At 44.9% G+C, this 72,089-nt stretch overlaps 1 long non-coding RNA gene across 1 annotated transcript; it reads right to left on the bottom strand.

Moving 5' to 3' along the window:
• Positions 1-40,320: 40,320 nt before the first annotated feature.
• LOC125433992 lies at positions 40,321-48,686 on the bottom strand. The gene is made up of 2 exons (XR_007244690.1): positions 48,595-48,686; positions 40,321-40,868 (listed from the first exon to the last, which is right to left on the bottom strand). It is a non-coding gene; the product is annotated as an uncharacterized LOC125433992 (long non-coding RNA).
• Positions 48,687-72,089: the final 23,403 nt, after the last annotated feature.

Genomic DNA, 72,089 nt, shown 5'->3' with positions numbered 1-72,089 from the left:
AGCCACAGTGATCCATGCAATGGTCACCTCTAGATTAGACTACTGCAACTCAGTGTACACAGGGCTGCCCTTGGGCCTGCTCTGGAAACTCTGGCAGGTCCAGAATGCAGCAGTAAAGGTCATTACAGAGACCTTGCAGTGGGTGCACAGCTGGTGTTTCACCAGCTGCCCTGACTCTGGGTGCAGTACTGAATCAAATTCAATGTTTCAATGTTAACTCACAAAGCCCTAAACAGTCTGGGGCTATTTTACCTATGAGGCTGCCTCTCTTCGGACATGTCCTGGAGATCACTGTGTTCAGCAAATTGAATTTTTCTGCAGGTCCCTGGCTCTAGAGAGGTCCAGATAGCAATAGCCTCAACCAAGGCCAGGGCTTTCTTGGCCCTGGCCCCAACCTGAAGTGCCAGAGTTGGACACCCCTGATCTAGTTAATTTTAGTTCTCTCCCTCAATGATTGTTTATATTTTTCACCATCATGCTGTGTATAGTTTAATTGGCTTAAACTGAGTTGTATATTGTTATATTGGTTTTTAACTGTATTGTGTATTGAGAATGTTGGAAGCTGCCCCAAGCCCAGAAGGGAAGGGGCAGCATATAAAACCAGTCCGTCCGTCCGTCCATCCATCCATCTTCCACCCAGAAACATGTGTCCCACTGATGTTCCCCATCCCATCAGGTTTCTGAAAGGCCTACTATATCAATGTTCTGATGTAACACCATGTGCTCCAGCCATTCCCTCTTAATTTAGAGGTTTGTAGCACTTGTATATAAATCACTATAAACATATTTGACTTGTACATCTTCCTCTAGCAACAGAGGTGGTTGCCCACCTTGAGTTGGGGCCTGGATTCCTTCTGGCATTATGACTGAACCCAGACCACAGGGTTGAATTTCTCTGGAAGAATTGGTAGCTTCAGAGAGTGGTCTCCATAGCAGCACATCTCTGCTGAGTTCTGTCTCCTCTCCAAACTCTGCCCTTCCTAAGCTCCTCCTCCAAATCGCCAGGAATTTCCCTATCTGGAGTCAGCAACCCTACCCACAGGGGTCTTGGGTGTTATTTCCTGATGCATTCTCACTGTCAGATTCTTACATGTCCTCCTCTAGATTACTGTGACCAGTTAACCGTTCCGCCCTTAGGCATGAGTCATCCTGAACCAGATGCCCTCAAGCTCCAGCTGGCTTTCGTCCAGGAGTTAAATTAAAAGCCGCTCTGTGACCTTTTTGATATTAAATGTTAGCAGTCTGTTCTATATTATTAATTCAAGTGGAGTTGCCTTTTTAGCACAGGGTCAGCTTGTCCCAAAACGTTCTCCACTGCCTATAAAATATGAACAGTTCCTGCTACCATCATGCAATAACCAAGACCCACAATCCTTCTGTGTCTAGCAGCTCTGGCTGGTCCTTCGTGAAGAACAGAGACCATTTCTGAGCATGCAGTTTTGGAGGTCCTTCAACCTTGAGCTTAGTAACCTAAATTTTGCCCCTAGGAAAGCACAGCTACCCTTCCCAGCATTACTGCTGCCACCATGTACCATGGCGACCATGGCTCCTCCTCCTCATTATTTATTGATTTGATTTGACTTTTATCCCACTCTTCCCTGCTGCAGCGGGCTCAGAGTGACTCACAACAATATAAAAACAATAAAATTATACCACATAAAGGGGTAATAAATAAGAATATGCTAAAACATACAAAGATGGTGCTTAATCCAGCCAAGAATGGAGCGGCTCAGAAAGCTCCCAACCCCATATCCTAAAACCAATTCAACGTAACTAAACAAAAAGAGGGAAAGAAAGAGAAGCCAGCTAAGATGGAAACATACCTGTTGCTGCTTTCAGCTGTAGAACAGCTGGCAGAACAGCTCTGTCTTACAGGCAGAGTAAGGCCCCTTCCGCACATGCAGAATAATGCACTTTCAATCCACTTTCACAATGGTTTGCAAGTGGATTTTGCTATTTCACCCAGTAAAATCCAGCTGCAAAGTGCATCGGAAGTGGATTGAAAGTGCCTTATTCTACCTGTGTGGAAGAGGCCTGAGAGTCTGCAGGGACTTACTTACTTACTTACTTACTTACTTACCGCACTTGCCTTGCCGCGCACTTGCCTTGCACTTGCGCGCACTTACTTGCCTTATTGAACTTATAGGCTGCCTAGAATCCCGAAATTCGGGTCGAGGCAGCTCACAATATCTGACTTTGTTCTACCGAACAGCAAATCGACAGCATAAAAACATTAAACCCTTTAAAACTTATGCAGCAATTATAAACAACAGGGAACTATAAATTAAAACAACCAAAGTTTTCATAAACAGAAGTTGTTTAAAACAGCGCCCGATCCAAGGCCAAAAGAAAGGAAGGGAGTAGACTTAGCCTACCTATCTCTGTCATGTTGCAACTGATGTCTGCAGCCCCTAGCAAACGGACTTTCAAGGCAAGTGATTAAACAAGAATTGCAGAGGTACCACGGTAGTTTCGAGAGGAAGGGCATTCTACAGGCCACCACTGAAAAAAAACCTTTCTGTGGTCAACTGTGGTCACCTCGGTGGATGAGAGCAAGGCTGATGGGCTGGATGGGCTGCATGCGCAGAGATTATGTGATCTATTGTCAAGCTATGGCTCTCTGCAGTCACTGCATATTACGGAAGGAAAAAAATTGTCCATGATAATAAACACTCAGATGGATTCCCCCCCCCCCCCGAACGTGTATTTAATCAACTGTTTTGCATTTCACTAACCTGTGAAAAAAGACTCATTTTATTTTAATTTTTTTTAAAAAAAGAAATGTCATAACATTCCTTCTCAGAGACACATTATGCAGCAAGTTCTTAACCTAAGAATCCCTTTGGACACCTAAGCTTCTAAGGTTCTTCTGACTCCCAGGGTTCAAGTGCACCAAAAGGACAGCTGTGGAATTAATCCCAGTCTAGCTTTCTGCATAGGTGGAGTAAATAGTGACTCCAGGGCATGGCTTTTCTGATTATTTTCCACATTCAGTTTGAAAGAAAGTAGAACGAGTCAAAAGAGCATTCTTGAAGGATTTAAGTCAAGTGGTAATTCAACACTTCTTACAAAGTCCTGGAGTTGAAATGGTGCATGTAATTAAATTGTACTTTTACCAGTTTCGTGTGATGGAAGGATGAGCAGTTCAGCATATTTCTCATGGGTGGACTGTAAGTCCTGATCTTAATGGGATGCTGATGGGACAAAGATATTTCCCACGTGTCTTTGTTTAAAATTGGTAATGTGGCTGCATATAGAACTCTACCAGGACAGCATAACAAGATAACAGGTCTCTGGCAGGCTGATTGTGATATTTACTTGTAACACTTGCAATGTTTTGTGTGTTTAGATGCTTTCAGCCCCCTTTGCTGATATCTGATGTCAAAATGGACAGCACCTACTTCTGACTGAGTCTGCACTTCCAAATCCAGGGCTGATGATCGTTTGCACAGACTTGCGGGCTGGCAAATGCAGAGCCTGTTGCTCCTGCCATTTTGAGTCAGCATCAGTAGGCTCTGTGCTGATGCTGACTCAAAATGGCAGGTCCAACAGTCACTTTTTACTAATAGTCTTTAGAGGCTCTTAAAAAGGCTCTTTTATCCTGGCAGCAAACTTAATAGCGCTCAGAATAAAGGTTCTGACCCAAGTGGTGCTTAAAATAACTTTTAAAAACTTACCAGAGAACTGGGACCTCTTTAAATGGCGGAAAGACGCAACTGTCATTTCCTGCCACGCCACCACAAACACATTTTCATCTTTTGCTGAGACAAGATATAGACTACCATTGCTGTCCTCAGCCATGGAGCTGGCAGAACAACTGTCTTACAGGCCCTGCGGAATTGTGATACGTCCAGCAGGGTTCTGGTCATCAGACAGAAGGTTCCACCAGGTTGGAGCCAGAACCAAAAAAACTTTAGTCCTGGTCAAGGACAGTCAGACAACTTTCAGGCCAGGGATCTCCAGTAGGTTGGTATTAGCTGAGCATGATGCTCTCCGAAGTGTATATTGGGAGAGGCGGTTCCATAGTCATCACACTAGGGACATCATCTCCCCACCATGTCCTTACCTCCATGTTTGGCAACCCTAGCTGGGCTTGATAAAGCTGTATCTGACCCAGCAAAGCGCTTCTTATTTTCTTAGCTCCTATGGAAGTACAAACTGATCTTCACTTTTTCATCTTTTGTGTATGGCCAGTTTTCTTATTACATGGTAAGTTTGTGATGGCGCATGGATATTCTTTGCATGTGACTGTTGCATGGATGCTCCTCGTGCTTGTCTGCTGCATGCCTTGGAGCCACGCTTGTGAATTTGTCTCCCTTCTTTGCAGTCAACATGGGAAGAAAAGAACCAGCTTTTTATGAGGGTAGTAAATCAACTGTCACGGTTGGACTCCTAACAATCAAGCTATTTCGCAACATTTACCCTCTCCACACAGTGGTAGAAGAAGAAGAGTTGGATTTATATCCCCCCTTTCTCTCCTATAGGAGACTAAAAGGGGCTGACAAACGCCTCACAACAAACACCCTGTGAGAGAGTTCAGAAGAATGGTGACTAGCCCAAGGTCACCCAGCTTGTGGTGTGTTGGAATGTACAGGCTAATCTGAATTCCCCAGATAAGCCTCCACAGAGCAGGTGGCAGAGCAGGGAATCAAACCTGGTTCTTCCAGATTAGAGTACACCTGCTCTTAACCACTATGCCACTGCTGCTCCTTCATTCCGTCCGTCATTTCACCACTTTCCATACGAGCTGATTGAAACTAGGACTGTGCTGCTGGGCAGGTGGACGTCATATGTCTGACTGCTTTGTCCATGTGGATGACTAATGCATTGGAAGGAACAAAGTTTAACCTTACCTAGATGTGCATCATCAAAATGTCTGTCTAATGTACTGTCAAAGGCTTTCATGGCCAGAATCAACTGGCTGTTGTGAATCGTTCGGGCTGTGCAGGCGTGGTCTGGCTGTTTTTGCTCCTAGCATTTCACCCGCACGTATGGCTGACATCTTCAGAGGCATGTCACAGTAAGATGTGTTTTGTGACATGTCCCTGAAGATGCCTGCCATAGATGCGGGCAAAACACTAGGAGCAAAAACTACTAGACCATGGCCACACAGCCCAAAAAATCCACAATAGCCACTAGGAGCTGAAGGAGGTGTATGTGGTGCTTCCCAGTTGTGTTTTACCCTCACAACCATGCTGAGACATAGGCTCATTCCGCACATGCAGAATAATGCACTTTCAAACTGCTTTCAGTGCTCTTTGAAGCTGTGCGGAACAGCAAAATCCACTTGCAAACAGTTGTGAAAGTGGTTTGAAAACGCATTATTTTGCGTGTGCGTAAGGGGCCTTTGTTTTTTCTCCTGTTTAGGCTGAAAGCAACTTGAAGGGGGTGGGAGATTATTTTTTACTGGAAAAAACACATAAGGGAAAAAAAGTTTAAAAGGTTTAAAATGAGATGAGACAGTGGCAGGAGCTGGTAGCGCAACAGAACAATTCTAAATAGAGTTGCACCATCCCAAGCCTATTGACTTTAATGGACTTAGAAGGGGAAACTCTGTTTAGGATTACCACTGAATTTGAATGGTGAAACCTTGTTCAGGATTGCACTATTAATTCTGCATGTCTGGTCTTATTCACAACAACTGAAACAAAAGAACAAGAACTCTTAGTGCAATTTTTTGAGCATATTTTTGGTAGGTCAAAGAAAAACCCACTTCATCAATTCTGTGAAATTCCCTCTTTCCTTCTTTCCTTCTTTCCTTCTTTCCTACCTCCCTCCCTCCCTCCCTCCCTCCCTTCCTCCCTCCCTTCCTTCCTTCCTTCCTTCCTTCCTTCCTTCCTTCCTTCCTTCCTTCCTTCCTTCCTTCCTTCCTTCCTTCCTTCCTTCCTTCCTTCCTTCCTTCTTTCCTCCTTCCCTCCCTCCCTCCCTCCCTCCCTCTCTTTCTTCCCTCCTTCCTTCCTTCCTTCCTTCCTTCCTTCCTTCCTTCCTTCCTTCCTTCCTTCCTTCCTTCCTTCCTTCCTTCCTTCCTTCCTTCCTTCCTTCCTTCCTTCCTACCTACCTACCTACCTACCTACCTACCTGCCTGCCTGCCTACCTACCTACCTACCTACCTACCTGTTATGTGTAAAAATCCAGATATGTACACACACTCATGCTCTGAATAAATAGGAAAAGATTTTTTTACAAACAAATCCAAAGGTCATTTAAGGGATACCTGCAGGTGTGTCAGAATCCTGTGAAGATCACGAATGCATATGGAATCCCATCAAACGAATAAGATCCCCTTAGCATGGGTGTGACGTTGGTATTGCTGAATTAACCACAGCAAGATCAAGTGTGGAAATTAACACCAAAACGACAGTGAGGTCACAAAGTTCAGATGTTTAGTTTAAAGATCCAGATTTTGCTTTTATATAATACCAAAGAAAAAATCTTGCCAGTTGGATCTCACAGGCTCCCGTTTCAGGCCGGGCCCTTGCTTTCTGAGCCTGGCGCATGGCGATTCCAAGGTTTCCACTTTTAAGATGTAGCAAAGAAAAACCCTTGCTTCGACTTAAATGGGGAAATGGTGCCCCAACTGCAGGCTTGGCCTCCATGTGAAAACTCTTCTTGCACTCAATCTGGAACACAGGTGCCTTCAAGCTGTTTATGCTTAGCTACAGCATCCCCCTCCCCATTTATCCGTTTAGCTTTGTTTAAACTTTAACAGTGTTTCTCTCTCTCTCTCTTTTTGTGCCAAACTGTAGGGTTGGGGCTGCAAGACTCTAATCAGGTGGAGGAGAGACTGTGGCTCATTGGTAGAACATCTGCTTGGCATGTAGAAGTTCCCAGTTCCAGTCCCTGGCATCTTTAGTTACAAGGACCAAGCCATAGGTGATGATAATGTCTTCTGTCTGAGACCTTGGAGAACAGCTGCCAGTCAAAGTAGACAGTACTGAGATTCGTGCACCAGTGGCCTGAATCAGTAGAACACATCTTGGTTCAGGTTGGTGCTTCAACACCGACATGATGAGCAGGGAGTGGGTGGAGATGGATGACGCCAGCAGCGAGTGGCACAGAGATAGGGTGTGTGAATGGCATCCACACATGCCTAAAGTCTTCTTGCTTAGCAGCATGACGAGCTTTTCCCTTTCTGGGTGAGAAACAGCTCTTGTCACTCTCTCCACATTAAGCTCAGCAAGCAAAGTCTTCCGTTAGAGGATTGAAGCCAAATGAAGCTTGAAGTAGCTCTGTGTAAAAAGATGTCTCTTCGTTATCCATCTCCATTGAAATACCTGCTGGTAATTCAAGGATGTGAAGCAGAATTTTGATTCTCCTTGATCTGAGATTGCAAATGCCTTAGCAGACCAGGTGCTCGGCAGCAGCAGCAGCAGCAGCAGCAGAAGGCCATTGCTTTCACATCCTGCCTGTGAGCTCCCAAAGGCACCTGGTGGGCCACTGCGAGTAGCAGAGTGCTGGACTAGATGGACTCTGGTCTGATCCAGCAGACTCTGTCTTATGTTCTTAGACAAGTGCCCACCTGAACTGTGTTGTCATCAGACATGTGATGGTCTCCTTTTCCATGACCTTGTGATGTTCTCCTTTTCCATGGAGACTGTTTCAGTTGAGTAACCATGTGTAACTGCAGTGGCTTTTATTTTTATTCTATTTTATTAGATTTATACCCCACCCAATTCCTGGCCAAGGCTGGGCTCAGAACGGTTAAAAATACAATGATATGAAACACAATTCTAAGAACAATTCATATAAATTAAAATTTCTAAGACATTTCATATATAGATGGCAGCCAATCAATAGAACCTAAGCCCAAATATACATCTCCCCTAATCTCTGTCCATTTTTCATTAAGGAAGAGAAAAAAAGATGAAGGGAGGTCAAATACATCAGATGGAAAAGTACACATGTATTTATAATATGGATGAGGAAGGTTGGCTATTTCAGATGGAATGCACAATACAAATAATGGCATCAACCAAAAGCCAAGGGGAACAACTCCATCTTGCAGGCACTGAGGGACTGATTATGGATCCGTAGAAGAAGAAGAAGAAGAGTTTGGATTTATATCCCCCCTTTCTCTCCTGTAAGGAGACTCAAAGGGGCTTACAATCTTCTTTCCCCTCCCCCCCCACAACAAACACCCTGTGAGGTGGGTGGGGCTGAGAGAGCTCCGAAAAGCTGTGACTAGCTCAAAGTCAGCCAGCTGGCATGTGTTGGAGTGCACAAACTAATCTAGTTCCCCAGATAAGCCTCCACAGCTCAAGTGGCAGAGCAGGGAATCAAGCCCGGTTCTCCAGATTAGAGTGCACTGGCTCTTAACCACTACACCACACTCAACTAGGGCCCTAGTGTCAGCTGACTGAGTTCCACCAGGCTGGTCAGGGCCAAAAAAGCCCTGGCTCTGGTTTAAGCCAACTGGATGTCCTTCAGGCTGGGACCTTGCTAGAAGAACTAGATCTGAGTCCAGTAACATCTTAAAACCCAACAAGATTTTCTTGGTACAAGCTTTTGAGATACTTGACAAAGACAGCTTTGACTCTCCAAAGTTTATACCCAGGAAATCAGGTTGGTCTTTAAGGAGGCACTGGACACAAATTTTGATCTTTTTTTTCCCACTGGTGACTCAAGCAGATCGGTTGTCTCTGAAGGAGAATCCTTACTGTTGCCATTTCCATCCTCTGAATCTTCAGACCTTCCCTCTGGTCTTCTGATAGGAAGCTGAGTTTGAGACAATGCATGTCTCTAGAGATGGGGGCTCTGACAATCTCAAACTCAGCTTTTTGTTGTGTGTCGCTAGTTTAGATAATTCTTCTGCGGGCAGGAAGTCTTAAAGAAAGCAAAGGACCTTCTCCCAGGTAACTACCATTCTGGATGAGTACTTTGCAGATTAGATCCTGATTTAATTGCCCAAAACCATTCGTATAGTAGCAACAAACTCTTGGTGTTCTTTGCAGCAATAATTTAGCTGGGATGCCAGAGGGGGAAGGGTGGGTCCAATCGTCTTATATGGTGCCAAATTTTTAAGCTACCAGTTACCCTTGTCAATCTCCCACGTAAGCATTTAGCAGTTGTAAAGAACTCATTAAAAGAACAGAGATTTATTTGAAGCATGTTGAGCAGATCGGAGAACTGAACTCCAGGGAATCTTGAAGGAAAGTTACTGAGCTGGGCAACAAACCAGCAAGCACTGTTCTGGCATAGGTCTTATTGAAATGAAGGTATGTCATCCATGAGTTTTGCATCTAGAGCTGGCAATGTCCTAGTAGAGCCTGGAGAACTTCTGGAACTATAAATGACCTCTGGACTACTGAGATCAGTTCCCATGAAGAAAATGGCTATTTTGGAGGGGAAGCCCTGTGGCATTATATCTCACTGAGGTCCCTCCCCAAAACCCAGGATCTCCAGGATCCTCTCCACAATTCCCCCCCCCCCAAAAGCTGGAAACCAGTGGTGGGATCCAAAAATTTTAATAACAGGTTCCGATGGTGGTGGGATTCAAACAGTGGCGCCGCCGCACACACGCACCTCCAGTCCCTATTGGGCAGGGAGGTTGCTTTAGTAACCCCTTCTCGGCACTCAGAAAAAATTAGTAACCACTTCTAGAGAAGTGGTGAGAACTGGTTGGATCCCACCTCTGCTGGAAACCCATTATAGGTCTCATCTGAGGCAAAACTGATGGGATATCCCAATACTGCATAATAGCCTATTCCTAGACTTCCCTCTTCACCTCTCATTAGGCTTGGCGATTCAGCTTTAAAAATGCTCCCCTATAGGCCAAAAAACCCACAAAAAAGCTTAAACATTTTTTAAAATATTTGGGTGCTGTGTGGTTTCCAGGCTGTATGGCCGTGTTCTAGCAGCATTCTCTCCTGACGTTTCACCTGCATCTATGGCTGCAAAGCGTCTTCAGGATCCTCGATGTTGGGAAAGCAAGTGCAGCATATATCTGTTAGATGTCAGGGTGGGTGGAGAGAGTTGTCTGTGAGTAACAAAGACATAGTAACCAATGGTGAGGACATCTGAATAGAAGTAGCGAGTAACAATTTATTATTCGCAGGAGTGTAACGTACTAGAGACATAGCAAAGCGTCACTGGGTAGAAGTATCTGAATAGAAGTATCCCTGGTCTTTGTTCTTTGTCTATAGTCATCCCAGGTTTGTGTGAGCTGGTTAGAGCAACCAAACACAAACACAGGATGACCATAAACAAAAAAAGAAACAAAGGCCAGGATACTCTCTATTCAGATGCTCCCACCAGTGACCTTGCTTATCTCTAGTGTTCACTACCATGCTATAGTCTTCCCATTGTTACTCATAATTTTTATTCAGATGTCCCTCAACTATTGACCTGGTTGCCTTCTTTGTTACTCACAGACAAGGTTTCTCCACCCACCCTGGACACTCCAACAGATATATACTCCACTTGCTTTCCCAACATCAGATCCTCTGAAGATGCCAGCCACAGATGCAGGCGAAACGTCAGGAGAGAATGCTGCTAGAACACGGCCATACAGCCCGGAAACCACACAGCACCCAAGTGATTCCGGCCATGAAAGCCTTCGACAATACATTTTTTAAAATAGATTGACCCGAATATATTTGGATATTTTATTTATTTATTTATATATTAGATTTTAAACCGCCCATCCCCGAAGGGCGCTGGGCGGCGTACAGCAGGCCTGCAACAACAATACATAATAACCTTAAACACAGCAGGCTAAAAACAACATTTTACACATAAAAACTAAGGTAATTTAAAACAATGTACAAATCTATAACCATAAAACATAGCAGCAGCAATAATATATATATTCGGGTATACTGAATATGGATCCAGCTGATTCAGCTTTATCCGAATATTTTCCATTCGGATAAAGCCAAATCTAATTTTACCAAATATATTAAATAATGCTCAACCCTACCTCTCATGAAAGGAACTAGTCCTGGTTTCTTGACCTTGTTCTGCATATATCTCCCTTAGATGGCATGATGGTGGAGAGCAAGAGCTGTGAGCTATTTATTTCAATATTTACGCCCTGCTTCCCCCCACCAAATGGGAAACCAAAGCAGCTTACAATGCTCTCCCTTCCTTAATGTTATCCTCACAAAGACAACTTTGTGGGATGGTTAGGCTGAGAGTCAGTGGGCCATTATGCACAATCGGTCTCTGCGTTCAGCATGCATTCCCTTTGAGTTGGATTCTCAGTTACGCACAGAACTCATCAAGAACTTCAGAACTCATCAAGCTCTCAGATCAGACTCTCCCAGTAGTGTAGGAGGTTAAGAGCTCATGTATCTAATCTGGAGGAACCGGGTTTGATTCCCCGGTCTGCCACCTGAGCTGTGGAGGCTTATCTGGGGAATTCAGATTAGCCTGTACACTCCCACACACGCCAGCTGGGTGACCTTGGGCTAGTCACAGCTTCTTGGAGCTCTCTCAACCCCACCTACCTCACAGGGTGTTTGTTGTGAGGGGGGAAGGGCAAGGAGATTGTAAGCCCCTTTGAGTCTCCTGCAGGAGAGAAAGGGGGGATATAAATCCAAACTCCTCCTCCGCCTCCTCCTCCTCCTCCTCCTCCTCCTCCTCCTCCTCCTCTTCTTCTTCTTCTTCTTCTTCTTCTTCTTCTTCTTCTTCTTCTTCTTCTTCTTCTTCTTCTTCTTCTTCTTCTTCTTCTTCTTCTTCTTCTTCTTCTTCCCTGAAGTTTCCAAGAGCGGGAAGAGTGCGACTTTTAAGTGGAAAGTGAAGGGAAAGCAAGGGGAATCAACATGCGTTTCACTTTCTTCTATTTTCTTCACTCCTCCCAGCTTGCCCCAAACAGCAGTTCCTCCCAATCAGACAGAGCAAAAAAGTGGAGAATGGGCCAATAGTAGATCGGCTTCACTGTACACACTTCCCAATGGGAGAATCCCATTCAAACACAAAACCCCAGGAAAAACCCACTGCAAAGCACACAGCTGCAAGGCAAGCACTGCATGTGTGGTGGCAGCAACCTGGAAACGAGATTTGTTAATTTTATTAGAAAATTAGATATTAGCTATTAATAAAGCATGTCCTTTTCACAGCAAGGCCCATAATAAGAGCAGTTTCCTTCCTGTTTATTCCAACTCTGCAGCTTTGTCTTACACACACTCCTAAGGCATTCGGCCTATGGGGGCTTGTCTCTAACTGCACCCATATTAAAGTGTGAATGGCCCTTCCTGGCCTATGCAATAACTTGATAGGGAGCTGCAAGTCTCCTTCACATCAAGGGTACTTGAGGAAGAAGAAGAAGAAGAGTTTGGATTTATATCCCCCCTTTCTCTCCTGTAGGAGACTCAAAGGGGCTTACAATCTCCTTTCCCTTCCCCCCTCACAACAAACACCCTGTGAGGTGGGTGGGGCTGAGAGAACTCCGAAAAGCTGTGACTAGCCCAAGGTCACCCAGCTGGCATGTGTGGGAGTGTACAGGCTAATCTGAATTCCTCAGATAAGCCTCCACAACTCAAGCGGCAGAGCTGGGAATCAAACCCGGTTCCTCCAGATCAGAGTGCACCTGCTCTTAGCCACTGCTCTTAGCCACTACGCCACTGCTGCATAAAATACATTTTAATATTCAGATACATAAAATATTCAGAAAGGCCATGAATTAGAGGTAAGAGATAAGGAAATTATCCAAAATACCAGGCCATTGTTGTGTGACCTTGCAGCAGAAGAGCTTCATATTCAACTTCACTGGAATGTTACCCTAGGTCTCATCAGCATGGCAAAATCGCCACCCCCAAGATCCTCTTAGCTGCCATTTTCTAATCATGGAATGTATGAAATTGTCTGAAAGGGGCTTCACCTGTTATCCTAGGTAGAAGATTGACTGTAAGTGTTGTAACCTCTGAACTTTGACTGGATCTTTGCTTCTGCCTTTGGTCAGTTGCCTATTTTGGCTGCAGCTCATAATAAAACTTATTTTTATACCACTCCTGGCATCGGTTTGGTTGGGCTTTGCCTGGTGCCAGTTTCCAAGTCTGAACCATCAAATTGGTGAGGCACGTGCCTAAAAGTCCAATAATTGATTGGTCCATGGTCCCCCACCAAGTTTTTGTGGGAGAGAGGAATTCTCACCTTGGCCTCCTCTAACCAACACTCTAACCATTTCACACAATTCTGCACATATACACATGTACACCAGTATCCAGAGACGGAGTGCTGCCTTTTCGCCAACACAACTCTCTCTTTACTTACCTGCTAGACAAGACAAAATAAAGCAATATTAAAATGTGTTACTTTTTACAGGGGTGTTTTGCTCCCTCTCCCTCTCAAGCAAACCTCACACAAAGGCACACTGCAAATTCGTTTACCTTTCCCCCCACTCACGCCTCTCTTACATTCCTCCATTTTAAAAAAAAAGCACTCTTCTGGCAACTATCCTCAGGGGAAAATACCCATCCTACCAGTGGGAAATTGTCCGGTTGACAACCATAAACATGACTAACAATCTATACAGATGGACGTGAACCAAAATACGCTTTGCCTTCTCCTTGATATGCTTGTATGAAAATAGTTTTCATGGGGAGGAATGCAAACATTTGGTTTGTCTGTCAAGTAATCTCATCAATTGCTCTGGTGAACTAAATTATATCTGCAGAATAGATTATGGCTTGCCAAAGGAAATGCATCACATCACACCACTTAGCCTAGTACTTGGTTTAACTATGGAATAAACAAACATAATGTGATCCTTGATTTAGTTGGTCCTTGAAGCTGCCTTCTTCACAAAGGCAAACTCAAATAATTCATATGTGATATGCGTGCCAAAGACTGCCCATTCGAACCCAACTTTAAAAAGGGGATCTTGAATAACACAGCTCCGAAAATCCTACCACTTGAGAATTTGGGCAGTTTGCTGTCAGCCAAACAGGATTAGGTGCACCAGTGGTTCACTTTAGGAATAAGAAAGCTTATTGTCCAGAAGAAATGCTTCAACTCTTTGAACAGTGGAAACTTATTTCTCTCCTGGAGAAATCCTTGCCCATTTTTTCGAGATGCACATCCAAAATATCTTTAAAAAATGACTGCGTGTTAGAACTTGCTCCTTAATCCTGGAAACAGAGGTATGCGTTTCAGGATGAGATTTTTCCACTTATAATTATTTAACAATATTAAGGAGCCAGGTGAAACTGGTGCTGTGAAATGCAATCATCTGTTGTGCAAAGGGTGGGGTGGGGGGAAATGGCTGCTTGCCAAACAGACAATAATGTTACAAACTGGTGTGTTGGATGGGAGTCTTCCATCATCTCAAATTGGCTGAGACCACCATGTCAGAGAACCTCTACCACCACCTGCCAAGACGTTCACTGAAAATGCAGACATGGGCAACGTGAGCAAATCATGTTGACATCAAATACAACTGCCTAAAATGAAGTCATTTCAGAACTGGTTTCCGATTTCATCTGATGAAGAGATTTTTTTTTTTAAAAAATCAAACTTCAGTAGAACAAAATACAAAACCTAATTTTCTGGGGGAAACTAAACCTAGGATCCTTGACTGATGCCCAAACACAAGTTGTTTGGACATGCTTTTCTGAATATAACAGATTCATAAGGCTTGTTATTGCCAATCCAGATGCAGGGAGGGCGGGGGGGGGGGGGCAGCTCTTGGAACTAACAGAGGACCACACAAATGCATTTGTCCATTCTGCCAGAGTAAGTGGCGCTTCCACCAGTGGCAAGGGCAAATAGGAAGGCAGGCAGGCAGGCATGACAAAGCTTTGTGGCACCTGACCCAGAAGCAGCCTCTGGCCTCAGAGATGCCCTGGCCTAAACATGGATGCTGGTGCAACTAGGGGCAGGCTAGGGGTGCTGCTGTGATGGAGCCAAGCATAGTTGGCTTCTGCCGACCTTTCAGCCTTGGAATGCCCCCAGTATAGGCATGATAACACATAGAAAAAGTCATTATTTCCTATGGAGCTTTCTGGGAGGCAACAGGTTTTTTTTTTTACCCCACTGCTTGCTACATCACCCAGAGCTTCATTGAAGGCAGTGTGGTACCACCTTTGCTCAGTGGCGAAGTGAAGGGAAACTGCACCTGGGGCACATGCGCTTCCTGTGCCCCTGCTGTGGCGCTGCCCCCGCCCCCAGAATGTTCCAGAATGCCCCCACACCCCCCTTGATGGTCCAGCCACACCTTCACCACTGCTCTGTCCGTAGTGTTGCACCCCCTGCCCCGTGGGCACTATGCCACTGGCTTTGCTGTGCTGTTTCTGGATTGTGCTGTTAAAGAATTGGTTTAGCTACATCAGGGACCTCCACTGCAAATTTACAGACCAGCATGCTCATGTGGAGCAGCCTCAAGAGCTGCCGTGATTTTGCATAATCATGGGAGGGTTTTTTAGTTACCGTGAATGTTGTGTTCCCACTGATCAAAGTGGCAGCATGAGCAGCCCCCCATGCAGAGGTAATCATGTGCAAAATCTGAACAAGGCTTCCGATCTTTGAAACCAGGAGTTTTTTTTCTACTTCTAATTCCCTGCATCGTTTGTTTGGGTAATGTTATACCTAGTTTGAAACTGCAGTGGGAGGAAAGTTCTGACTTGTTTCCCAGTCAGTTGGCTTTGATACTTTGCCAAGCCACCTAAGTATGTTTGACATGCAATTCACAGGCTGTATCTTACTTGGACTTGTATTGAAGCAGCTTCGATTTTCTTTCAAAAGTTGAGTTCTCTTTGCAGACAGGTTGTGGTAGCTGCCTACAAAGCATTGTGACAAACCAATGCACTACACACGTTGCTTAAATAGTGGCTAACATGAAGGCTGAAATGAGAGAGACAGTGTTGTGATGTGGTTAGATTTTCACACTAGGATCTGAGAAACCCAGAATTGAGTGTGAGCTAGATAATGCTACTGTTAGATGGATTAGTAATTGGTTGACTGACCAAATTCAAAGAGTGCTCACCAATTGCTAATCTTCATCCTGGAGAGAAGTGACTGGTGGGGTGCTGCAGGGTTCTGTCCTGGGCCCAGTGCTATTCAATATTTTTATCAATGACTTGGACAATGGAATAGAGGACCAAAAACAGCGCCCTAGGGATGGTGAAAACACCGTCCCTGGGGCACTGTTTGCACAGCTGCTGCAGTGCAGCAGGGCTGTGCTCACTGCCCAAACAGCAGGAAAACGCTGCTTTCAAAACTCACTCAATGAGTGAGTTTTTTTGGAAAGTGGTGTCTTCCCACCTGCGCTGTGTGAAGGGCACCGGTGTGAGGGAGCCGCTTTCAGGTGCTGCCTGTTTGCATGATTTGTTTACCTTGTCTTCCCTCCCAGGCTCCGGAGGGAGAAGGTCAGAGGGCAGCATGGTCAGAGGGCAGTGTGGGCGTGTCACTTCCTCCCTCTGGAGCCTCGGAGGGGAGAACAGGTGAACAAACCATGCAGACTGGGGGTGGCTCCATGCTCTTCTGTGGTTCACAGCAGCTTTGGGGCTGTCTGTATGGGACTGTGCGAACGGTCCCGTCCCGTGGCTCCACTGGCATAAATTATGCCAGTGGCTAGCTGCTTCTGACGCAGTGCAGAAGCGGCCTGTGATTCTATGGTTGCAACTTAATAGCAGTGAAACATCGGCCTATTCCTTACAACACAAATAAAATGTCTTCAGGATGTTAAAAAAAACATTTTGGGGTAGGATTCCACACAGTTTCCCCTCCAAAACGTTTGGAAGACGTTTTATTTTTGCTCCAAGCAAAATTATTTATTTTGAAAACGATAAACTAGCAACTTTCCCCCCCTGAAGTTGCTGTGAAAATGTTTCCTGTTTGCTGTGCAGAGAGCAGGAAACATTTTATTCCCTACTCTTTAGGAGCTTTCAATTTTGCGGTAGCTCTCGCCTGCCTTTTTCTGCCGCTACACGATTTCCCATGCTGCTTGTCAGGACTTCGCAGTTTAATAACTCATGTAAACCCTAAGCACATCAACAGGACCACAGGGCAGATAAAATAATATTGTAAGTATAATGTGCTGTGGAGTTAATGAGTGGAACAAGCAGAATTTGGCCCCAAGTTGTTATATATACATTATGTTGTAATGGGTTTTTTAAAATTAAATTTCAATTGTGAACAGTGTTGTCCATTTTTTTGACCTGCTGCATAGCTGAACTTGGGATTGTCTTGCTTTGTTGGAGAAAAAAATCACAACAAGCTGCCCCTGGGTTCTTCTTGGCCTCAGGTATGCTGAACAGTCTGAACAATCTCCCCAGTATAAATTCAGCTTAGTGACAAAATAACAATTCCCCGATCTCTCTGGGAATACCTGTGGATAGATTAATTGTAGCCCGGTACCTTTATCTCCTGGTTGGGGCCCGGTGGCGTAGAGCAATCACCTTAGCTAGGTGTAATGCCCTGCCTTCTTCCTTTAGCCTTGGACGCCACCTTGGAATTCCACATAAAGAAAGGAAATGCCCGTGTGGCATGGGTTCTGTGGAAACAGTATCTCATATGCTGTTGGATTGTCCTTTTTATGAGATAGGTAGGAAGAAGCACATAATCCCCTTCCTGCATGGAAGTGAAGGCATTACAGATAAACAGAAGGTTATGTATCTTTTAAACAGCCACAACTACGAACTGTTGGAAGCAGTGGCTAAATTTTTTAATGGTGTTATTTTAACTCGTCAGAAGTTGTAAAGGCTGTTATTATCTTGCAATGTTAATGTTAAACTATTTATATGCCATTAAAGGTATTCAAAATCGAAATCAACAAAATAACAAGAAATAATGATAGTTAAGGAGAAAACAACAACCTTCAAATATGCACAAATCATGCAAGATCTGACATGTTAACCTCGGAAACAATGCCAGTGTGTGTGATACTTTCTGGAATCTCTTCTTTGTTCTTATTTTTAGAAGAAACAATATTCCATCTAAGGGATGGGCAGCATGTGATTAGACCCTATTATTATTATTACCAATCAGCCAGAGTGCAAAGTGTCACTTGGAGGTGTTACGGCAGAAGGTCACCCACATTTTTCTCTGGCAGAGAGTGATTCATCTCGGCTGGGTTTCCTGGTTAGATACAAGGTTAGATAAATATGGGAGTATTTCCAGCAGAGAAAAGCTTATATAGTTGGTAGGCTGGTCATGCGCTGGCACCTGCTAAATAACTCCAGATTGAGTTTGTTTTAAAAAGAAGTTGAACCTCCTCCCATCTGGGAACGTTCAGTCAAGTTTTTTTCCAGTCATCCTCAGTAATCATGAATCCCGCATTTGCTGTAGGAGTTATAGCCTAATCTGAATCTTTTACCAGCCCAGTCCAGATATGATAGTGGATCACAAGTTCTGTTGATATCAGTGGCACTTTGAATCACACTTAATTTGGTCCGTTGTATTCATTAGCATGTAATTAACTTTCTTTTTTATGATGGGGCAGTTTTTTGAAGTTACAGACAGCCAAACTGGTGTAAGAAAAAAAACCCCAAAATGAAATCTTTATACGAAGACCAACCCAAAAGACACAGATGCTTCTATTGTCTTTTGAGTGCCCAGAACTCTTCATCAGTTTGGAAGCTTAAAAACGGTGGAGGTATTTCAGGCCAAAATCTTGAGACTTTGGTCTGCATCCTGTATAGAGTGCTCTTCAGATTTAATAGATGTTGGGTTGAACTGGGATCAAAATGCATCTTTGGTCTTCTGTGAGAAGAGGAGTTTGGATGTATAGCACTCTTTTCTCAGCCTTAAGAAGTCTCAAAGAGGCTCGCAAACTCCTTCCCTTCCTCTCTCCACAACAGACACCTTGTGAAGTAGGTGGGGCTGAGCCAATTCAGAGGGAACTGTGACTAGCCCAAGGTCAACCAGCAGGCTTCATGTGTAGGAGTGGGGAAACAAACCTAGCTCACCAGATAAGAGTCTGCTGCTCATGTGTAGGAGTGGGGAATCAAACCTGGTTCTCTGGGTTAGAGTCCACTGCTCCTAACTAGAAGGTAAGCCACTAGCAGACTCCTGTTGTAAATATAAAAGCCATTGGTGAATCATTTTTCTCTCTGCCACCCAACAGAGTGCCCGAATCTTAGGCATTAACTGTTTGATTAGCCACTGAGGTTTTTTTTAATTTCCCATTGATACTAGCTTTTCCCATTTCCCATTGATACTAGCCCAGTTGATACTAGCTTTTCTCATGAAGTTGTATATGCACATTCCTCTAGCTTTGCAGAGGAATTTGTCATTATGAAACAACGGTATTTAGGCAAGTACTAGCACTCTAGTTTGCATACAGGTCTCATCCCCGGTGCCTTTTTAAAAAAAGAACATAAGGTCTCAAAAAACTTCCTTGTACTAATGTTGGAACAATGACTCATCCAGTTCAAGACGGTTGGATCTGCCTTGACTTTGTAACTGCTCAAATCCACTTGGTAATGTCCGCCAGGGCATTGTTGTAAACAAGAGCACTTCCCCTTTGCCTTCATTGGGGGAGAGATTCCTCAAGCTTTGCTTGGGGGCAGGAAAAGTTAGCTTGGTTTTAAGCTTTGCCAGATCAAGTTCTTGCTGTTCCTAAGAATTATGGCATGCCTTTTTTCTTACAGCATTGGTGCCTGTTTTTTCCTATCTTATTATTTTGTTGATCCTGCAGCTTGCTGTCAATTGTCTTCTAGTGTGGTTCTCCATGGACCATGATAAATTCCCTGCAGGATCTCCACTAATGTGGCAAAATAAAAAAAGAGAATAGCCCAAAATAACTTAAATTGATATTTGACCATTGATAAAGAGCAATGGACTGGAACATGTCTGGTCATAGTCAATAATGGTATCTTTTATTTATGTAAACTTGTGAAGTTACTATTTGGGCCATTTTTTTTAAAAAAAAGACATATTGTAATAAATGTATATGTGTGTTAAGTGATGTCAAGTCACTTCCAACTCATGGCGACCTCATGGATCAATTTCCTCCAAAATGTCCTATTGTTAACAGTCTTGCTGAGGGCTGTGGAATGTATCTATATATTCCTATGTTTGTTTAAGTGCCCCTCTGCCAGCCACCCCTGCAAGGTAGGCTACCTTGGCTCATAGGGACTCGGTTATCCTTCTGGAACACACAAGATGTGACTCGGGCTTCCATTCATAAGCTCTTTACTTCCATCAGGCAGTTAACAGCACTTCTGCAAACTTGAGCCCATGCACCACACCCACCTCATCCTTCCAGCTCTGCCTTTCTTTTATCTCCCTCAGGAGGTTCCTTCCCTCCTGGAGGCTCCCTGCTCCAACCTCCTAGTGGCTGAAAAGTTGTCTGTCTTTCCCTGCCAGCCTGAGACTGGTGCTTCAGCCTTCCCGGCCCTCCTCCTTGGTTACAGCCTGCCTAGGGTTGTGCCAGCCCTGCCCTGCTCTCTAAGGTTTTTGAGGGCTGCTGATTGGAGCTTGGCTAGAGCTGTGCTGCCTCCACTCTCTTCCTTGGAATGGCTGAGGCTTGCTCTTGCTGCTCAGGCTCTCCTGCTATTTCCCTGCTGTTCCTTCTTGCTGCTGGCTTCCTGGAGATCCCTGCTGTTTGTGGTAAGTCCACGGGTGGGGCTGTTCTTTGTGTGGTGCTCCAGGATCCCTTGATGGGCATCTGTGACAAGGAGGAGGGGTGGAACAGGCTGCCAAGTCCTGGGATGCAGCCCCACCCCTGGCCAATTCATTTATATCTATGCTTTGAACCTATAAATGTTGAGCCCATATTTATATTGTCTTACCTTCTTTGGTTCCTGGAACAAGACATTCTAAAATCTGAGACAGAGTTGTAGCATTTGAGATCCTTTAACTAGAGATGGTAACGAGGTTGCTGGGATCTTCTACTGGTGATAATGACATATTTACCTCTTTACAGGATAATAGTTCATGAAGCCCTGGAAAGACAAGCCCTTATTGGGTTAGTATTGTTAGTATTTCTAGGCTACCATGACTACACATAAGCACTCTATTCCTGTCTATTATTCTTGCATTACAGACCCAAAACACAAAACACAGCCCTGCTGCCAGTTTTCAATTTTCTGGAGTCACAAAAAGTTGGGTGGTGAATGTCTTTGAAAAGAGAAGCACGCAGACAGTTTCAGCTTGAATGGGAAAGTCAGCCAAAGCCAAGTGATACGGAAACTATGGAGGCTTTCTGAGAATAGAAAAACTATAGCAGTTAAATCCCCAAAATTTGCCAATAAATAACCGGAGCACATTGATATGCCCTAGCAAAATAATGGTGGCAATTGGTATCCCCCGGCAACAAAAAATGGTGGAATCTGAGATTCCTGAAAAAGTGGTTCTGTTGGTATCCCTGTGACAAGGAGGAGGAGGAGGAGGAGGGGAGGAGGAGGAGGAAAAGAGAGCATTGGAATCTGGTAATGCAAGTGAAAAAAAGTGGGGCCCTTTTTATTTGAGGTCCTGAGCATGTGTTTATTTTGCTTAATGAGTATTCCAGGGCTGCTCTCTGCACTGTTCTCAATCCCAAAGCAGTTAGGTGGTTGAGGTGCCCGGCTGGATTCACCAGCTGCAGCCATCCCTAAAGAAGAGAACCCAGCCATAGTCACGCATACCTTGGAATCATCCAGACTACCTTTGAAGATGGCTTGGAAACTTGAATTGGTTTTTTAAAATGGTAGCTTGCTGGGGTTTGGCATAAGGAGCCCACAGTACCAGTGCTGTACTAACCCACACTTTGTTTCCAGGTCCAACAGGAAGTACTGCTTTTACTTTTAAGAAGAAAGTGTTTGGGTCCAAATTATCTGTGAAGGACCCCTCACCAGTGTTTGCAGTGCTCTGCGTTATCCAAGAGGGTGCTGCCGCAGGAACCTAAATGGTTTAACGTATGTGTGGACAAGTGTCCTTAGTTCGGTGCTCTCCGACTTTGGAACTCCCATCCTTAGAAGCTGCCTCTCGCCCCTTCCTTCTCTAATCTCTGGCATCAATTAAAGACTTTTTAAATTTCAGAAAAGAAATTTTAACTGAATTTTTTACCACTTGGTTTTTTTTAAAAATTTGCTTTTCATTTTTGTAAATTAAAAATTTGGTCTCCATTGTTAGCCTGGACAACTTGGATCGTGATTTAATTCCAAGCAAATATAAATAGCAAAAGAAATTGTAGCACAGCAACTTTACAGCATCAGCAAATTTTACCATAAACTCTGCGAGAATAGTGATGCGTCGAACAATGCACCTGAAATTTATTTATTACATTTCCTCCTCCAGAGAGCTCAGTGTGACACATCTAGGATCCTTGTCAGAAAGCGTTTTCTGTGTATTGACTTATAACAAATCAGCATGTTGTGATTTTACCATCAACCCCCTCAAAATAATTGTAACAGCCACAGATCAGTGTTTAGAATTAGGTTCCCCCCAAGTGCTTTTGTTGAACACAAATTGCATGTGTTTCACAAAGGTTATCCCGTTTTTAATTAAAAAATACCCCTCAGGCAATCCTTTAACTCCTTTTGAAGGGACTGGAGTTTTGTCGTCTTTAGGGGGCAAGCAGATTATCAGCCTGTCAGACTTTGCATCTGTAAAATTTACCAACAACAATGTTTGGTTGTATGAGAGGAGATTGGGTTTGGTCTTGCCCAACTTTGCTGCCTTCATTTTACAGCAAGGCCTGATCCTAAAATAATTTTTTCCTTATCAAATAAAAACAAAGATGCATTGTTTTAACATAATTGGAAGATGTGAAGATTCCATGTGGAGTCCTTTTCTGGGATTTCATAGCTGGAAAATATTTAGCTTTTTAGTCAGCAATCGGGAACAAACTGTGGGGAAATGGGATTCCCGACCACTCACATTTGTCCAATTTGGAAGTAAGAAAGTTTCACAGCCTCATCAAGGCTCCTGTCAAAAGAGGCCTCTCCTCCAGTGTTGGTGTAGTGGTTAAGAGCAGGTGGACTCAAGTCTGAAGAACCAGGTTTGATTTCCCACTCTTCCACATGAGTGGCAGATTCTTATCTGGTGAACTGGATTTGTTTCCCTTCACTTACACATGAAGCCTGCTGGGTGACCTTGGGGTACTCACAGTTCTTTGGAGCTCTCTCAGCCCCAAAGAGACACCTGCCTCACAAGGTGTCCACTGTGGGGAGAGAAAGGGAAGGAGTTTGTAAGCCATTTTGAAATTCCTTATGGTTGAGAAAAGTGGGGTATATATCCAAACTCTTCTTCTTCGCTCCCCATTTTTTTTTCAAATTCTAGCAGGATTTCAGCCTTAGTACCTTGGCTATTAGAGACTTTGCTTCATGTTTGTGTCACACTCTGTTTTCACACCTGCTGTCAAGGGGGCCAACAGACTTACCTGAACACACTAGGAGAGCAGGGTTTAACTCTTGTCTGTTCCCCTTTTTGCTTTTGGTATATGTGGACTACACAGGGGCTTAACAGTGAGTCACAGAGATCAGAGTAGCTGCACCGAAAATGCAAAAAACTTTTATAAAAAAAATAAAAAACACACTCCACATATGCAAACACAACCGATTAAGAAAGGATAAAAAGAAATGTGAATAAAATGCAGTCTGAGTTCGGTTCAGTTTAGTTTATTTACAGATATTGACCAGCAACATAACAAAGAAATAAAACCAACAAGGAAGCAAATAATACAGAGTATTCGTATATCACTTGTCACTGATTAGAGATTTCCACACTCGGCTAGCAATATAGCAGAACTTAATCACTGTATAAGAGATGGGAGTATCTTTATTCACAAGCATTTTATTAAGCCAGCATCATAAAATCTAGGTTGCCTAAACAAACAGAGGGAAAACTAAGCATCCTCTAAATCCGTGGTGGCGAACCTTTGGCACTCCAGATGTTATGGACTACAATTCCCATCAACCCCTGCCAGCATTGGCCAATTGGCCATGCTGGCAGGGGCTGATGGGAATTGTAGTCCATAACATCTGGAGTGCCAAAGGTTCGCCACCACGGCTCTAAATTATTGCTCTTATGTATCCTTAAAGATGGCAATAAGAGATAGGAACTACAAGTTTTGGAATTGCAAGCATTTGGAAATCACCCAGTACCTTTGTTTTTAGAGGTTGTCTCCGGGTGAGTTCAGTATCATATGCTCTGACTATAGCTTGGAGCTAAGATGGACTCCTCCTTGGATTGTGAAGATGTCTAAGAACACTATGACAGAGTCCTGAACATACTTAGGGGTTTTATGATCTGTCTTGGCATACCCACTAGCAGACCTTTTTTGCCTTCCTACCTGCAGGAAATGTCCTATCTGCAGGAAATGTCCTCTTTTCTGGCCTCCAGAAGCTCTGTAACATGCGTATAACATGGGTTACTGAGAGGAGGGGACTTTGAGGTTGAAACAAAATTCCCAGAGCCCAAATCTGCTGGATGGACCCCAAAACTAGTGTCACGCTGCATCCAGCTAAATGCATTTTAGTTTACTTTTAATGCAGTTTTTTGCTGCAGCCACTAGGGGCACCTGACCACAGTAAAAGGCACTCTGACTCTCAAATAGTCTCCCCACTGGGGTGCCTGCAAAAAATGGCCCCCAGGGCAAATACTGAAATTACCCCACCCAAAAAATTGCACCCTCCCCCCCCAAACTGCACCAGCCAAATGACCTGGACTGTTTTTAGCTACAGAAAATTGCATTTTGTCTAGTGGATTTGACACCATGTTGCTTTCAAGAAGAGTCATAATATTTTATGGCATGAAATCTGTTTAGTGAAGCAACATCTTATAATAGCTGGTCTTCCACCCTGTCTTCTGTTGCATTGTGTTTTATATTTGTGTAATGTATACACATCCACACACACAGTATAACACCATTGTACTCTTGTTTCTTGCCACCAAGTTGTTCATTGACGTCTCTTTAAGGGAAGAGTGGGATTTAGAAAGGGTCTGATAGGTTTCCATTTAATGCCTCAGGCACCAAATCCAAAGTGTGGAAACTTAAAAGATCTAAAGAAGGAGATTAACTGTATTGATTTCAAGTATATTTCTTGCAAAGAAAAGTTGTTTAAAAAGTAACTTGGCTTTCCATTGCAAATAATATTGACAAGATGACTAAATGAAAAGTTGTTACACATTTTTAAATGTTTTTACTTGCTTACATGGGAAGATTTTGCAAAAAAACAATGTTCCTAGCCATACGGTGCCTCCGCAATAGGGTCTCCTTGCTTTTCCCTGTTTAAACCCTAGGAGCTGCCCCACTTGGGATCGTCTGCTCCTTTGATCAAAGGGAAAAATCAAAAGTCAAAAAGAAAGATCAATATTACCCTTTAAAGGTAATATTGATAGTGCTTACAATGATATCGTAGAAGCTGCTTTCGTGGCTTTTGCATTTTGAGGGAAAAGCCGGCTGCTCTTGATTCTGAAGAGCAATGTGTGTCTCTCAAAAGATCTCAAAAGCAGCCTCCACAATATTGATATAAGCAATATCGGTATTACCTTTGAAGCACTCTAAAAAGAGAAGTGATAGCACATTTACAGGACTAGGCTTGACGATTTTGGTAGCTCAAATTGCATATGCCCAAATCAGGGCCGATTTGGGCATATTCGGGTCACATTCGGCCCAAATACAAAGGCTCCGAATACAAGTCAATTTGAATACAAAATATTCGGACTGGCTTGTTGATATTCGGGATTCGGCAGCATCCAAGGATTGTTTAAATGATCCTCGCATGCAGCCGATTCCTGGGGAAAAGGGGGGTGGACTCTTTAGTTTGTAAAGACAGAACACAACAAACTAAAGAATCTGCCCCCCCTTCCCTGGGGAAGGGGCTGCATGCGGGGATTGTTGAAAGGGGCTCCCGAGTGCAGCCAATTCACAGGGGAAGGGGAAGGATCAGCTGTTTCCACCTTCTGCCTCCTACCAGGTAGTTGAATCTCATCAAACAAACTACTATTGGCACATAATAAGGCTAGCAGTCATAGACAGTCACAGAGGAAGGAAAAGGAGTTTGTAAGCCACCTTGAGTCTCCTTCCAGGAGAGAAAGGTGGGGTATAAATCAAAAATCTTCTTCTCCTAACTTGTGAATTTACAAGTCTACAGCACAGTCCTCCTCTTCCTTCAATATTCCAGAAACAGGCAATACTCTAAAAAGAGCAGCAAAAGCTCATTTACAGGACTTCAAGCTGCCGTTTTAGAAGATGTTCAGCCTTATTGCGCTGCTCTGACTATCCTGTGTCTGGACTGCTGTCTTCATTAAAAAGGAAGAAATGGACTTACTTAGCAACATATCAGCCTCCTATATATGCTGTTCTGTGTTCTTCCTGGATTGGCATCTGTCTCCTGAGGCCTCCAACATAGTATTTAATGTCTCGCTCTTCTGGCTGAAGCCTATTACTGTGAAAGCAGGGTCATACAAATGCATAGCCTCTATTTCGTTCCACAAACTACACTGAGATGCCAGCAACAGATGTTTCTGCTTTCCAACCTACAGGGGCCATGTGAATCATTTTTCTGCTCATCCATACAGAGAGCCAAATGTCAGCCTGTCGAGGGTGGAGTAATATATTTCTCTTATCAGCAAAAAGAAAGGGGGCTAACCTGCTCAGCAGGGGAAACTGAACTAAGGTGTGAAGAGCAGATGGTTTTTAAAGATTAGGCTTCAGCCACTATGCTGGCTCCTCTTTCTTAAGACCCTTTGGTAATTAAATCTGAAAAGTGTCTGGCTTTGTTCCCAAATTCCTTAAGAAGTTAGAAATTCAGGACCAAACCCTGTGGTCAGTGCTCAAAATTAAGACAAACTCAACATGCATTTTCCATCTTTTGATAGGAAACCAGGAAAATGTACACAGATCTTGGGAAATAGATTAGATAATCAATGGGCTTTTTCGCACACACGGTTTGTTCTTGAATTAAGGCAATCCGCATCGACATCCTGACCTTTTTGTTGCTGCTTCGTTGCTCGAGATCATTCACACATCACCAGGTTGTTGTGGATGTTCTTGTTGCTTCAGAAACCCCTTGGTTTTGCATTGCCCTGGAATGCAGTACAAACAAGAGTTCCAATTGGCTGCTGTGCAGTCCAAGGGCATGTTCCGTGTGACACTTGTGTCATCACGAGCTAATGAGCTAATGAGTCAGCGTGATTTCACTATCTCAGTGTACTCAGAGAACTCGCTATCTCGAGATATCGGGGCGGCGTTGGAAACAATGCACTGCATGTGCGACCGCAAGGAGGGGCGGGAGGAGAGTGAGACAGAAACGAAACAGTGAAGTATTAATGCTGCTGCGCGAATCATGGCAAGCTCTACCGCATCCTGATTGGTTGGAGGAAATCGCATCACACAGTGGGCGTGATCCCTCGCAGTCACTTGTTTGAGTTGCGTTTTGCACCTAGGCACCAGATTGTGGGGGGAATCCGCTTTATCCAAGAAAGTTGCACAATTATCGAGCGACAGGAAAAATGTGAGACAAAGGCTGAAATGAGTGACAGGTTAGGGGTCGAGGCACATTACGGCTCAAGTGTGTGCGAAAAAGCCCAAAGATTACATTAAAGACATGTTGTTTATTGACAGCATGGTTCTTGGGTTGGTCACAAAGGTGGACTGGACATGGTCAGAAAGTTATTGTTTTAATGGTCTGAAAGAGTTTGCATAATTTGAAAGCATCCTACCTTATCAACATAGTCCAGTAAAAATGATCAACTATTTTGAGAACCTTTGTAATTTCGAAGTTTAGTCATGTTGTTCTGCAGGAGGACGGCTAGATTTGAGTCTAGTAGCCCTTTCCACTCAACACAAATGTCTTTGTGTGGTGTTTAAAACGTTTCCTGCAGGAATTCCACACAGCTCTGGGGCCAAAAGTTTTCAAAATGATTTATTTCAGCCCAAAACAGTTTTATGTGAAAATTAGCAATCTTTCTTTTTCTGAAATGGTTTCAAAATGTTTCCTACTTGCTGTGCGGAGATCAGGAAATGTTTTGTTTCTCCCACCTGATTTCCAAAGCTCTCACTTTTGTTTCATTGCTGCTTGCCGCTCACCAATTTTTGCCACTTCAGTTTGATTCTCCATTCTGTCTGCTGTTTTGGTCCATATATTCCTTCAACCCTTCCTCTGTTTGTAATTGATGGGTTGGACTGTGGAGGTCATTATGGAGTTAACTGTACCACCCACTCGCTAGCCAGCCAGTGAGTTCTCTTAATACTCTGATTGTTCTTTGCTTAATGCTCTTTACTTCAGCTTTGGGAAAATAATTAATGTGAGACTTAGGCCCCTTCCACACGTGCAGAATAATGTACTTTCAATCCACTTTCATAACTGTTTGCAAGTGGATTTTGCTATTCTACTCAGCTGCAAAGTGCATTGAAAGTGTATTGAAAGTGGACTTTAAATGGGATCTGGCCAGATTCATAGGGATGGGTCACCAATTGATTCTGCAGGGCTTTTCATTTGGATTGGACCCAGAGAGGCAAAAAGCTTCACCATGGAAGGGATGTTTTGTCCCTCTCGCCATGAAGCTACATGAGGATAGGGAAACTAAACCCAGTGTTGTTGTTTGGCTCATATAAAAAGTTATGTAACTTCTTCTCTTGAATCAGTGATGTAGCAGAGGGAATGCCTCTTCCAAGAAAGTGTCCACTATCTGCAGTTTTGTATGACCTCATTTTAAACAAATCATATTATAACCTTTGGCAAGTGTTGCTTAATTACTTGAGGGCATCTTTCTGGATGATCAAAAGCTTTGAATCAGTTAATATAGCACACTAAATACTGCCACCCTAATTTAAATACTGTTGAGTGCCATAAAATATTTGGAAGAGGGAAGGAATTGGAGATATGTTAGACATTAACAGTTATTTGTATAATCTGAGGGAGTGCCACTGTTTTTTCTTTTGATGGTGATTAAACAAAAAAAAATTGAAAGGTGTTTCGGGAAAGATGTATGTTTTGGAAAAACCATAGGAGAATCAAAAGATGCTACTGGTTTTAGTTATCCTGTGCCATGGTAGAAAAAATAGTCCCTGTAGACCCCATGTCATCGATTTTGCTTAGATTTAAAAGTGATGAGGGGTTTACACAGCAAGAATTAAGACTGAAGGCTAACATAATAAAACAAAGCCTCCCAACTGGGGCATGAAGAAGCCCTACATGTAGAAGGCATTATTTTCAGAGGGAATGTTGCATAGTGGTTAGCGTATTGGACTAAGACCTGAATGTCTCTGTTCAGCTTTGCTCAGTCTTGAAGCTCATGATCAAAAGCCAGTCTGATTTTCTTTCTTTCTTTCTTTCTTTCTTTCTTTCTTTCTTTCTTTCTTTCTTTCTTTCTTTCTTTCTTTCTTTCTTTCTTTCTTTCTTTCTTTCTTTCTTTCTTTCTTTCTTTCTTTCTTTCTTTCTTTCTCTCTCCCTCCCTCCCTCCCTCCCTCCCTCCCTCCCGTCCTTCCTTCCTTCCTTCCTTCCTTCCTTCCTTCCTTCCTTCCTTCCTTCCTTCCTTCCTTCCTTCCTTCCGTCCTTCCGTCCTTCCGTCCTTCCGTCCTTCCGTCCTTCCGTCCTTCCGTCCTTCCTTCCTTCCTTCCTTCCTTCCTTCCTTCCTTCCTTCCTTCCTTCCTTCCTTCCTTCCTTCCTTCCTTCCTTCCTTCCTTCCTTCCTTCCTTCCTTCCTTCCTTCCTTCCTTCCTTCCTTCCTTCCTTCCTTCCTTCCTTCCAGCCTAGTTTACCTCACGGGGTTGTTGTTAGGATAAATGCAGGGGTAGGGCAGAACCTTGTATATAGGGTTGCAAATACTGGATCAGGAAATTCCAGGAAATTTGGAAGTAGAGCTATAGCAGGATGGGGTTTGGAGATGGGAAAGACCTCGGCAGGATATAATGCCATAAAACCCACCCTCCAAAGCAGCCATTTTGTCTGTAACCTCGAGCTCCGTTGTAATCCTGGGAGATCTCCAGGGCTCACCTGGAAGTTGGCAGCCTTACTTGTATTCCCCTCTGTGTTCTTTGGAGGAAAGACTATGCAAAAGTGGATGCAAGAGAAAAGGGAAGGACTAACCAGTTTTGTTTTCCCTCCACTGTTGGCATTAAGTCCGGTTGACACAAATTGGGGAGCGGAGAAAAAATACCAGCGAGCAATTTAGAAGCCTGAGAAAAAGATAAATTTGCCATTGCAACCTGCACTTCAGCTTCAAAGCGCCTGAACTTTCTTGAAGGTTTTACCTTTGAGCTGAAAGGAATCTAGTTAACAGGCAGCTCTGAGAGATATGGCCTCTAGCAGAGTTTTCACTTTTCATTCAGCTCTAGCAACAATCCGTATTGAATTTCACCTGATTTATTCTCTCGGCAATATTTCATGTTTCCTGCCTTCTCTTTAACACCCACTGTTCATTTTGCGAATATTGCCAGGAGGGGGAAAATACCTTATCCCAGAGACATTTCTGCCCCTCCTGGAAATTTCCCTGATTTAATCACAGTTTATTTAGCTGAAAAGACACAACTCATCCCATTCTGAAGTTTGGAGGCAGCTCATCAGTAATTAAGGTTAAATTACAGCTAAATGCAATTCAAACATTAGAAACCGAACAGGTATTATTTTGGAAATTTAAAATTAAAAGAGAGCAGATATTAATGTCTCCAATTTTTTTCTTTCATCTTTTGTCAATTTTTTTCTCTCTCAAGAGGAAGAAAGGAAAAAGGAAGAGAAAGGAATTCTGAAAGGCAGTACAGGGTTCAAATATCCTAACGGGATACATTCAGTCTCCTAAACGTGTATATATGCATAGCCTTAAAAATCCTCAGGTTAAACATTTCAGTCTTTGCTTCTAATGTATCTGGTTTTCAAAGCAGACAAATCCAGATCGATGAGAAACAAACCAGAACAAAAGGGGCAATTCTAAGAAGGGTTGCCAACTCCAGGTTAGGAAATACCTGGAAACTTTCGGGGTGGAAAGTGAAGAGGGAAGATTTGGGGAGGGGAGGGACTTCAATGCAGTCTAATGCAGGGGCCTGAAACCTGCCATGCTGGCAGGGGCTGATGGGAATTGTAGTCCATGAATATCTGGAGAGCCGCACGTTGCAGACCCCTGGTCTAATGCCATAAAATCCACTTTCCAAAGCAGTCATTTTCTCCAGGTGAACTGGTTTCTGTTGCCCAGAGATCAATTGTGAACCTAGGAGATCTTCAGCCTCCACCTGGAGGTTCATCCATAAGAAAAAAAGGGTAGGTACACCTGAAAGTTATCAAAAAATATTCTGTACCTTTAAGGCTCAAGTATTTATTATAAGGTCTTTATGTTTGTGAGTATGATAATGTGTGTCCAATATAAGGTGACCAGATTGTCACCTTTTAAAACCGGGATGGGGTGGGTGCACGCACGCAGTTGCAGGAGCAACTGAACGGGAGCGCCCAAGAAGGCAGTGCGGCAGCGCGGGAGGCTGCCGCACTGCCTTCTGGGGCGCTACCCTGTTTCCCGCCCTATGACAGGGTGGGAACTGGGAGCGCCCCAGAAGGCAAAATTGGGACAGGTACAAAACCTCACAGGACGCGGGACGGATTGGTGTAAGGCAGGACTGTCCCGCCAAAAACGGGACGTCTGGTCACCTTAGTCCAATAGTCGTTTATTATTTTATAATAATGTGATTTCTCATTAGGATATTTTGTGCATACGTTTCTACTGATGGGGCCATAGAAGCAGTTCATGAGGCATAACCTAACCCAGGGATAAGCTAGCCCCTTGTATGTTGTAAAGCGAGTTTTTTGTTTGAGATATATCATTGCAAAGCCATAAAAATCTTCCCTGTAGTAAAATTGTAATTGTGAAGGTAGTAATATCCACCTGGAGGTTGGCAGCCCTTTCTCTAGTCTAAGGGATAAAATTGGCATGACTGAAAAGATATATGAGATGGGTCTCCACTTTTTTTTTTTACTGTGAGGGATCCTGAATTTTACCAGAGAAACAACAGACTGAAGTTTTTCACCCCCTAAGACAGTGATGGCAAACCTTTTCGAGACCAAGTGCCCAAACTGCAACCCAAAACCCACTTATTTATCACCAAGTGCCAACACGGCAATTTAACCTGAATACTGAGGTTTTCATTTAGAAAAAATGGTTGGCTCCGAGGCGTGCGTTACTTGGGAGTAAGCTTGGTGGTTGTTGGTGGCTTTGCTTTGAAGCAACTGTGCAACGCTTCAAATGGGTGGATCTAGGAAGGTTTACTCAGAAGCAAGCCCCATTGCCAGCAACTGAGCTTACTCCCAGGTAAAGGATCACGCTTTAGTTCTTCGCATGAAAATCAGTGGGGTCTAACAGCACTTAACAGGGTTACCTACATGTCGTGGCCAGTGGCCCAGGCCAGCCTAGATGTGTGTGTGGGGCGATTTTCCAGAGGGGGGACCCACATTACAAACTCTTTGCGCACATGCCCACAGAGAAGGCTCTGAGTGCCACCTCTGGCACCCGTGCCATAGGTTCGCCACCACTGCCCTGAGAAGATCATGCCTAACCTGCTCTCCTCCTCTCACCAGGAAAAGAAGATGCAAAGTCACTGTAGTTTTTTTCCATCTGTTGAGAAAAAAGCAGCAGAGATACAAAATGGGGGAAAGGGTGAATAACACCTCACTATTTCTGTCAGATTTGAATGCCCCCACCCGCTGCAGTGGCCTTTCTGGTGTCTGCTGCAACTTTTTTAGCTGAGTCCCAAGAACCATGCAGGCCGACTACATTGCTGATGAAGGTCCATGCCTAAACGTTTAGCAGGAAGTGCTGACCAGTCACAGCTGTCTTGTAAGGTTGCAGGGTTTTCAAGGCAAGAGGTGTTCAGAGGTGGTTTGCCATTGCCTGCCTCGGTGTGGGCTGGGAGAGTTCTGAGAGAACTGTGATAGGCCCAGGATTACCCTACCCTCTTCACGTGGAGGAGTGGGGAATCAAACCCTGTTCTTCAGAATAGAGCCCACCACTCTTAAACACTATGGGCCTTTTCCCACTTACCTTAAGCCCCGCGCTACTCTCCTCAAGTAGCGCGGGGTCCCCTGTCACTCCCCATGACAGGGGCGGCGACAGTGCAGCCGCTCTGACACTGCCACTGTCACACCCTCTCAGTGCGCGGCATCTCTGGCGCTCTTGTAAACGGCACCTTTTGATGACGCTGCGCATAGGGGGGGGATCGTGCAGAGTGGGGAAAGGCCCTATGTCGCACTGACTTTCGTGCCAGTGTTACATACATTCTTCAACTGGCTTACAAAACATTGCTGTTGTGCAGCTATCTCAAAGTAACCACAAAATATGTGCAAAACTAAACAAAACTGTGGTTGGAGCACTGGGCTACGATCTGGGAACACCAGATTCGAACCCCTTCTCTGTTGGATGACCTTGGGCCTGTCACACACTCTCAGCCTGACTTACCTCACAAAGGGTAGTGGTTGTGAGGATAAAATGGAGCCCAGGAGAATGCCGTAAGCTACTTTGGTTCACCCTTGAGGAGAAAGGCAGGGAGTAAACTCCCTGAGAATGCAGCAGCGGTGCCCAATCCAGCTTCCTTAAAAGCTGAGCGGTACTTTGTTACATCAAATGTCTATCAAACAGATATCTTACAAAGAATTTAAAGCCACAGGGATTCCCTCAGCACTTTTGGGCAGGGGTTCTGTCTCCTGATTTCTTTCCAGTCACTATGTCTAGGAAAACCCAAAAAACCATGCAAAATGGCAACAAAGTGTGAATAAAGTGCCTCAACTTTGACTTCTTCCTGTGAAGCAGCCTTGCTTATTTCCTAGTAAACACGAAGAAAATCGCAGGACCAATCCCGCAGCTTCATCGCTTAAGTTCTGCGCTTAACTACTGCAAGCGCTTGCGGTTTGATGCTCAATTAAAACACAATACGCACTTTGCTGTTGCCGTTTGTGAACGGCGAAGAACACGAGTGTTAATTCTGCAGAAGCCTTTTGTTTCTCACTGCCTGCAGACAGCACTTTAAGAAAACATTCCCAGTGGCCCCCGTAGTCTTTTAAAATATCATTTTGAGATGATCTCCCTGCCCTCCTGTTCCCCCTCGGGGCAGATCTAAGTGATAATGCAAATACCTGTGCCGAAATTGGCATCTCTGCTTGCACAAAACTGCCGAGTGACCTCGGGGCACAACATAGGTGTGTATGCGATGCAAAGCTGCTTGGCGTAGGGTTTGAAGTTTCAGCCCCCTTTCGGAGTGTGTTATTATTGTGATTGATTGTGTGAATGGAAAATTAACTCTCCAAACTCCAAAGATGACAGTTTCCCCAGCCGTTCATGACACTAATCCTTGCTTTTGAAAGGGGGGGGGGTGGGAGGGTCGTATTTCTTTAACACCTGATGACAGAAAGATGGCTATTTGAAGTTCCCTTCTGGCTACTGATATTTGGGGGAACTTGTAAAGTCCTTCCCCCCACAGCCAGGTAATCTCCTAAAGATGGTTTTCACTATTAGAGAGATGTGGAGACATTAAAAGTCAATTTAACTATACATTTCAGAGGCTATTGGCCTTAATTGGGAAAGAAAGTTTATCCTGGGAAATATTTGTTACTGATCAGCAGTCCTTTCTCCTACATTGAAACATGAATAAACTGGATTGAAACATGAATAAACTTTTACATTGTGTATAACTGGTTATAACTTGGTAATAGAATGGGTGGGTTGGGCATGCTGTTTACTGATAGTTTGCAAACTGATATTTGTTCTGTTTTTACATTTATATAGGCAGTGGTGGGATCCAAAAATATTAGTAACAGGTTCCCATGGTGGTGGGATTCAAACTGTGGCGTAGCGCCAATAGGGCTGGGCGGGGCATGATGGGGGTGTGGCCGGGCATTCCGGGGGTGGGGCATTCCTGGGCGGGGCTGTGGCAAAGACGCAGCCGCTGCGCTAGTCCTTGGGCGGGAAACGAATGCAGGCAGGCGCAGGCTGCCATGCACTCTGGTGCACTTCCTGCTAGACTGCTTCAAGTTCTGCATGTTACTGCTGAGAGGAGGGGCATAACTAAGGCAAAAATCACGTGGCAAAATCACCAATTAGTAACCCCCTCTCGGCACACACAAATAATTAGTAACCTACTCTCGGGAACCTGTGAGAACCTGCTGGATCCCACCTCTGGATATAGGTAAAACTGTAAAAATAAATACATTTCAGAGGGGTATACCAAACTAACAAAAGGGGAAAAAACCTGTGGCAGCTGAAAGACTGATAAATTTTTGGTAGCTGAAACTTTAATGAGTCAGGTGATTTGCTATTTTGATTTCAGAATACTTCACATTGAATGAGCCTTTTCAGAGTTCAAAGTGTTTCATTTCTATTGTCACACTTACAATAGCATTGCAAACTAGTATTTTCGCATCCATATTACTGATTTGGGTCCAAGGTAGACAGAGCTTGTAAGCAGTGGTGGGATCCAAAAATTTTAATAACAGGTTCCGATGGTGGTGGGATTCAAACAGTGGCGCCGCCACACACAGTCCCTATTGGGCAGGGAGGTTGCTTTAGTAACCCCTTCTCGGCACTCAGAAAAAATTAGTAACCACTTCTAGAGAAGTGGTGAGAACTGGTTGGATCCCACCTCTGCTTGTAAGCCACCTTGAGTCTCCTTACAGGAAAGAAAGGTGGGGTATAAATCCAAACTGTTCTTCTTCTTCTACTAGTGAATTTGTGGCCAAGGAGCGGGATCCGTGCAAAGTTCACCCACTAGGGTTGGAGATTCGGACAGTCCAAATCCGAATTTTTACCGAATCTGCACTGATTCGGACGGATTCGGACGAGCAGGAACCGAATCTGAGCTGTCCGAATCCTAACATATCCGAATCCATGGGATTCGGATCACCAGCCGAATTGCGTTTTTATTTTTTGGTGTTTTTTTCACCTTTCGGCCTGCAGGGGGCGCATTTTTAAACCTATCAGCACCAAATTTTCAGGGTATCATCAGAAGACTGTCCTGATGATGCCCTCCAAGTTTGGTACAGTTTGGTTTACGGGGGCCAAAAGGGGTGTCCCTATCTCCCATTCTTTCCAATGGGAACTAAGGAGATGAGGGCTACCCTTTTGAGGGTCCATAACTTTGGCCCCCCTGAACCAAACTGCACCAAACTTGGAGGGTATCATCAGGACAGTCTCCTGATGATACACTGAAATATTGGTACTGATACATCTACAAATGCACCCCCCTGCAGGCACCCCCAGAAATTTGCACAAGATTCTTTGTTCTGCAGTGACTTAGCTGCATTGCTGTCAATAGGGAATTTCTGATAGAGGGCTGTGGAGTGCACATTTTTCATGGTAAACCCACAAAACTTTCAGGGTATCTTCAGGAGAGTCTCTGGATGACACCATCCAGGTTTGGGGAGATGGACCCCTTTGGGTCCCATAGAATTAAAACCCCCCAGCTGTGTGGCCTCCCCAAACCTGGATGGTGTCATCCAGAGACTCCTTAAAGATACCCTGAAAGTTTTGTGACCATACCTTCAGAAATGTGCACCTCAAGGCCCTCTACCAGAAATTCCCATTGATGTAGCAATACAGCTAATGTGAGCCTCAATATAAGACAGTGTCTTATAGCTACCCTTTTGCTCCCAAAGATGCGCTTACATGTCTTATTTTCAGGAAATGTCTTATTTTTCTCTGTGTTCTGTTTGTCGGGCATGCTTCCCAAACAAAAACTTTGCTATGTCTTACTTTCAGGGGATGCCTTATATTTCACACTTCCAGCAAAACCTCTACTATGTCTTCTATTTTTCGGGATGTCTTTATATTAGGGAAACAGGGTAAGTCACTGCAGAACAAAGAATCTTGGGCAAATTTCTGGGGTTCTGCAGGGGACGCATTTTGAGATGTATCGGCACCAAATTATCAGGGTATCATCAGGTGACTGTCCTGATGTTGCCCACCATAGTTTGGTGCAGTTTGGTTCAGGTATGGGCCCCTCCAAGGGTGTAACTATCCCCATTGTTTCCAATGGGAGCTGATAGGGATGGGGCTACACCTTTGAGAGTCCATAACTTTGGCTCTGAACTAAACTGCACCAAACTTTGGGTACTATCAGGACAGTTCCCGATGATACCCTGAAAGTTTGGTGTCACTAGCTTTAAAAATGCTGGTTTATGCGGTTTCACCGCTTCACTCACTCCAGCAGGCTTCATGTGCAGGAGCTGTGAAACATGAAAACCGGAATTTTAGCTAGTGGTAATTCAATTTCAGGGGTATCATCAGAGACTGTCCTGATGACACCCCCCCAAGTTTGGTGCAGTTTGGTTCAGGGGGGCAAAGCATGGACCCTCAAAGTTGGGGCCTCTATCCCCATTGTTTCCAGTGAGAGCAAAGGAGCTGGCGGCTACCATTTTGAGGGTCCCTAACTTTGGCCCCCCTAAACCAACCTGCACCAAGCTTGGGGTGTCATCAGGACAGTCTCCTGATGATACCCTGATATTTTGGTGCTGATATGTCTAAAAATGCACCCCTGCAGGCACCCCCCCAAAATTTGCCCAAGATTCTTTGTTCTGCAGTGACTTCTGCATTGCTGTCAATGGGGAATTTCTGGTGGAGGGTCAGGCGCATGCATTTATCAAGGCAATTGGTCACAAAATGTTCAGGGTATCTTCAGGAGAGTCTTTGGATAACACCATCCAGGTTTGAGGAACTTTTGCTTATGGGTGAAGTGGGAGATGGACCCTAACCAACACATTAAACCCCTTAAAACAACGGCTCACCAAACCTGGATGGTGTCATCCAAAGACTCTCCTGAAGACACCCTGAAAGTTTTGTGGGTTTACCATGAGAAATGTGCACTCCACAGCCCCCCCACAGAAATTTCCCATTGGCTGCAATGGAGCCAGCCAGCCACTACAGAGCACAGAATCTGGGGAAATTTTTTGGGTGACTATGAGGGGTGCAGTTTTAGAGCTATTGTCACTAAAATTTCAGGGTATCATACAGGTACTGTCCCTATGATAATTTCAAGCCAGGTGAAGTTTGGTTCAGGGGGTCCAAAGTTATGGACTCTCAAAGTGTAGCCCCCATCTCCTGTTAGCTTCCATTGGAAACAATGGGGATGGGGCACCCTTGAGGGTCAATAACTTTGCCCCCCTGAACCAAACTGCACCAAACTTGGGGAGAATCATCAGGACAGTCTCCAGATGATATCCTGAAAGTTTAGTGCTGCTAGCTTTAAAATTGCACCCCCTGCAGGCCAAAACGTGTAAAAACACCAAAAATTCAAAAAAAATAATAAAACGGACCCGAATTTTTCGGATTTACCCGAATTTTCGGGCATATCCGAATCGGCTATGATTCGGATTCGGGCATACAAATCATTTTATGCCCCAAAATACCCAAATCCGAATTTTACCGAATTTTTTTAGTATTGACCAACCCTATCACCCACAAAACAGATGTTATATCATCGTTAGCCTGCATTAATTGGCCCGTGTGGAAGAAGCCCTAGTGATTCCTGGCAATCCTAGAAGATTTATAGGGGCATGGAGAAGAGGAATGATGCAGTCATGTCGCTTCCGGATGTTGTGCGGGGTACATACACAACCAGAGGTGAAGGTTCTGTGGGTATGTAAGCAATAGAGTGGGGCGCATGTTTCATGCAAAAAACCTGTAAAGGGATTTCAGTCAATAATAAAGATACTGTCTTTTATCTGAGTACGTTTAGCCATCTCTGCAAATTCCATCATCTTTACCAACCATTCTTCTATTGCAGGCACTGTTGGATCTTTCCATTTTTGATCCTATAATAATCTTGCTGCAGTTCCACGACACTTTGTGGCTGTTTGTTCATTAGTCCCAAAAGATAAGCCTCTGGTTTCAATTGTACATCAGTCTTTAAAACCTGCTGGATTAGTGAGTGTATTTATTTCCACAATTTTTTGGCTCATTCCTTCCAAGAGTTCCTATTTCCAGCATACATTTGAAATCCCATTGTATATTCTAGTTACATTTCTCTGGTAACTTACACCAACAATCAGAGGCGTAGTGCCAAGGGGACAGGGTCTGTGCGATGCACTGGGCGGGTGCTTCTGTGGAGGCGTTCCAGGGGCATCGCAGGGCGTTCCGGGGGCTTGGAGGGGTGCGCGTGTGCACCGGGCGCACTTCCCCCTCGCTCCTTCCCTGCCAACAATACATCACTTTATAGAAATTCTCCTTAAGATTTGAACTTAATATCAATTTGAGACCCTTCAACCACATATTTCCCCACTGTTCCATTTGTATATTATACCTCATATTTTTTTAGCCAATCTCATCATAAGTTCTTTCACTCATTCTTCCTCTGTCACAGATTTTAAGAACAATTTATATATTTTAGCAATAATAGGCTCACCATTTATATACAATTCTACTTCAAATTCAGTCTTGGCTTGCTCAAAGCCAGGAGGTCTTTTGTCCATTTTAAATCCTCTGATGATTATTACACATAAAAGCCATAGACCAGTATATCCTTCTGTTCTCAAATTTTATCTTAATTTCATTTTCCATTTCCCTTGATAAAATTCTAATATATCTCAATATTTTTACTGCTTATGCTTAGTTATCATTTCTCTTCTAAAGAAAGTTTCTTGTGTTGAGAGGCATAAAGGTGTTTTCAGACACAACCTTAGGCCCCTTCCGCACACGCAAAATAATGCATTTTCAAACCACTTTCACAACTGTTTGCAAGTGGATTTTGCTATTCCGCACAGCTTCAAAGAGCACTGAAAGCAGTTTGAAAGTGCATTATTCTGCATGTGCGGAATGAGCCAGAGTTTATATTGGGGTGCTGTGTGGTTTCTGGGCTGTATGGCCGTGTTCTAGCAGCATTTTCTCCTGATGTTTTGCCTGCATCTGTGGCTGGCATCTTCAGAGGATCTGAGGTTTATATTAGTAATGTATATTAACTAAAATGGCATGTTCAACAAAGTTCATGTTAACCTTAACTTTGTCATTCCACAAATAGCTGTGCCATCCATATCTCAAATTCTGTCCTTCCAGCTCCAATTACCTTCTATTTCTCAACAACATCCATTCTTATATCCAAACTAACCAACAAGCAAATCTAATTTCAAATTAGGTAAGCCCCCGCCCCCTCACTTTTTAGTTTTTGTCATTTTAATTTTTTTTCTTATAAAACCTTTCAATAAAAAATAAAAGTAGGAATTACCAACCCCAGTGGAAATTTTCCACCACTGAGGAACTGAGGGGTGGGAGAGAAAAAATGGCCTCCACAAGTGATACTCTAGGACTTTCCCTGAGGCTGTATGGTAAAGACCATAGAGACTAGAGGAGGAAACCCAGAGCATCAACCTGCATTGACATCATACCCTTTCCAAACTTTATTCTTTCCAGGCATTACCCCAGATCTCTGGGACATGCAGAGGCAGTATTGGAAACCCTAGAAGCAATCTTCGAAGAATGGGAATGCCTGTGTCTTATTTCACAGCTGTGTGCAATATTACTGTGGAATAGACTTGGAAATAGATACAGGAGGAGCTTCTCTTTCACTCATTTAAATCCACATCTTTAATTACAGCCATTTGCTATTTCGTTTTTCTCTACACAGAACTTTCATGCCAGACTTCAAAGTGTCTGGGGTGGGTATTTGGGCCCTATCCTTTTCCAAGGCAAAAAGCCACAGATACTAAAGAGCAAAGCTGTTTATGTTATGTTTAGTGGGATATGACTTAAAAAATGAAAATGCATTTTCACAAGAATGTTATGGTTTTGTTCTTGTCTGCTAAACACAGTTGGAAATGCATGCAATATGTGTCATTGTTTGTAGATATGAATGGCGATTTAGGATTGCTGCCACTGGTTACTTGAACAGCACGTTTGTTTAGCATTACTCCCTCTGGTCTCGTCTCTTCAAAGGTATGCAATGAGAAGCTTGACAAATCCTGTCAACACTCAGAATTGGACACTTCTCCTCATTCCTTCAACAGGAAACGAAAGGAAACGGGCACAGACACCTCGGGCCAAGTGGGTGGCAACATTTTCAATCCAACCAATACATTGTTTTGCCATCTTATGTGCAGCTGCAGTCTGAAAAAAAAAAAGATTGATAAAATGCTCATCAGGAAAGCTTTATGCAGACTGGAAAATTCATTTTCACTTCATTAATCTCTTTAATATTTTCCATAATTCAGTGGAGATGATTTGTTTGTAATGGATGTTTTCATGCTGTTTTTTTAAAAGTTGGAAACCACTCAAAATCCAGACAACTTCACCAGCTGTTTGTAGATTCTGGTGGCTGTGGTCTTTAAGTCAACCCAGCCTGATTTATAACCCAGGAAACTACCAGCCAGTCATCTGATCTCCGTCCCAGGGAAGATACTGGAAAGATTTTAAAGGATCAATCTGTGAGAACCTGAAGGACAACTTGGTGATCTGGGGAAGTAAGAATGGATATGTCTCCAACAGGACCAGCCAGATCAACCTCGTTTCCTTCTTTGATTGAGTGACGAGCTACTGGAGTGAGGGAATATTGTTGATGTTGTTTCCTGGATTTCAATAAAGCTTTTGACAGGGTTCCCCATGATGTTCAGACCAGGTGCTCCTCATGATGTTTCAGACCAGGTGCTCCTCATGATGTTTCAGACCAGGTGCTCAGGAGCAGCAGCAGCAGAAGGCCATAGCTTTCACATCCTGCACGTGAGCTCCCAAAGGCACCTGGTGGGTCACTGCGAGTAGCAGAGTGCTGGACTAGATGGACTCTGGTCTGATCCAGCAGGCTAGTTCGTATGTTCTTATGTTCTGATAGGTAAACTGAAGGACTATGGCCTGGACTCTAGCATAGTTAAGTGAATAGGGAACTGGTTGGAGAAGTGCACTCAAAGAGTAGTTCTCAATGGCATTTCATCTGAATGAAGGGAGGTGTCTATGGGGTGCCACAAGGCTCAGTTCTGGTTTTGGTATCTTTCAATATTTTTTATAAACGATCTGGATGAGTGTGTGGAGGGACTACTCAAAATTTTTTCAGATGATACCAAATTGGGAGAGCAACACACTCACTAGAAAATAAAGATAGAATTCAGCAAGGTCTGAACATACTGGAAAAGTGGGTGAATGCGAACAGATGCAATTCAACAAAGGTAACTCCCAAGTTCTACATCTGGGTAAAAATGAGGAACATGCATACTGAAAGAGAGATACACTTTTGGGTAGAAGTATGTGTGAACAAGATGATGGGGTATGGGTGGACCATAAGTGTATGAGCAGCCAGTGGGATGCAGCAACAAAAAGGGCTAATGCAGCGGTTCTCAACCTGTGGGTCGCAACCCCTTTGGGGGGTCGAACGACCCTTTCACAGGGGTCGCCTAAGACTCTCTGCATCAGTGTTCTCCATCTGTGAAATGGATAAATGTTAGGGTTGGGGGTCACCACAACATGAGGAACTGTATTAAAGGGTCGCGGTATTAGGAAGGTTGAGAACCACTGGGCTAATGTGATATTAGAGTATATCAACAGAGGCCTAACATCCAAACTGCAAGATGTCATAGCCAGGGAAACACGTAATTTGGTGACTTCCAGATGGACTACACTTTTCAAGCTCTGCCTGCCAGCATGGCCAATTGGCCATGCTGGCAGGGGCTGATGGGAATTGTAGCCCATAACATCTGGAGTGCCAAAGGTCCGCCACCACTGTATAGTCCCACTGTACATTGCATTGGTCAGGCTGCATCCGGAGTATTATGTGCAGTTCTCACTTCCAAAAGGATGTGGACAGAATGGAGCAAGCACAAAGGAGAATGATGAGGATGATCCGGGGCCTGGAGCCCAAGCCCTACAAGGAAAGGCTAAGGGACTTGGGAATGTTTAGTCTGGAGAAGAGGAAGTTGATGGGGCACACGATTGTTTTCTTTAAGTATCTGGAGGGCTGTCACTTAGAGGAGGGCAGGGAGCTGTACCTGTTGACAGCATAGGATAGGACTCACAGTAATGGTTTTAAACTATTGGTAGAAAGGTACTAGCTGGATATTAGAAAAAAAATCTTTGTAAAATAAGAGTTGTTCAACAGTGGAATCATCTACCTAGGGAGATGGTGAGCTCCCACTCACTAGCAGTTTTTAAGCACCAGTTGAACAAAGCTGTGAGGGATGCTTACAGGAAATGTTGGGGCCAATCCAAGCTTAAATTGCCTTTCATGGAAGAGTGGTGAATAAATCTAGTAAAAATAAATAAATAAATAAATAAATAAATAAATAAATAAATAAATAAATTGTATAATTTGTTTTAGATAATTACTAACTTAAGCCACATGGAAAAATGGAATATAAATGTTTAAACAATTCAGCAAATGTATGTCAGTGTTTTTATGTAAGCTACTTTGGGTCCCTTTGGGGAGACAAGTGGCATGCAAATGCTCTAAAAACAAATTTAGTAACCTGTGAGATGAGGATTAAAAAGCCTGTACACTGAAACTGACACATGCACCCAGTGGTGGGATCCAAAAATTTTAGTAACAGGTTCCCTCGCCATCCCCCCCCTCAGCAAAGGGAGCAGAGGCGTACCTAGGCAAACCTGAGCCCTGGGCAAAACCTGAGTTGGATGCCCCCCCACCCATGGGCAGCCACCCCACCACGACCCCCCCAATTTTTTTTTGCACCAGGTCATTTCTAAATCATCATCACATTATAGAAAATGTCCCAACTCACAAATCTGAACACAGCAATGGTGAAACACACAGGTTCTTTGATAGAGAGATGGTGAGATAAAAGGTACGAAAGGCTGAGAATCAATGAATTGCGGTACCTGAAAGGGATTAACCCAGTTCAGGGAGTTACATTATTAGTCGCAATTGCGATATGGAACCTTCACGTTCAAAGGCAGTATGCCTCTCGGGGAGGTGAGGGCGTGGAGATGGAAAAGCGGACCCAATTAGTAACCCCCTCTCGGCACACACAAATAATTAGTAACCCATTCTCGGGAACTGGTGAGAACCTGCTGGATCCACCTCTGCATGCACCCATTCTGAAACTAATTTATAATTTTTCTCATATTAAAGAAGATGCCAGAAGGAGCCAAACGTAATGTCCAGCCAACCTGTGGAAAGCCCAGCCAATAAAGGGTGTTGGAGAACACATAATTGGAACTTCGGGGGTGGGGGGCAACCAACACATTACTGTAACGCCATCTTTTAATAATCTTTCAGAAATTAATTTTTTTTAAATGACATGAGATTGTATATGTGGGGTGGGATCGGTAGGTGGGCTGTGTTATGCTTGCACCAGACACACAGAAATGTTGCTTGTGTTCCACTGTTAATAGAACAAAGTCAAAATGGATTAAGAGACCTCTATTATTCTGTAGTCAATATAAAATGGGTCCATATATTTAATGAAGTGTATCCAATGTTATGGTACTCAAGCATCATTTTTTTAAAAAAAATTAAGACACAACTTCATATTAAACTACCAACATTCAGGCTGTAAAATTAACCCTGGCAGTGTTTGGCAGTCAAGAAGATGACTAGAATCCTTGGTTGCTTAGTCAACAACATGAATTTGAGTTTATCAGAAGATTTCTAGTCATAGGGAGAGTTGTGTGTGAGAGTTCTGTGATTTGCTGTCTTGTTCTGCATCAGACACACCCAGTTGGAGAATAGCTTTTCATAGATCTTAGGGATTTTCCACTTCAGGCCAAATATTTGAAAATGATAGGTCTGAACCAGCCAGGTCAGGCATTTCAGTAATTTTAAAAACAATGTGAATAGTATGGAGAGAGCAGACAGATATATATTTTTCTCCTTCTCTCAAAATACTAGACTTTGGGGAGACCAAATGAAGTTGGTTGGCAATATGAATCAGGACAGATGGACAAAGTATTTTTTTTCTGCAGTAATTGATGGATGGCATTAAGTATTGCAAGACATGGTGCTAGCCTCTGGCTGAAAAGGCTATTTAAAAAGGTCAGACAAACCCATGACAGTCTCTTTTCACAGACTTCCTATGGGCTTTAAGAGGCATCTGACTGTCCACTGGAACAGCAAACAGATTTTATCTGCCAGGCACTGCAATATTTAACCATAATTTTATGCATATAGGATTTGCTCTAGATAAACATCGAGGACAATCATCTTATTCTCCTCTACTGGAACACATTGTCCAGAATTGTAAATAGCTCTTTCCGTAGAAACAAAATAAGATCTCCTGGAGACATCTTTAAAAAAACCCGTCTCCTCATTTTTTGTTTGGACTGGACAAAATAAATAAATAAATAAATAAAGCATTTGAGGAGAGAGTGGCTTTTTTCTTCTAACCAATCAAAAAAGCTCTCACTTTCATTTTCTCCCACCAGCCATTTTCTGCTGCTTGAAACCTCCGCTATGCCCGCTATTTGAAAAAGAAGAAGACGAGGAGGAGGAGGAGGAGGAGGAGGAGGAGGAGGAGGAGGAGTTTGGATTTATACCCCACCTTTCTCTCTTGTAAGGAGACTCAAGGTGGCCTACAAACTCCTTTCTTTTCCTCTCCCCACAACCGACACCTTGTGAGGTAGGTGGGACTGAGAGAGTTCCAAAGAACTGTGACTAGCCCAAGGTCACCCAGCAGGAATGTAGGAGTGCGGAAACTCATCTGGCTCACCAGATAAGCCTCTGTCACTCGGGTGGAGGAATGGGGAATCAAATCTGGTTCTCCAGATTAGAATCCACCTGCTCTTAGTCACTGCTCCACCTGCTAAAGTTGCCCGGGGTGTTTCCTCTCAATGCATTGTGTCTGTGCTTCTTTTTAGCTCAAAAGGTACATGGTTCAACAGCTCTTCCTGTTAATTCTGGCAATATATAGTTCCTTTAAAAAAATTTCAATGAGTTGCTTTCCATGACACAAACGCACAAGATGAGAATGGAGGTTGATTCTTGTATTGTGTGTTCGTGTCTTGAAGACAGCTCATTAATTTTTTTTAAAAAAATGGAAAACCTATGTATTGCCGTAATCAGCAGGAAGAGCTGAGTTGAACCATGTACATTTTGAGCAAAAAAGAAGCACGGCCAGAGGAAATGCCCTTGGCAACTTTAGCAAATGGTGGGCACAATGGAGGTTTTGTGCAGCAGAAAATGACCAGTGGGAGAAAACGAAAGTGAGAGCTTTTTTGATCGGGTGGGAGAAATAAGTCATCTTTTGAGCTCTGCACAGCAAGCTGACTTGGCAAAAAAAGAAGAAGAAGCTAATTTAGCATTTTTACAAAAAAACACATGTTGAGCAGAAATACAATATCCTAAAGACCTCTTGGAGAAAAAGCTGTGTGAACTTCCTTCCCAAAATGCTTTTTCCCAATCTTCAGGGCATTTTATATGGGCTGCACAGAAAGGACCAAAGAGATCATCTGTATGACAGGCCAATGCACATAAAACAAAGCTTTCCAAGTGATGGAAGGCAACAACTAACCTAGATTTCTTTTCAACCATCAGTGTCTCCACTACAGCTCATTTTCTGTGTTAGGTTTGATGTTTTCTACCAGTGATCTAAAATCAGTAATGCCCACATTGTAACCATGCCTCACTTTCAGATTTTTTCTGGAAATCCAAGTTTCATGGATAATTTACTTGTGAAAGTTCAGCTTTATGAGTTTTGTTGAAATAATTTAACCATTTGATCAACCCCATGATTGAGTCCAAACACTATTTTTTGGGCAGTGTTGACAAACCAGTGAAAGTCATCTCCAAGAGATTTGTCCAGACAGACACCAGTCATCAGCAAGACGTGTCTATGGAGGGCTGCGTGTATATGGAGGGAACCAGTGGGAATTACAAAACGCAGGTTTAAAATGAAATGGCAAGAAAAAGTTAATGAACTCGACACCCTTTCAAAAACCCCTGCCCAGTGGTGGGATTCAAAAATTTTAGTAGGTTCCCATGGTGGTGGGATTCAAACTGTGGTGTAGTGCCAATGGGGCTGGGTGGGGCATGACGGGGGCGTGACCGGGCATTCCGGGGGTGGGGCATTCCTGGGCGGGGCTGTGGCAAGGACTCAGCCGCTGTGCCGGTCCTTAGGCGGGAAACGAATGCACGCAGGCGCAGGCTGCCACGCACGCCGGTGCACCTCCTGCTAGACTGCTTCAAGTTCTGTGCGCTACTGCTGAGAGGAGGGGCGTAACTAAGGCAAAAATCACGTGGCAAAATCACCAATTAGTCACCCCCTCTCGGCACACACAAATAATTAGTAACCTGCTCTCGGAAACCTGTGAGAACCTGCTGGATCCCACCTCTGCCCCTGACATTTAACAAAACTGGAGATTCCCCAGTATATCCGTGAAGTGACAGAAACGACTTGTTCTCTTCATAATGATTGCTTGCTGAGTGTAAAATACCTATGGCCTAAACAAGGAAATGCTGTTACAGTATGGGCTGCTTTGTCCATTGTCAAGTCCCACCATTCACAGGAAATATCTATGCTTGTGCTAAACACTCCTATTTGAAACACAAAATAGGGATGCCAGCCTCCAGGCAAGGCCTGGTGATCCCCCAGAATTACAACTTATCTACAGACCACAGTGATCAGTTCCCCCTGGAGACAATGGCAACTTTGGTGGTTGGATTCTACACTGTTGTCCCCCAGTCCAGTCCTCCACCGGGTTCACCCCCAAATCTCTAGGAGTTTCCCAACCTGGAGCTGTCAGCCCTGACATAGAATGGTGTCAACATGCAAAGGAGAATCTGAGTTGCCTGTCATGACCTGCTCAAGATTCTGGGGGTATTTCCCATTTTCTGGTGAGAGAAACCTGGAGATAGTAGATAAGGGATTTTCTCTAATTCTCTTGCTGTGCCCTGGCCTGTCAAGCAGACACAGAGAGTGGGCTCTCTGCCAGACTTTGAGCCCTAGTAAGTGGTTATTCATATGACCTTGAGATGTCAGTGCAGATGACCTTGAGGGAAGTGCATGAGATGTTGAACTGAAGTGTACGAACTTGAGATTTTGAATTGGCTTCTGGAGTGCACTTAAACTGGGGGGCTGTGTGGTTTCCAGGCTGTCTGGCCGTGTTCTAGCAGCATTCTCTCCTGTTTCACCTGCATCTGTGGCTGGCATCTTCAGAGGATCTTCAGAGGATCTTCAGAGATGCCAGCCACAGATGCAGGCGAAAAGTCAGGAGAGAATGCTGCTAGAACATGGCCAGACAGCCTGGAAACCACACAGCACCCCAGTGATTCTGGTCGTGAAAGCCTTCAACAATACATTGCACTTAAACTGTTTGTGAAAAACTACCCACCCTTGGGAACAGCACAAAACCCGGATTTGAATTCTCTGGTATGGCAGAAAACCTTGAAGTTTATCGTCCAACAAATGAAAACATGTCAGAGTGGAAATGTAGGGCACTTTCATACATGCTGAATAACACAATCTCATTCCACTTACAATGCACTTTGTAAATGAATTTTTACAGGGTGAAATGGGAAAATCCAGCTGCAAACAATCACTAAAGTGTCGGAGGCTTTCACGGCCAAAATCATTAGGGTACTGTGGGTTTTCCAGGTTGTATGGCCGTGTTCCAGTAGCATTTTCTCCTGACGTTTTGCCTGCATCTGTGGCTGGCATCTGTGGCTGATTGTCTGAAGATGCCAGCCACAGATGCAGGTGAAATGTCAGGAGAAAATGCTACTGGAACACGGCCATACAACCCGGAAAACCCACAACACCCTAATCACTAAAGTGCATTCAGAGTGGCCTGAAAGAGCAGGATTCTTTGTGTGTAAAAGCACTCATATTTTCAGAAGCCCAGCATGCTGGTAGAACGAGCAGCTTTGTTTTTTTATCTTTCCCCTACTGCTTCACCTTACCTTGAGTCTTCAGTCTCTGCTTCACTGGTCGTTGCGTCACACCATTGACTCCTGCTGGTGGGGTAACAATTTCAGCCACCACATCTGGAAACATGTTACAGAGGAAGACAGACCTGCTGTTCTCAGAAGCAGCCCTGGGTTTCCGATAAGCTGTGGTTCTGTCTTTGTTTGCTGCTCCGACGGATGACCCATCAGTGGCCAAGTCAAAAATCATCCCCTTAGGCCTCAGTTGCCCAGACGATGGTTTCTAGCTCAGTCTTCTCTGTGTGAAGGTCAACCAGGTTGGATGTTTGCCTCCCCACCAGCTGCTGCAGTGTCTGAGAAGAAAACAAGCCAGAGGTCAGTAGAAACAAGTTCCTTCCTGAATTGTAAAAAGCACTCAGATAAAGCCGGGAGAACTTCAGAAGTTGTCATTCCAATCTTCAACTATGTGTCCAGTAGCTTGATGGCTATCTGGTATGCAAATCACATCTTATCAGCTGGTGCCACTGTTTTTCAAGATCCCCCCCCCCCCCCCGCAGATGAGATAGAGCCCTTTCTGAAAGGCACCAGTTTGATGTGCTGATCTGGTCAGCAAAAGGTCATGGAGATGTCTTCCGCACAGAGCTGCTGAGGGGCATTATGGGATCCCAGACAAAAAAATTCCCTCTATGCTCTCCCTCACATGTTTGGCCTCCTCACATTCAGAAGAACACATACAAGATGTTTGATTAGAACATAGGTATGCTGCTACTTCCCGAACCTGGATAGCCCCAGGGTAGCCTGATCTCATCAGTTCTCCAAAGCTAAACACAGTCGGCCCTGGTTAGTATTTGGATGGGAGACCTCCAAGGAATACCCGGGTCATTTTGCAAAGGCAGACAATGACAAACCATCTCTGTTAATCTCTTGGGTTGACATAAGTCAGCTGTGACTTGCAAGCTCTTTCCACCACCATGAAGAAGAAGAGTTTGGATTTATATGCCACTTTTCTTGGCCAGAAGGAGTCTCAAAGCAGCTTACAATTGCCTTCTTTTTTCCACAACAGACACCTGTGAGGAAGGTGGGGCTGAGAGTGTTCCGAGAGAACCATGACTGGCCCAAGGTCACTCAGCACCTGAGTGGCAGAGGCTTATCTGGTGAACCAAATGTGTCTCCGTACTCCTACATTCCTGCTGGGTGACCTTGGGCTAGTCAAAAGTTCTTTGGAACTCTCTCAGCCCCACTTACTCACAAGGTGTCTGTTGTGGGGAGAGGCAGGGAAAGGAGCCTGTAAGGTGGGGTATAAATTCAAACTCTTCTTCTTATTATTACACATACAAATGATGAAAATACCAAACAATCAGCAAATCCATATGCGTTTTGCCCTTGTGTCCTTCCTTAGAGATCAGAAACAAAACATTTTGAAAAATGCACTGATAGCAGTTGGTGCATAAATCCAAACCAGGAGTTGCTTTCTGAAAATCTGACAAAAAATGGGGAAAAATGGGAAAGCAATGACATAATGTTCTTCATTTTCATTCCTCCCACCAAAATACAGGCATTCATAATGACTATTTTCTAGCTTCCAAAACTATGTTAATCAGGCATGAGGAAGTCTTTGAAAATATTGCAGCAGTTTTGGGCTATTTATGCATGCAGTGCTAACCTGGTGGCTGTTTGCCTCGCATTGGGGTTTTTTTTGTTTAAACAGGAAAAACCACTGCAAAGCATCCTCAGCTGAGCCAATTTGCCATTTGGCCCATCCCCGACTTCCTTGTTCAGTCCATGTGGGAGGAACTGCTCTTGTGTGGGTGGGGAAATCCGGGGAGTGCGAGAAAACCCAAAGAAAGGGAAACGCAGGTTGATTCCCTTCGCTTTCCCTGAAAAGTCGTACCCTGAAGAGACACCACTGTGATTCTCAGATCTGAGGACGTGTTGAATCCCAGAGAGGAGGAAACATGTGTGTATCTGATAATACACTCAATGCGAAGGAGGTCACAAGTGATTAAAAGCCCTGTGGCCTTTTCCACACAGCAAATGTATAGCGGGTTGTAGTCAGGCTAAAGTAACCCGTTTTCCTGTTCTTGCATTTGCATGTGTAACCTCTATCTGTGGGTTCTGTGGGGCAGAACTTGGAATAAGTTTGCAACAACAAATTTTAAAAACAAAATGGTTTACTTTCTTAACATATAACATATAACATCAACATTTAACATCATACTTCAAGGTCCTGTTCAGGTTGCATTTCAAGTCCTTATATTTACAGTCTACTGATACTGCCCAGTCCAATTCTTCTTTGCAAGTGGGTTGGCTCCTGAAGACTCCAAGGGCTTGGTGAACAGGATTCAACATGATGAAAGTTTCCAGGAGAACTCTCACCCATTACAAACATTAAAAACCCTGAAACAATAAACTCCAACATTTCAACAACTACCTTCCCACTAGTTCCCAACAACATTGCAGTTACCTTAACAAGGTGTTAAGGGCTTATAGAAATCAAGGTCCGATTCTGGTAGCCTTGTCTCCTCCAAACTACATGAACTCTGCTGCAGCCTCTTGCTGCTTTGAGTCTCCACCCCTTTCTGGGTCAACCCATTCTGAGCATGGGGGTTACACATGCAGGCAGCAATTGGAGCCCACAGAAACAATGTGGGCTCACGATACCACGATACGACCAATTGCACCTGCGTGGCTATGCAGATATAAGCTGGGAAATTTTTTTAAAAGGAAACCGCAGCTGAATAAAGCGCCTCCTGCCCGGCCGTTAGTTCACAGGATTTTTCAAAGACTCGTGAATAGTGCGATTCTCAAAAAAAAAAAAAAACAGTTTTGGGGAAATAACACGGGGCAGACGTGTTTTAGGGGCGGGATCTGTGCAAAGTTCCCCCCCCCAAAAGGTTTTTTTCCCCCATCCTTAACCTGTGTATTGGCCCATAGAAACTATGACTCATAGTTTCTAAAAATTGAGTATTTAGTATCTGAGAGGACGGGCTGATTTACGCCCGCCCGCGGAGACTCATGGATCCACTTGGCTTCCTGAATGCTCTGCGGGACCCTGAACCCGCCGGCACACTCGATGAGCAGGTGGAGGATTGGAACTCTCGACTCTCCGATGCCATCGATGTTGTTGCTCCCCGGCGTCCTCTACGCCCCCGCTCCCGGCACGCTCCATGGTATACAGAGGAGCTGCACCATATGAAGCGGGGGCTTAGACGTCTAGAGCGAGTATGGAGGAAATCTCGTGACGAAGCTGCGCGAACATCCTATAGGACGCTTATGAAAGCCTATGAGATGGCGACGAAGGAGGCGAAGAGGACTTTCTTCTCCTCCTCCCTCGCGTCCGCTAGCTCTCGCCCAGCACAATTATTCCGTATAATTCGATCACTGACCTCCCTATCGGAGAGATCTTCAAACCCCCAATTGGATATTAGCTGTGAGGCATTTATGAGCTTTTTTGCGGATAAGATCGCGTCGCTCCGCCACGACCTTCCATCCACATTATCTACAATTAGCGAACTGGAGACTCCCTTGCCGTCTTCGGGTCCTTGTTTGACCCAGTTTTCCCTGCTCTCTGAAGCCGCTGTCGACAGAGCCTTAGCTGCTGTTAGACCTACTACCTGTCCTCTGGATCCGTGCCCGTCCTGGCTTGTGAAAACCTGCCGGGCGGAGCTACGACCCCATCTGTTGAGTATCATCAATGGTTCTCTTGAGCAAGGAACCTTCCCGGATGGGTTGAAGGAGGCAGTGGTCCACCCACTCTTAAAAAGACCATCGTTAGATCCAGGAGATCTGGCCAATTACCGCCCCGTCTCGAATCTTTCGTTTCTGGGGAAGGTAATTGAGAGAGTGGTGCTGGAGCAGCTTCAAGGTTTTCTGGATGACACATCGGCTTTCGACCCCTTCCAGTCCGGCTTCCGTGCTGGGCATGGGACGGAGACTGTTCTCGTCGCCGTCACAGACACACTCCGTATCCAGCTTGACCAAGGCGGATCGGCGCTGCTGGTGTTGTTAGATCTCACCGCAGCGTTTGATGTGGTCGACCACGACCTTTTGGCCCACCGCCTGGCCGCCTCCGGAGTGCGGGGCACTGTCCTTCAGTGGATAACCTCGTTTCTTCGGGGCCGGAACCAGCAAGTGAGGTGCGGGGACCAGGCCTCCCGGAAGTGCCCGCTCCAATGCGGTGTACCCCAGGGGGCACTATTGTCCCCGCTGTTATTTAACATCTACATGCGACCTCTTGCTCAGCTGGTACGGAGTTTTGGGCTGATTTGCCATCAGTACGCTGATGACACACAGCTCATTCTGTTGATGGAGGGGGGAGCAGCCGCCGCCCCTGCGGCTCTACAGCACTGTTTGGAGGCGGTCGCTGGTTGGTTGCGGCAGAGCAGGTTAAAACTGAACCCCTCGAAGACGGAGATCCTCTGGCTTGGCCGTGAGGGGGGGAGGGACTTTCCAGCCGCCGGTGTGGGAGGGGGTCACATTGACACCGACCCCCTCCGTCCGCAGCCTGGGGGTCCACCTGGATTTGTCTCTCACAATGGAGACCCAGGTGGCCCATACAACCCGGGCTGCCTTTTTCCACCTCCGTCAGGCCCGGCGGCTGGCTCCCTTCCTCTCCAGAGCGGACTTAGCCTCAGTGATCCATGCAACGGTCATCTCCAGACTTGACTATTGTAACTCGCTCTACGCGGGCCTTCCCTTGCGTTTGATCCGGCGATTAAAACTGGTTCACCATGCAGCAGCACGTCTGCTTACAGGCAGTACCTTTCGGGAACACATCCAGCCTGTGCTGCGGCAGCTGCATTGGCTTCCAGTAGAGTTCCGGATCATCTTCAAGGTGCTGGTGTTGACCTTTAAGGCCATTCACGGCCTGTGGCCATCGTATCTTCGAGACCGCATCACCCCATATGTCCCTAGGCGGCCTCTCCGATCGGCGGAGGCCAATTTATTGGTGGTCCCTGGCCCCTCGGTGATGCGGCTGGCCTCCACGCGGGCCAGGACTTTTACAGCCCTGGCCCCGGCCTGGTGGAACGCTCTCCCTCCAGCTGTCCGGGCCCTGCGGGACCTTGGGGAGTTCCGCGGGGCCTGCAAGACGGAGCTGTTCCGCCGGGCCTTCGGAGGATCCAGCCGCTAACAGTGCCCCGTCTCTGGCCCTTAACATCCGGGCCACAACTCCATCACTGAGACTCGCCATGCCTCCCTTCATCGTGGGGAGGGAGGGATTTTATATTTTTGGAACGCTGGACGCCATCCTACATCTTGCACTTTAATTTATATTTAAATTTAGATATATTGGTAAATGTTTTGGGATATCTTATTGCTGCTTTTAAATGTTATTAAGTATATTGTTTTTAAATACTGTGCACCGCCCAGAGCCCTCCGGGGATGGGGCGGTATAAAAATCTAATAAAATAAATAAATAAAATAAATAAAAATGATAGCAGGGGTCACTTTCATTTAACCTTTCCCATTCCCAAGCCATAACAGGCTGTCTCCATTCACTTACCCTTCAAGCCTAAATCCACATCTATTCTATTCTAATTTCTTCTGGAACTAACTTCCGTTTCTTGCCTCTCTAGGCACTTCACCCTAGAAAAACATTGTGGGATAACTACCAGACTTGCCATACAAACCTATGCAGAGTTACTCCTATCTAAGCCCACAGACACTTTGTGTGGGGCTGCACTGTTGGACACTAGAGTCAGAAGCCCTTTTCGCGCGGGCGATATAGAGTGGCTCAGGGATGGCAAAAACACCGTCCCTCGGCTGCTGTTCGCACAGGAGTGCCATCCTGGCTGTCCGGGAGTGGCGTGAAGCCACCACTTTTAACCTCGCTCAACGAGCAAGGTTTTTTCGTCTTCCCATCGGCGTGGTGTGAATCGCACTGCTGGGAAGACACCGCTTTCCCCACTGATCGTCATGTCCAGCGTCGCTCTGGAGAGAGCGGCAGAGAACCGCCCACGCTGCCCTCCAACCCCTGGAGGTCGAAGGGCAGTGTGGGCAGGTCCCTGCAGCCCTTCAGAGCAACGCTGGACATGATGGTCAGTGGAGGGGGCTGACCAAGAGGCGGCTCTGTGTGGAGCTGCCTCTCCGGCTGGGGGGGAAGTGGGGGCTACTCGCACGCTAGCATGCGAGTAGCCCCCACTTCCCCATCAAGCATAAATTATGCTGGTGGAGGCTTGTTTCCACGCGTGTGCGGAAAGGGCCAGAGGTACAAATTGATACAAAACTATATCTAAAGGGGAAAAAAAACCTAAGAAAACATTATCTCTGGATCTTTCTAACCTTACATTTAGGTGGAGTGAGATTTTTTTTTTTTTTTAGAAAATGCTATTTTTATGTCGGGAACGAGCTTTTTTCATCTTCTGACAAACCCAGCATAGCTCCCCTGTACATACTAAACAATCATCTGGAAACTTCATAAGGGAAGCAACGGCGTGGTTCATTCCGCTGCTGGCTGCATCTGCCACGACTGCCAGTATAAGCTTGTGGATATTCATCACCAACACTGAACATCTCCTTGGGGACAGCCGCTTCTCCTGTCCAGAGCTATCCATGTCATCAAGCTGTCCTCAGCTCTTGGTGTTGCCCTACTGCTGGGCTGTACCATAAGGCTTCTTGCATGAAGAATACAGCAGTGGACAAGGTCAGAGGTCTACGGCTGGTGCCCCGGGGACATCTTGATTTATGGGATCGCAAAGCATAAGAATGCATCTGTATACATCTGTTTATACACACACACACACTCATGTGGCTTGTGAAGGAAAGGATCCGTGCAGCCTGACCCAATGCATGTTTCTCAAAAGTAAATCCCATTGCAATTTGTTCCCAAGTAGGCATAGGGTTACAGCTAATCGTATATAGGTACATATGTGCGTGCTGTCAAGTTGCAACCGAAGAGCTCTACAACCGAAGAGCTCTAGGAAGTAACCACCTACTGGTGACTCCTGGCCCGTAAGAGAGCCGGCTGGCCTCAACCAGGGTCAGGGCATTTTCAGCCCTGGCTCCAGCCTGTTGGAACACTTTGTCTGATGAGACCCGAGCCCTGCGGTACATAATGCAATTCCGCTGGGCCTGCAAGACCGAGTTGTTCCACCAGGCGTACGGTTGAGGCAGCAGTGGTAAAATCAATGATTTTCACCAACTTTGGCCTCTTTGCCCCCCCCCTCCTCCGCACCCCTTACTATTGCTGCCGCTACTGAGATTTTAAGTGCCATCAATTTTAGTTTTGGAACTATTGGCTTTACCTTTAGGGTGATTTGAGTTTTTATTGTATTTATCAGATTTTATATGATGGAAGCTGCCATGAGCCCACAAGGAGAACAGCATACAGCATACAATATAGAAATAAAAATAAAGAAGAGGAGAGGAGAGGAAAGAAGATGAGTTTGGATTTGTACTCTGCCGTTTTCTTCCGTAAAGAGATTCAAGGCAGATTCCCTTCCTCATCCCACAACATTGTGAAGTAGGTGAGGCTGAGAGAGTTCTGATGAACTGTGACAGGCCCAAGGTCACCCAGCAGGCTTCATTTGGAGGAGTGGGGAAATAAATCCAGTTCACCAAGTAAGAGTCAGCTTCTCATGTTGAGGAGTGGGGAATCAAACCTGATTCTTCAGATTAGAGTCCACAGTTCTTAACCACTATACCAGCCTGGCTCTAAATCAACTTTGGGTGACCTCAGTGAGGGACTTTCAAAGCAAGTGAGAAGCAGAGGTGGTTTGCCATTGCCTTCTTCTGCAGAGCCTTCCTTGGTAACCTCTCATCCAAGTAGTAACCTTGCTTAGCTTCTGAGATTTGACGAAATCAGGCTAAACCACGCCACCTTCATTTGCACAGCTGATCTTAATGGCAGGAAATTGGTAAATGCTAACAATGGTTTTGTATATTCATCTTTACCCAGCTTATTAAGGTGTACATGCAAAAGTGAAATCCAAAATTGGACAGACGTGAAATAGACAGGAAAAGGAACAGTTTTATCCTCTAATCAGTGGCATGTATGCTTTGGTTGCTTTTGAGTTTCTGTAGGTAAAAAAACTGGGCTACCTGAACTTTAAGGATATTGAACGGGACATAAAAAAAAAGATCAAATGAATAAAGTATTTTTAAAGTAGCTTTAAAAAGGGCTTGGACAGATTTATGGAGGAGAAGTCGATCTATGGCTACCAATCTTGATCCTCCTTGATCTCAGATTGCCAATGCCTTAGCAGACCAGGTGCTCAGGAGCAGCAGCCTCAGAAGGCCATTGCTTTCACCTCCTGCATGTGAGCTCCCAAAAGCACCTGGTGGGCCACTGCGAGTAGCAGAGAGCTGGACTAGATGGACTCTGGTCTGATCCAGCTGGCTTGTTCTTATGTTCTTATGTTCTTATTAATTTGTTAGTTTTTTAAAAATTATATTTGACTTTTCATGTGTTCAGTTCCTGGCCTGAAACAGAGTTAGGGATGCAAACGGAAATTGCTCCTTTCACCCCTCTGTCCTGGTATTTCTACTCATTTGCCTTTGCTGGTTGTTGTAGCGAGGCAGATTTAATAATATTGTTCCACAACAAACAACTGATGAAGCTGATTGGTTGTCTACCCCTTCAATATATCAATAGCTGTCTGGATAATACAGCTTATCCTGAGCTTGTCAGAACCACCAAAAGAGATAGCCAAAGAAGACAGAAGCTGCTCTGCAAAGGAAAACAATGGCAAAGCACCTCTGCTTGTCTTAGGCCCCTTCCACACAGCAGGTGTATAACAGGTTACAGTTAGGAAAAGGTAACTTGTTTTCCTGTTTTTGCATTCACATGCATCCCTGCAGGCTGCGATTGGAGCCCACAGAAACAATCTGGGTTGCTGCTGCGCGTTCGCATGGAAACACATCTGTTTTAAAAATTTACTTCCCACTGATGCGTAGCTACGCAGGCATGCACAAGTGAACCTCCAAAGCCCTGCTGACGTCTCACGACATAACCATCTGCACCTGCGTGGCTATGCAGATATAACTCCTACCTCACCGTTTGCTCACAAGCAGCTGCAACCTGGGATTTTTCAAAAGAATCACAAATAGTGTGATTCTAAAAAAACAGTCGGGGGAAATAACACGGGGCAGACTCGTTATAGGGGTGGGACCTGTGCGAAGTTCCCTCCAAAATGGTTTTTTTTTACCATTCTAAACCTGTGTTTATTCGTCCGTGTGGAGTGGCCCTCAGGGTGCTTGGAACTGGTTGCAATTTGATGGCATGTTCTTCTTTTCTGTTTTATTCTATGTAATTTATAGCCCCCAAATTTTCAATTACTTAGAAATTGGATTCTTTTTCAAAATAAGAACATAAGAACATAAGAACTAGCCTGCTGGATCAGACCAGAGTCCATCTAGTCCAGCATTCTGCTACTCGCAGTGGCCCACCAGGTGCCTTTGGGAGCTCACATGCAGGATGTGAAAGCAATGGCCTACTGCTGTTGCTGCTCCTGAGCACCTGGTCTGCTAAGGCATTTGCAATCTGAGATCAAGGAGGATCAAGATTGGTAGCCATAGATTGTCTTCTCCTCCATAAATCTGTCCAAGCCCTTTTTAAAGCTATCCAGGTTAGTGGCCATCACCACCTCCTGTGGCAGCATATTCCAAACACCAATCACACGTTGCGTGAAGAAGTGTTTCCTTTTATTAGTCCTAATTCTTCCCCCCAGCATTTTCAATGAATGCCCCCTGGTTCTAGTATTGTGAGAAAGAGAGAAAAATTTCTCTCTGTCAACATTTTCTACCCCATGCATAATTTTATAGACTTCAATCATATCCCCCCTCAGACATCTCCTCTCCAAACTAAAGAGTCCCAAACGCTGCAGCCTCTCCTCATAAGGAAGGTGCTCCAGTCCCTCAATCATCCTTGTTGCCCTTCTCTGCACTTTTTCTATCTCTTCGATATCCTTTTTGAGATGTGGCGACCAGAACTGAACACAGTACTCCAAGTGCGGTCGCACCACTGCTTTATATAAGGGCATGACAATCCTTGCAGTTTTATTATCAACTCCTTTCCTAATTATCCCCAGCATAGAGTTTGCCTTTTTCACAGCTGCCATGCATTGAGTTGACATTCCCATGGAACTATCAACTAAGACGCCCAAAATGTAGGACTCCTTCCCTCTATTCCTTCAAATATAACTCTTTGGCTTAATCATCAAGGCTGCATTTCTGTTTCTCTCAAACTTTTTCCTCCATAGGGAAATGCAAATCCTCCAGATGAACCTTTATCTTCCTTCCCATCAGTAACTGAGCTGGACTCACACCCATGGTGGTTTGGGGGTGTGTTTCTTTATTTCAAGAGAAACTGAGTCAGCTTTCCAACCAAATCCAAATTAGTCGTCTTTTTCATTTCTTCCTTGAAGGATTTTATAGCTCATCCAGTTACACAATTAGAAACATGGTATGAGATGTGTAATTTCATATTTGCCCAGGAATTCTCACTTCCTTGAGCGGTAGGAAATTCCAGGGACATCTTTTTTATGGAAACATTTTCTTTTTGAGACACATTTTTCTGTAAGATCTGTCTATGTGTGCATATGTTAAACATGCAGGAAAGAACAAGTTGCCAGACATGTCGGCCTGTTCTGCACAACACAAATAAAACATTTTGAGGCTGAAATATAAAACGTTTCCTGCTGGAATTCCACACTTTCCCCCCTTCAAAATGTTTGGAAGATGTTGTATTTTCCCTCAAAACATTTTATTTTGAAACTGCTAAATAGTGTTTCTTTTTTCCCCTAAGATGTTTTCAAAACGTTCCCTGCTTGCTGTGCAGAAAGCAGAAAATGTTTTATTTTTTCTTGCCCGACTTACCAGCTTCTACCTTCATTTTCTCTGTACCTCACACGTGATTCTGGAATCCACCTCCAAAAAAGTGATGCTGGAATCCACCCCCAAACAGCATCATTTTCAATGGTGTTTAAACTAGGGAGCCTAGATTCTCCTTTTAAATCCACCTTAAAGGGAGAATCTGGGGTTCCCAGTTTAAACAACATTGAAAGTGATGCTATTTTGGGGTTGATTCTCCCCCACCCTGAAACAGCATCCCTTTCAATGTTTAAACTGGGGACCTCAGATTCTCTCTTTAAATCCATGCCAAAGGGGGGGGGGGTTTAAAAGGAAAATCTGGGGAAATTTGGGGGGTGCCTGCTGTCAGGGGTGCAATTGTTAAGCTAGCAGCACCAAACTTTCAGGGTATCTTTAGGAGACTCTCCTAATGATATCACCCAGGTTTGGTGAAGTTTGGTTCAGGGGGTCCATTGTTGTGGACCCTCAAAGGTGTAGCCCCCATCTTCTATTAGCTCCCATTGGAAACAATGGGTGATGGGGGCACCCAATTTGGGAGTCTATAGCTTTGGACCCCCAGGACCAAACTTCACAAAACCTGGGTGGTATCAGTAAGAGACTCTCCTGATGATACCTCCCAGGTTTGATGAAGTTTGGTTCAGGGTGTCCAAAGTTATCGATCCTCAAATGTGTAGCCCCCATCTCCTATTAGCTCCTATTGGAAACAATGGGGGATGGGGCACCCCCTTTGGGAGTCCATAACTTTGGACTCCCTGAACCAAACCTCACCAAACCTGACTGATAGCATCAGGAGAGTCCCCAAACAATCCCTGAAAGTTTGGTGCTTCTAGCCTAAAATCTGCACCCCCTGCAGGCCAAAAACGGAAAACCCACTAAAATACCAAAAAAAGCCCACAAACAAACCCTGCATTTTTGGCACCCACCACAAGGGGGCACCTTGGGCAATCGGCCACTTTGCCCAATGGGCATTACGCCCCTGCGCTGGGAAATACCTAGAGATTTTGGGGGTGGAGTCTTGGAAGGTTTGGGGAAGCGAGGGACTTCAATAGAGTATAAGGCCATAGAAGCCACCTTCCAAAGCAGCCATTCTCTCCAGGTGAACTGATCTCTGTCGTCTGGAGATCAGTTGTAATCCCAGGAGATCTCCAGCCATCACCTGGAGGCTGGCCTCCCTAGCACAGTGAACAGCAATGCCTTTCAGCATCTTTCATTCCTTCTCCACTGCTGTAGGAAACAACGTCGTCCTGTATGTTACATCCTCCAACCTTCCGTCACCAAATACATAATACAATTTCTGACAGGACGTAGCAGTTACAGCTGATAGCCTTTGAGGCTTCCATCCTCTATGAATTTGACAATTTATTCCTTTTTTAGGACACTCTTCCGGGCACTCCTCATGTGGTGGGATCGTTCCCTTCTGCGGCACGTAAAGCCCAACTGCGCCGTCTGCCTCTCTTTCCCAGTCTCCACAACGGTCACCATAACTATGTTAGCAATCTGTTCCGAACTGGCTCCAGTTACTTAAAAGGAGCTGGAAGCTTTTGTATTGTTCCTTATTATGGAACATTTTGTACTCGGGGCTTCTGCGAACCACTGAGTGTGGGTTACACAACCCATGCTCCAACAAGTCATTGTTTTCAAAAAGCTGCAGTCTCGGTGGAGGCTGGCTCCCGAGTGCCGTTTGGGCCCAACACTATTGTCTCAGGAAGGGCTGCACATTTCTGCTTTGTGTGAAGCACACCCTCTCCTGCCACCCCCAAGCCCACCTCCCCCATTGTTTCCACATAATTGGAGGCATATTTTCCTTGTGGTTTAAGGGTTGTGCGGAACGGCTTCTGTGGTCGGGGGCCAGTAGAGGGCAGCAGTTCCCCGAAGAAGAACAAGACTAGATCAGAAACTTTGATAAAGTGCACGCTCTACCATTCTAGCAAGGGAGGCTCGAAAGGGCTGGAAGAAATGAGGTTGGGGGTGGGGAGGGCGGGGGGGGGGGGAAGAAGAAGACTGTCGTTTTCAATTTATACTGTGTCATTAAACCCGGTGGCATTTCAGTGGTTCAGCCCTATCTGTCCAATTTGCTAAAGCGATGGTAAGCATCTGCTCTTGGTTTCATACTTTGGAACGTCACCCAGCCTTAATAAATCGATGTGTTGAAAAGTTTTCCCGCTGCCTATTTCAAGGGAACTTTTAAAAAACAATTTTTGAGAGGTGTGAGATGTCTACAGACGGTTTTTTTTTCAAAGCTGCTACAGTTTTGAATATTTTTCCAGTCTCCACTCAGCAATCACAAGTAGGGTTGCCAGCTCTGGGTTGAGAAATACCTGGAGATCGGAGGGTGGTGGGGGGGGGGGAGGGGGTTAGGGAAGGGAGGGACCTAACCGGGGAACAATGCCACACAGTACACCCTCCAGAGCTGCCATTTTCCTCCAGAGGAACTGATCTCTGTAGTCTGGAGATCAATTGTAATACAGGGGGATCTCCAAGCCCCACCTGACGGTTGGCAGCCCTAACATGAGTTAAGAAACATCTCCCAGGCTGCTGCAGACAATATAAAGTACTATGGAGGAAAATCCACAAAATTCCAGGGACGCCTGGCTGCACTCTACTAAACTCAATTATCACACGCTAGCTGTGGTAGCCTAGGTTTCCTGTAAATATTTCCAGGTCTCTTTCCAACTATTTGAGCAACACCTTCACTCTGTGCTCATTGTTGCTGGATCTTATGAACATTTCTTGCTAGACTCTTTCAGGCCCCTTCCGCACATGCAGAATAATGCACTTTTCAATCCACTTTCACAATTGTTTGCAAGTGGATTTTGCTCTTCCGCACTGTAAAAACCCAGCTGCATTGAAAGTGGATTGAGAGTGCATTATTCTGCATGTGCGGAAGGGGCCTTAGAAATGGAAAGGAGCTTGTAAGCCATCTTGAGTCTCCTTACAGGAGAGAAAGGTGGGATATAAACCCAAACTCCTCCTCCTCCTTCTCCTTCTGAATGTTTCCCTTCTTCCAAAACTTTGGGCTCTCTGTGACTCCGTCCTCTTTTTTTAACCAATTCCTGCATTCCCCAAAACATCAGAATATTTTTACCCTGTGTTACTATGTAGTCAACTATGAAGTCCATAAGTGTATCTAATCCCTTTTTAAAAGTCATGGGACCTAGAGATCTTCCAGAATTACAACTGGTCTTCACACTACCGAGATCACCTCCCCGACTGAAAAGGGCTGCTTTAGAGACTCTATGGAATCATAGCACTGAGCTACCTCTCCTCCCCAAACCTCAGCCTCCAGGAACTTCCCAACCTGGAGTTAGCAACACTACCATCTCTATATCCCATGGCAGTGAATTCTTTAAGTTAATGATGCATTGTATGAAGTTAAGGTTTCCTAAGTTCATCTTGTGGGACCCAACACGGTGTAGTGCAGTGGTGGTGAACCTATGGCACAGGTTTTTTCAGTTTTTTGCCTGCAGGGGGTGCAGTTTTTAGACTAGCAGCACCAAACCTTCAGGGTATCTTTGGGTGACTCTCCTGGTGATACCACCCAGGTTTGGTAAAGTTTGATTCAGGGGGTCCAAAGTTATGGACCCTCAAAGGTGTAGCCCCTATCTCCTATTAGCTTCCATTGGAAACAATGGAAGATGGGGAACCCTTTTGGGGAATCCATAACTTTGGACTCCCTGAACCAAACTTCACCAAAACCTGGGTGGTATCATCAGAAGAGTCTCCTGAAAAATCCCTGAAATTTTGGTGCTGCTAGCCTACAAACTGCGCCCCCTGCAGGCCAAAAACTGAAAAAAACACTTAAAAATACAAAAAACACAAACCTGAATTTTTACGGCCCCCTGGGGTGCACCCGGTTCAATGCGCACCCCCTGGCCCCCTTGTAGCTTCGCCTCTGCCTACAGGTGGTAAACATCTGAGGAGAGAGGCTGAACAGCCAAGGGTAACCCAATCCCAGTAGATCTCAGACGCTAAGCAGGGTCAAGCTTAGCAGGGTCAACCGTGGTTTGTACTTGAATGGGAGACCAACCGAGAAATCTAGGATTACTAAACAGAGGCAGGCAATGCCAAACAACCTGTTGTTTTGAAAACTCTATGGGGTTGCCATTAATCGGCTGTGAGTTGATGACATTTTACACCCACAGGCTCCACGTTGAGCCTTGGGTGGGGAGGGTGTCACATTATTAATATTCATGCAGACATGCCCTACAAATATATGTATATATTAATTTGCAGAGCATGTTTAAATGAACATTAAAAACATGACCTCCCCGCAATAGCTCACTGGGGAGAAAGGCTGCTGCCTAGCCAGTCACATGCTGAACTAGTTTCCATGTACGTGGAATCCGGGGACCTTTGACTACAGCAGCAAGAATGCTGTATACACACAAAAAGGGAAAACTCCAGCTATTCCAGCCATTGAAGAATGGTGGGTGAAGGTATCAGAATTAGCAGAAATGGCTAAGCTTACATCATTGCTTAAAGAAAGGAATTTGAATAAAAGTTTGGCCAATTGGAAGTCAATATATAGATTAAAAAGAAAAAAATGAACTGATAACTAGGGGTTTTGAAGGTTAATGGACTTTTACATTTTTAAAATTGGATTTGATATCTCGCTCTCCCTTTTAAAGAAACAATAGAGAAAAGTGGGATGTTTATCAATTTATTAGTAATGTTTATAAAGATACAACTCTGTTCATACTACCAAGGACCAAGAGGTATGCTCACTTACAACTAGTAATGCAGACAAAATTGGAAGTCCCTATGATAAATGTACTTATATTTGTGATCTCTGTAACCTTCTTTGGGGGGGGAAGGGGTGAAGTAATTATATGTATAAGTAAACATTTTTAAACTGAATTAGAGGACCTTTGCAAAAATGTTATCCCTTCAGTGCAGGCTGAAGTGATACCGTCCTTTCTGCTCTATCATTCCTGTCTCATTCTGCAGCCTGTGGAGCCCAGAGATGGACAAAAGGTGCTGATAGATGTATTGTCGAAGGCTTTCATGGCCGGAATCACTGGGGTGCTGTGTGGTTTCCAGGCTGCATGGCCGTGTTCTAGCAGCATTCTCTCCTGACGTTTCACCTGCATCTGTGGCTGGCATCTTCAGAGGATTACTAAAGGGGTTACTAAAGCAACCTCCCTGCCCAATTGGGACTGGAGGTGCGTGTGTGCGGTGGAACCACTGTTTGAATCCCACTACCATCGGAACCTGTTATTAAAATTGTTGGATCCCACCACTGGACCTAGGTATAGAATTTTTATGGGGTGGGTTTGGGGGGGCTCAGGGGGTGGGGTCCTGCCCCCCCCCACCCCTGGGTGTGTGGCCCCACCTCCCCAAGCCCTGTCTCCAGCCGGAGCCCGGGAAAGAAAGTCTCGCCTCTCGTGAGACTGCTTCACGAGAGGCAAGACTTTCTTTCCCGGGCTCCAGCTTGCTTGCAACTTGCAAGCATGCGATGCAGGCTGTGCCTGTGTGGGTGCACAGGAGCACCTGCACCCGCCGGACATGCAATGGGTTTTTTTTTAAACTCAAGAACCCCCCTCCATTACCTTCGTCCCTGCTCCCAGCAGCAGTGGTGTAGGAGGTTAAGAGCTCGTGTATCTAATCTGGAGGAACCGGGTTTGATTCTCCGCTCTGCCACCTGAGCTGTGGAGGCTTATCTGGGGAATTCAGATTAGCCTGTGCACTCCCACACATGCCAGCTGGGTGACCTTGGGCTAGTCACAGCTTCTTGGAGCTCTCTCAGCCCCACCCACCTCACAGGGTGTTTGTTGTGAGGGGAGAAGGGCAAGGAGATTGTAAGCCCCTTTGAGTCTCCTGCAGGAGAGAAAGGGGGGCTATAAATACAAACTCCTCCTCCTCCTCCTCCTCCTCCTCCTCCTCTTCTTCTTCTTCTTCTTCTTCTTCTTCTTCTTCTTCTTCTTCTTCTTCTTCTTCTTCTTCTTCTTCTTCTTCTTCTTCTTCTTCTTCTTCTTCTTCTTCTTCTTCTTCCTCTTCCTCTTCCTCTTCCTCTTCTTCTTCTTCTTCTTCTTCTTCTTCTTCTTCTTCTTCTTCTTCTTCTTCTTCTTCTTCTTCTTCTTCTTCTTCTTCTTCTTCTTCTTCTTCTTCTTCTTCTTCTTCTTCTTCTTCTTCTTCTTCTTCCCAGTCTTTTATTTCCCAGAGCAACTGACAGGGAAAATTCTTTCCACTGTGCTCTGCTTGTGGGGTTCCCATCGACCGGCAGTTTCAGGAAACAGAACCTGGATGAAATACATTTCTTTACTGATCAAGATGGCTCACGAAGAAGCCGCCCCCAGAGGATGCCAGTTGAGCCAAAGATGGGTAAGCTTTAACTACACAGAATTATCATGCCTCACTGTCCAAAAATATCTAGCATCAGCATATTTTTTTGCTTAGTAGCCTGATAGCGACAGAGAAATGAGTCTTTATTTCTCTACCTATCATCATCTTGTGCTTTTACATGTTTCTTTCCCCCCTGCAGTCTCTCTGCATCTTTTGCTGAAAGAAGCAGGACTCGGTGGTATTAGTGATTGTGGTCATGCGCGACTAAATTCCAGATGTTCTCCATAGTGTCATCACCCCTACAGAAAAAATAGTATTAAAAATACACAACTCTTCTGCTCTGCTAAACCAGACTGACTTTATTCCTAACTGTGACACTCAAAGCAGGTAAAAGCCACTCATGGGGAACTACTAGGAGGAAATGCAAGCTTTCGGTTCTCACAAGGCTCTTTTTCATGCAAGAATAATAAGCAGAAGCAGAAGATAGGACAAAAAGCATCTCACAGCACTCTCCTCTCCTCCATTTCTTCCTCACAGTAACGCATTGAGGCAGATCAGGCTAAGAGTACATGACTGACCCAAAGTCACCTGGCAAGCTTCCATAGCAGAGAGGGGATTCTATCCTGGGTCTCTAAGATTCTGATTGAACACTGTGACTTCTGCAGCAATAGATCACAGTGGCTTTCACACTGGTTATGATGGAGATTATGGGACTTGCATGGATATAATCCATAGGAGACGGGTTATACAAGGAGGGGGATTAGGGGGAGATCGAGTGGAAATGCTAGCTGGATTCAACTGAGAGGAGGAGGAGGAGGAGGAGGAGGAGGAGGAGGAGGAGGAGGAGGAGGAGGAGGAGGAGGAGAACAAGAACAAGAACAAGAACAAGAAGCAGCAGCAGCAGCAGCTAGAAAATAGTCATTATGAATGCCCATATTTTGGTGGCAGAAATGAAAATGAAGAACATTATGTCATTACTTTCTCATTTTTTCCCCATTTGTGGTCAAATTTTCAGAAAGCAACTCCTGGTTTGGATTTATGCACCAACTGTTATAACCGCATTTTCCAAAATATTTTGTTTCTGATCTCTAAGGAAGGCCACAAGGGCAAAACGTGTATGGATTTGCTGATTATTTGGTATTTTCATCATTTGTATGTCTAATAATTATAAGAAGAAAAGTTTGGATTTACACCCCACCTTTCTCTCCTGTAAGGAAATTCAAAGTGGTTTACAAGCTCATTTCCCTTCCTCCCCCCTTCCAGCAGACCCCTTGTGAGGCAAGTGGGGCTGAGAGAGTCTTGAGAGAACTGTGACTGGACTAAGGTCACCCAACAGCAATGTAAAAGTGCAAAAACACATCTGGTTCATCAGATAAGCCTCAGGCACTCAGGTGGAGGAGTGGGGAATCAAACCCCGGTTCTCCAGATTAGAATCCACCTGCTCTTAACCACTACACCATGCTGACTCTCATGTGTGTGAATGTATTCACAAAGAACTCTTTTCATGCAGCTAGGAGCTTTGACATACAGAGCTATGTGCATAGACTCTGTGTATTTTCCAGTGGATTCACTCAGACTGGGGATGGAAGGGACCACTCTGAACAGGCTGCTAGAACCTGCTGCAAGAACTCACATAAAAATATCCAAAAAGTCCAACTTTTTGTTATATTTAATCAGCACAGGAGGAGCCAACAAATAGTACAAGGCAGAGTTAAACACTAAAAAATACAAAAAAACCACAAACGAGCCTGGAATGTTTGCGCCCTCCACTGGGGGGGGGGGGGCGCCCAGAGACATAGGGTACCCCCTGTCCTCTAGGTAAATACGCCACTGCATCTATGGCTGGCATCTTCAGAGGCATGTCACAATAAAATGCATTTCTCTCTGACATGGGATACGCCGCAGAATATGCCAGTCATAGATGAGGGCATTAGGAGCAAACACTACCAGATCACAGCCACATACCCCGGAATATCCACAACAGCCAGTTGATTCCAGCCATGAAAGCCTTCAACAAAATTTGAAGTAGTTTAGTGCTCACATAAGAATCATCTTCATTTGTGTTCAACAATTTGGAATTTACATTGGCCTTTGACTTGGGGTAAGGAAGAGGAATTTGGAAGTTTATCTTGATATATGCTTTGGCGAGAGGTTGTTTGACTCACAGGATGTAATGAAAACAATTTGAGTTTCATAACAAATATAATTTTTAAAAACTTAATGAAATATGCATTCCAAATTGGTATTGTATTTCATTTTGGCTCAGCATTCACCCTCAAGCGTGAAGCACTGTTAAACCTGGGTGTCCCACATAATTTAAAGATGTTTGGAGTCGTGTCTCAAGAGTGTAGCTGAAAAATATCTTCGAATCTTTTTTCTCGCTGGACCACTTGGAAGGGTGGGAGACATCTTTATGGAAGGGTTTTACCTATGATACTTCACTGAGAAACAGAGAGCACAGTCTTCCCTGGAATTACTGACTTATCTATATATATAAAAATCTAACAGTGTGTTTGTCCCTGATGGTCTCCCTCAGAAGCTGCTGGACGGATCGCCCCCAAATTTTCACAGGACGTCCCTCCCTGTTGCTGGCAGGTACTCGGACCTTCAAACCGCCAAAAGTCCATACCTGAGCCAGGTAAAACGTCTTTTTCCTGGCGCACCAGGCCATGAAACTGCCTCTGTTTAACTGTCACCCTTAGAATGTCCGTGCAGCCTGTCTGTCTGTGGCCTGAGGGCTTACAATGTTCGTGCAGATGGCTACAGATGAGCATTGAAAACAGTAAATAGGTAATACTGGTAGGTAATATGAGTGGAAGTGAAACACATACACACTTTGCTGTGTGAGACGTCAGGTGGGGTTCCCCCCCTCACACGCAGGTAACTTTCACTCGCTGTGCCTCACCCACTGCTACCACACAACACACATACTCTCATCCACATCCAGCTCATCCTCACACACCTCACCCTGCCCTCCCTCACATCCAACCACCACTTACCCACTTCCTCACCCATATTCGCCACAGCTCTCTTTTACTAAAAGCAAGCTGGAGTTTGCCTTTTTCTTCTAAGACTATCCGTGGGGTGGGGGCGAACCAACACTACTGGCTCCGCTTCTTTTGCACATTGCCCTTCACGAACCCAGGGAGCTGGCCTCGATCTCAGCACCTCACCACCCTGCCTCTGCTGCCTGACTGGGATAGCCTGCTTGCCCCAGTTCTGCCTTACCCAAGCCAGGACTGTGCGTGTGAACCAGCCTCATGGACAGCGGGATTTACACTCTGGACAGTTCCGTTGTGGAATGGGAAGGGTACCTTATACTTAAAAAAACAAGACAGCACCATATAACGATGTGTATTGAAAAGGGAAAGAGGGATTCCATTTGACCACCCCAAAAGGCTATGCTGGGGATCATTGGACCTGCAGGGACATCTGTGTGGGTTGCGGACTGTGATGAGAAGGACAATTGCCACAGCATTGCGTGGCTGGGCCCCGCTAGTTACATATAAGAATGTAGTGCAATGTTCAGAAAGGAATGTGCAGGGCAGCAGAGGTGAGAAACACAAGCTATTTTAGCTCTGAAATTCACACTCCAAGGAGTTCCTTTCCGTACATGGCACCCAAAGCATGATTACTGCTTTTTTAGCTCACATTTCAAGCATTTAGAGCACTTTAATCCTTAGTACAACAGCTCTCTAAAGACTGGTTCCATTATTATATTTATGCTGAAGATGCCCCAGAGGTTGGTGGTGCCCTATGGCAAAGAGAGAGAGAATTCACCACAGGGAGATCTGAGGTGAGATTTGGGCTTCCTGGCTCATAGCACCGTCTCTTCACTACCATGACTTAATTTTCAGTTAATTTATTTGGGGAGTGCGCTGAGAGGGATTAAAATGTGGAGTTGTAGTGATGAAGTTGCAGATGTAGAAGATGTAGTGCCAGAAGATGTAGCGATGGCCACAGCCACAGACAACTTCAATTGGGATTGAATAGATTCATAGAAGATAGGGCTATCAGTGGTTAACAGTCATATTGACTAGAGCATAGGTGTCAAACTCGCGGCCCTCCAGATGTTATGGACTACAGTTCCCATCATCCCTTGCCAGAATGATGCTGGCAGGGGGTGATGGGAACTGTAGTCCATAACATCTGGAGGGCCGCGAGTTTGACACCTGTGGACTAGATGAACCTTCACATTCAAACCTCTGAATCCCAGGATTCAGGATGCCACGATGCAACATCAAGGGAAGGTCTCAGCCTCCATGCTCTCCAAAAGAACTGGTTGAGACAGGATGCTGGACTATAGAGAGTCAGCGTGGTGTAGTGGTTAAGAGCAGGTGGATTCTAATCTGGAGAACCAGGTTTGATTCTCCACCTGAGTAGCAGAGACTTATCTGGTGAACCAGATGTGTTTCTACACTCCTACATTCTTGCTGGGTGACCTTGGGCTAGTCACAGTTCTTTGGAACTCTCTCAGCCCCACCTACCTCACAAGGTGTCTGTTGTGGGGAGAGGAAGGGGAAGGAGCTTGTAAGCCACACTGAGTCTCCTTACAGGAGAGAAAGGTGGGATATAAATCCAAACTCTTCTTCTTCTATATCAGGGGTAGGGAACCTGCGGCTTGAGAGCCGCATGCGGCTCTTCTGCCCTTGCACTGTGGCTTCACAAGCTGAGCCGCCAGCTTCATCCTTGCCTGCCCTGCAGGCAGCAGGGCGGGCGCACCAACTGCCCATGGACGGCTGGGCTGCAAGGCGGGCTTCCCCTCTCGCCCGCTCCATTGGGGCGGGGCGGGCGCTTTTCCGGCGGACGGCAAGGCCGAGCCGCCGGCTTCATCCTTGCCTGCCCTGCAGGCAGCAAGGCAGGTGCACCAATTGCCCGTGGCCAGCTGGGCAGTGCCGCGGGCTTCCCCTCTCGCCCACCCCGTTCGAGCAGGGTGGGCGCTTTCCCGGCTGCTGGCAAGGCCAAGCCACTGGCCCCATCCTTGCCCGCCCTGCAGGCAGCAGGGCGGGTGCATCCATGCACTTCTCAGAATGAGTGGAGTAAAAGGTAAAAAAACCCAATATATACAGTGTTATCTTTATTTTAAATGTCAGAAATTATTTGCGGCTCCAAGTGTTTTCTTTTCCCGTGGAAAACGGGTCCAAATGGCTCTTTGAGTGTTAAAGGTTCCCTACCCCTGTTCTATATGGACCAGTGGTCTGATCCAGCAGGATTCCTCTTAGGCCACACACCCAATCTATAGATCCTTGAGGTTACTAACAGTGCATTGATCTCCTAATATCAAATCATAAAACAATATGGGATCCCTAATAGTATCTCTCAGTAGCCTTGATATTATCAACCATAGTATCTTATTGAGCTGCCTCTCAAAAATGGGACTATCTTTGGGTGGTTCAGTCCTGTCTGGAGGGGAGTCTCATATTTCTGCTGTGCCTTATGCCCATGGACAAGGTTCCATCTTATCCGCCATACTATTTAATAGCTATATGAAGCCACTGGGATAAATAACTGTAGTTGCATTGATTATTATTACTGTATTATCAATTATGTATCATATTTTCTACTCTGCTGCAGACAAAAACAACAAAGAAAATGGTATTAAAGTTGCCAACTCCAGTTTGGGAAATTACTGGAGATTTGGGAATGGAGTCTGGAAACGGCAAAGTTGGGGGAGGAGAGGGAGGGAGCTCAACAGAGCATCATGCCATAGAGTCCACCCTCCACTTTTCTCCAGGGGACTTGATCACCTGGAGATCAGATGAAATTCCATGAGATCTCCAGGCCCCACCAGGAGATGGGCAATCTGAAATGGTGCTGATACCCCCCAAAGCGTTGCATGTAGGTTTGGGAATCCCATCCTGTATCAGTCCTGGCTCCATGCCCCATCTCACATTACCAGAAGAAGGGACAGGGTGCTTACTGTTTTGCTGAGGCAACGGTGTTGAGCTGGTTGGAGCCGACAATAATGGTGTCTGGACATGCACTTAAGATCAGGAATGGAAAACATTTTCTGTTAACCGGAGGAAGGTTAGGGGATTATGCCCAAATGGTTATACCAGTTTCCTCCAGGGTCAGCTCATTCCTTTCCGTGCAGGGCTCCCTTAGGCAATTAATGTGAATCCAAACTGAAGTGTCTCTCCCCCCCCCCCCACGCTTTAACTCGTAACCCGTTACATCGCTGTCAGTCACAGGCAGGTTAGCTGCCTCCAGCAAGAAAGGAAAGGGGAGGGGGCGCTTAGCATTCCTTTGGAAAGCATCAGACACTACCTTGTAATTAACTGCAGTAGTCACTTTGGGTTTTCTTAAGCAAATGAGGCACTGGAAGGATGGGGGTGTGGGGGGGCGGGTAGGGGAGAGAATGGCTTGTTTTCCCTTCGGGGCAGAAGAGACAGTTATCTCACCCGGCACCAAGCTCTATAAAGCGACTCTTACCTGCGCAG

This window comes from Sphaerodactylus townsendi, linkage group LG05 (assembly GCF_021028975.2).
Source record: "Sphaerodactylus townsendi isolate TG3544 linkage group LG05, MPM_Stown_v2.3, whole genome shotgun sequence".
NCBI lineage: Eukaryota > Metazoa > Chordata > Lepidosauria > Squamata > Sphaerodactylidae > Sphaerodactylus > Sphaerodactylus townsendi.
The sequence above is the reverse complement of the archived record's forward strand: the minus strand, read 5'-3'. Positions and strand labels throughout refer to the sequence as shown.